This window comes from Scaptodrosophila lebanonensis, unplaced genomic scaffold (assembly GCF_003285725.1).
Source record: "Scaptodrosophila lebanonensis strain 11010-0011.00,11010-0021.00 unplaced genomic scaffold, SlebRS2 tig00000001-arrow-pilon, whole genome shotgun sequence".
NCBI lineage: Eukaryota > Metazoa > Arthropoda > Insecta > Diptera > Drosophilidae > Scaptodrosophila > Scaptodrosophila lebanonensis.
In genome coordinates this window covers 30,282,880-30,354,968 of record NW_022060529.1, presented here as the reverse complement: position 1 = coordinate 30,354,968, position 72,089 = coordinate 30,282,880, and the positions used below count along the sequence as shown (strand labels likewise).

The 72,089-nt window shown below is 38.7% G+C and overlaps 1 protein-coding gene across 1 annotated transcript; it reads left to right on the top strand.

The window, feature by feature from the left end:
* The first annotated feature begins 26,001 nt into the window (after nt 1–26,001).
* On the top strand, nt 26,002–68,836 carry LOC115625203 (fatty-acid amide hydrolase 2). The gene is made up of 4 exons (XM_030520174.1): nt 26,002–26,096; nt 66,660–66,887; nt 66,953–67,172; nt 67,516–68,836. Exons 2-4 carry the CDS (start codon nt 66,735–66,737, stop codon nt 68,700–68,702), a joined length of 1,560 nt encoding a protein of 519 aa, XP_030376034.1. The 5' UTR covers nt 26,002–26,096; nt 66,660–66,734; the 3' UTR covers nt 68,703–68,836.
* The last annotated feature ends 3,253 nt before the right edge of the window (nt 68,837–72,089 follow it).

Genomic DNA, 72,089 nt, shown 5'->3' with positions numbered 1-72,089 from the left:
GCGGAGCGCACCAGAGATCGTTAGTTCAGCTTACCGCTGAACTTTATTTATTCTCTGAAGAGACGAATTTCTTGTCAGCGATGGTCACCATATAGAGACTCCATATAGGAGTATGGGTCTGATAATTACAATATATAGCCCATAGACCACGTAGGGGGCCATGCCCCATTTCAGTCCAATGGTCAGTCACTCTGTCTTCGATATTCCGGTTCCAGTCCAGCTTCTTATCTAGTATCAAGCCTAGATATTTGGCTGAACTGCTGAAGGATAAAGGTACCCAATTCAGTGATGGGGGGTGAAGAGGAGGAATTTTATGTTTCCTTGTGAATAGTAACAGCTCTGTTTTGCTGGGGCTTACGCTTAGGCCACTTGACGTCGCCCAAGTAGACAGTATGCTCAGTGCATCGGTCATGCGCTTGCACAGAGTTTGAGGGAATTTTCCCGAGAAGGCGATGGTCACATCATCATCCATCCAAGGATCGTAGGAGTGTATTGACTGCCACGTTCCATAGGAAGGGTGAGAGGACACCGCCCTGAGGCGTTCCGCTGCATATCTGGATGATGTGGACAGCCCCAGTGTGGATTTGATAGACCGCCTGGTGAGAAGCTGTCTTAGCAGTTCCACAGTGGAGTCGTCCACACCCAGGTCTGTAAGTGAGCTTGTAATGGCACACATTGGTGAAAGCGCCTGCTATGTCTAGGAATGCGGTTAGTGTGTAAAGTTTGGAACTGAGGGCCTTATCAATACTCGAAGTAACGTCGTGGAGAGCCGTTTCTGTGAATCTGCCTTTACAGTAGACATGTTGAGAGCTTGAAAGCTCTGAGAGCGAAATCATGCTTCTTAAATGGAGTTCTAGAAATCTCTCGAACGTATTTACTAGGAAAGATGAGAGACTTATGGGTCTAAAGTCTTTGGGGGTGGTGTGCGAGGCTTTACTCGCTTTGGGTATGAAGTTCACTCTTGATCTCAGCCAAGCTTCTGGGATTCTCCACGTAAGGAGGATTTTTTGAAAAATATTTGCTTGCCATCTGATGGCAGTATTTCGAGCGTGAAGTAGCTGTGCCGGAATGATGTTATCCGGCCCTGCTGATTTATAGGGATTGAAGCTTTTTATTGCCCACCTGATATTATTCTCGGATAATAGTTCAGGCAGCTTAAGAGGTGGACCAACGCTTGGCGTGTTGCTGGTCAGTCTTATGCTTGTGGAGCTTGGAAAGTGGGTACCTAGAAGCAGCTCGAGAGACTCCTCACTTGAGGTCATCCAGGTCTTGACTGGCTTCTGAAGGTATCCCAACGTGGGGGGAGTTTTTGAGAGAACTTTTCTTAACCTTGCAGCATCAGAGGTGTTCTCGATGTTGGAGCAAAAGTTTTGCCAAGAGGATCGTTTCGCCAGTCTGAGTATTTTTTTGTACTTTGACAGGCTCTGCTTGTGTGCACACCAGTTTTGTTCTCCCCCTTGGCTTCCTCATAAGCCATGTAGGCGGAGCATATTCTTATAGGTTTTGGCTTAGCCTCTATGCATGTCGCTGTATTGTCGCCGTCGCTTAAATTAGATAGCAAGAAAATATTTATATTTTTCTTGAATAAAATGCAGGTTCGGGTCTTGCCTGTGGTGTTTGCTGTGATCAGCTTGTACTCATTCGTTCTCAGTCCAGAAACCTTGCCTCTGCAGACCCAAGGTTCCTGAATGAGAACAACGTTGACATCGTCTTTGCTAAGACGTTTAAGATTATTACTCTGCCGCGAATATGTTTCCACGTGTTTTATTTCCTTAATTCAAAACCAGGAGGGTGCGCTTCAGTGCGCGTTTGTCTACCTCTAAAACAGAACTGCCCTACCAAACTCCTTACATTTCATAAGCTTAAAACTACTTGAACTTCATGGGCTTACAACTACTTAAACTACTTATTACTACTTATTACTACTTATTACTACTTATTACTACTTATTACTACTTATTACTACTTATTACTACTTATTACTACTTATTACTACTTATTACTACTTATTACTACTTATTACTACTTATTACTACTTATTACTACTTATTACTACTTATTACTACTTATTACTACTTATTACTACTCATTGTGACGACGCGTTGCGCAGCAGGCAGCCACGCGTCATTACAAACGATGCAGTAGGGCAGCTGCTTTGCAGTGGTGAAGATTAATCTGTAGAAACCTCAAAGGCATCTACATCCATCTCCACCACTGTTCTTTCGGCCTCATCGTCGTCGAGGATGGAGTCCTTATCATCCTGGCCTAAGGTGGCGAGCCCCCTCACGAGCTCTGACGTCTCAGAGAAATATCCCTCCAGGATATCCTCTTCGTCTGACGCGACCTCCATTCCAGGATTTTCCGCCTTACCAGCTTAGGCTTAGCTGCTTCGCCTTCGAAGTGGTGCTCTCCAGATTCTGAGACAACCGATTGGCTTGTCGAATTGTCTCCACCTACACTGGCAGCAATGGGATGGGAGCTGTTGGGAGTTCCCATCCCGGTGACAGTCAAGTCTACGACCGTTTGACTTGAGTGATTAGAAATCCCGCCCGGCTTATGGCGTGATCCGGTCTCAGTGATTTTATTAATTTTTGTTTTTTTGACAGGTTGCATATTTGGTCCCACAAGTAGACGGGAAGGGGTGGGTCACCCGTTGCATAGCCCGGGTACCACGGGAAGCCTGACTTGAAACTGGAGGTCGGCAGGTATCCAGAGTTCGCATAGTAGAGACTGAGCACCCCCTCAGCCATGCATCCATCAGCCTACGCTATTCCGCCTTGGATTGGGGTAAGTTTATAGAGTTTTCAGCTCTCGCCCGACTCCCATTAGTCAGCACCACGAGGCAGAGACATGACCGTGCAAAGGGCCTGCTTCCTGCTTATTTGTGACTGAAGATCGATTAAGCATAAAAGAGAGAACTACTCGCAGGCAGAAATAAAGAACAGTTAAATGGATATGCAAGACATAAAGAACAAAGAGACAATGCGTTGCACACAAGTATACACATACTTCGAACACTCCTCAAAATTCAAAAGTAAACAAAACAATTCAAGTTACTTATAAAAAGAGCATTCCCATCATGATTATACATTTTTCATGCTTAACTCTATACAAGGTTTTTAGTAAGAACATCCACGATCATTTGCTCTATATTCAACCTCAAAAACATTGTTCTTACACATTTATTTTTCATGATGATACTTAACATCTATGTTCTTGCAGCGCGCATGGAACTCACAGTCTTTTGCCAGACATTGCGCGCTTTCATTGTCGCTGAAGACCTTTCTTGGGTGACCACTGCCGCAACCCATAATGTTGTCATAATATTCACCATGTTATACTGCTTTCGCGGGCGTCCTGGCATTCCCGTGTAGATTTTCTTCGGCCGCCCAGGACCTCTTTTCTACCTTGCTTTGGTTTCTTCACCGACTGAAGTTTCTCCTTCTGCAGTGCTGCATCCTGCAGCGTGCTCGACCTCTGGAGTACTACTGCCATGTCGATCTTCTTCAGCATCAACGTGATTCTCATTCTGGTCTGCAATGCCCATTTGAGCAGAATCTGGTCCCGGCACCAACATCGGAACATCGATATCACATATCTATCAACTTGCTTTTTCTCTGTCATGCCGATCTCCTTCAGCATCAACATGGTTCTTATTCTGCTCTGCAAAGCCAATCTGAGAAGAATCTGGTTCCGGCACCAAAATCGGAACATCGATCCACTTGCCTCTTCTCTGTCACCTGTTAATGAGTCTTCGAGAAACATTACGTCACGCGCTTAGATTACCTTTTCTGTACTGGGATTGACAAGCGATACGCTTTTGCAGTTTCGGAGTAACCAATCAATACTTGCTTCTCACCTTTCGGTAGTAACCAGTACGCTTCTTCTTCAGCACGATTGTGTCAAATACCCTAAGATGGCTTACAGTTTCCGTAGATATGCAGCTTGTGCCCAGAATCTCGCACTGAGACCAGCATGCTACGCGCCATCTCTACTTATGTTCTGTTTGCGCGTTCTGCCACACCATTCTGTTGCGGTGTGTGTGGCACAGTGAGCTGCCTTTTAATACCATTGCTCACTAAATAGTTCTCAAATGTACCACGCAATTATTCACTGCCTTTGTCACTTTTGATGCATTTTATTTTCTTTCCTGTTTGCCTTTGCGCAAATATTTTGAACTCTTTAAACTTGTCAAATATTTCATCATGCGACTATTTTATAAAGCACACATACACATATCGACAACTGTCATCGATGAACGTGGCAAAATATCGTGATCCACCAATCGAACATTTTTACATGGGGCCACAAATGTCCAAATCCACCACGTTTTTGAAGTGAAACTTCTTACTTCAGGCTGATGCAAAAACAAAATGTCGTTGATAGTTTTTTCTTAGAATTTACTCATACCTCTACCGGGGATTTTTGTTGCAGATGTAGTTGTTGTGCTTCCAATTAAAAATTTCGCTGCATTAAAATAATCTCGCAATCGTCAGCCTTTGCCTTCTGCTTATTTATGACAACATGGTATGTTATGATTTTTAATAGATGCTGTTTTTGCAGCTTACGGTGATTTTGCCAAACTACGTTTTTCAAGTACACCAATAGCATGGCACACATAAATGAACAGCAAGAAGACCAGCTGGCAAAATTGAAATAATGAATGTAAACAGAAATATACCACATATAGGTGTGGTATGAAGATGCGTGCATGAACCTAACAGTATAATCTGAAATGTAAACAAACTTGGTGTTCTCCTTTTGGTCATATTTAATAGTCCTAAATGTAGAATACACACGCAATCGACAGCAGTTTATTTGCCTTCTGCTTATTTATGACTACCTGTAGGTTATGATTTTTAAGAGTCGCTGTTCTTTTTTATCGGTAATTTGTAATGCCAAATTATACTATGTTCATAGCAGGATCACAGACAAGCATAAATTTAAAATTTGTGATCGTTAAAAAATATGAGAGTACTTCAATGGCATGCGGTAAAGATGAGGGACAAAGCTGAATACAAAAAAATATGCACGAAAGTGATAAAAGTGCAGGCGAACGAACACAAAGATAAAACGCGAGCTGTTACCTTTAATATATATGTATATATATATACATATATATATGGATTCCGGTCTGGCGGGAAATACCACTCCAACTATCCTAGATAGTGTATCTGGGGAGGATGGTACATCGATTCTTCCAGCATTAATGCGCTTCACTACCGACTTTTACGTCTAGCCCCAGAGGTCGTGGTCTTCCGAGTCGCATAGCTTGAGGAAGCAGATCCTTTTGCTAGTCTGTATAGCTCGTTTCAAAGCTCTTCTGAGGTAGTGATACACTGCATGGTGGCGTAGTCTCTGGGAAGTTCATCTGGCTCGAATGCATACTCATCGTGGCTGTGCGATTTCCTCGTTCCACCAGAACATTGCATTGGTGGCGTGGGTTCCGTCTTCTCTTCGACATGCTGGCAGCACGTGCAGCCTGCATTTGGGACACGGCTTCTTGCGCCATGCTTTGAGGATTGCCGGTCAGTCCAAATTTGGGAAGGGCTTCCAAAAAGGTCCAAGGGTTAAAAATATCCATGCAATACGAGAACTTGGAGCAGGGTCCGTTCCGTTGGTTGCTGGCTCTTTCAACGATTGTGTACAGTATTGCTTCATCGTCGCTAGCTGTGTAAATATCAGCAATTGACCACGTGACAGAATTACGGAGTGAACAGCTTGCAAATGTAAGGTCGATTATAGAACTCGAGCCGGCTCTTCTAAACGTGGGTTGCGTGGCTGCGTTCAGCTTTGCGATCCTAGACTTGCGAGTGATTCCAGACGAATACAGCCTCGAGCGTTTATGGTGGAGCTACCCCTGTCCGTTGACCATGCATTAAAATCAGCGAAATTATGAACTTCCTGTGATTAGCTGCGTCGACCACCAGCTCAACTATGATTTAAGTTGAGTTGGATGACCCTTCGCACAGCTTCTTTGAACGCCGCGCACTTGAAGCTACCAGTGGCGTGATCTAAGTTCTGCAGGCCTTTTCTTCCGCATAGAGCACATTTTAGGTCTTTTGTGCAAGACAGATGTCTTTTCTCCCCGCACTTAAAGCAGTTACCTTTCATATCCTCAGTGCTCTTGCATCTCGCTGTCATGTGGCCATCATAGAGGCATTTATAGCACCGTGTGGGTCCGATGATGCTTCGGATCCGGCATACGACCCAACCAATCCGGATTTCACTTAGGTCGAGGAGCGACCTCGCCTTGTCAGCTTTCAAGGACAGCCACAATTTGCTGCCCCGCAGCAGGTCTGCGAATTGGCATTCGGCTACGCTTTTGGCAATTATGGCGTCAGGCTTGCTTCGTTTTTTCTGCCCACGTCTTTGGACCTTGGTTCAGGCAGCCTTCTAAGCGCTTTCGTGCTCCATAATTTGTTGGAATTCATTGCTACGTTGTGATAATAAGGGCCATCACACCTTCCACTGTAGCGCCAATTGACTTCAGTGTATCTTCCAGCACATGGGGATCCTTTGCCTAATGGCTCGGGGATGATGCTGGCGGGTCAGCCCTTGGCAACGCTGCTGCTTTTGGTGGGGATCGCCTCATCATTGAGCTACGCAAGAATGCTAGCTCCTCATCGTTTTGGGGGATTGTTTTTTTCGAAAGAGTGTGATACACTATGAGAAGTTCAGGTAGTTAAGGATGTTCGACCACATTTAAAGAAGCGGGGGAGTTGGATCTCTCGTTGGCCACAAGATTTCTCTGGGCGGGATGGGGGATGTGCCGTTCCTACCCGGCCGCTAAATCCCCGTTTTAATCAGTTGGGCACACCACTGAGGCAGCAGGGGTTGGCTCAATCTTTTCCACGACTTGTGTGCCTGTTGAAACTCCATCGCGACTAAATTCGACCGATTCTTAATAGCCCAACTTGTGTTCGTCTAATCGATTTCACATTTTATCATCGTTTGGATATGGATAATTTAACGTTAATAAATCAATTAAATAAATAAATAACTGAATAATTGGTTAGTTAAATTCGCAAAAAAAATTAATAATTAATTTCACATGTAAAGCAATAAATATTATATTTGTGCACATTCTAGTTTGTATTATTTGTTGCGTTGGCGAGCGAGCATAAGCTTACATTTTGTGAGCTGGTCGCCCTTGAACACAAAGGGGCAGGCAATAGTGCGTGGATTATGCGTCAGCATGGGTTACCAATCAGCACGATCGCAGCAACGCCGTCGCCGGGCAAGCTTCCTATTTGCCAACTTGCAGCACCGCTCACACAGAATTTCGGTGTTGGCCGTGGCCCATTTCTGGCGACATGCACCACTATCCACGTCATTCGCAACGCAGATCACCAACAATTTAAGGATAAAACACTGTGCTGTCAGTAGACACATGTCAGTACCGCTGTCTTGTGCCATCATATCATATTAAGCAAATATTGCAGGCATGTATCACGTACTTTTAGTAAATTTTCACGAGCCAAATTTTGTGCGTTTACCTATATGTACATATGTAAATTTATATTGTGACGCAGTTAAATTCTGCGCCACAAATTATTATTATTATATTGAATTCACTATTTTATATTGCACATTTTGTTACTAGATTTATGATTTCACTTTAAAGTAGCCTAAAGATTCCATTATTACTGAATTACTAGATTTAAGATTTCCTATTTTTATATTGCACATATTGAATATTGCACACTATTGTCACCTTATTTCATATTGAATATCGCATAAAACAGTTCCTTTATTTGCCAATTACATTGTCTTACAGCACGCTGCATACAAGTAGAGTTACGAAGCAATGATATTTTGAATAGAGGCAGAATAAATGGGCCGGCATGACCGCCCACGCTTGCATAGGGATTTTATAAAAAATTAGTTAAGTTTTTAGAAAAAGTTAGTTAAGTTAACCTAGCAAGAATAAAATCCGAGTAAAACTAAACAATCGCGGCAGAAAATTGGTGCAGCGTAGGGCCAACACTGAACAAACTATGAATAAAAGGCATCATGAATAATATTTTGAACGCGCGTAGGTAATTTCCGATCATTGCCGATTATATTTGGGCCACTAAGTAGCAAATATAACACTATTGCGTTATAGGCAATACGATCGGCGGATCAGGCTGGCTACGTTTTACAGTTGCTTTGCCATTAACCGCAGTTGTAAAATGGCAACTGGTAGATGGTAGATGCGTCGAATTTGCACTTATCGGGCATCAACCAGTGAGTACAAATTCCACATGTCGCTGCCGATTGTCCCCTACAGTGTGCATCGAGCCATTTGGTCGCAAAGTCCCGCAACGTACAAATTTCTTGTAAGGGATCCTGGACAGCTGAGCCATTACCCCAGCTCGTAAAATAACTTCTTTACAATATATATATAACAGTTTGTCCTGACTGAATGGTGATCAACGCACAGCCCAAACGGTAAAAGGAAGGAAGCTGAAATTTGGACTCAAGTATCCTTTCATGGTGTAGGTGCCCACTTTTTAAAAAATCGAACTCCGGGGGAAAACGAGCTCCAACGTTTGATTGAAAACAAGTAAACTTTGAAATACTTTGTACATATGTTTACAATAATTATAAAAATTTTAAAAAAATTAAGAAAATAAAAAAAAATTTTTTTTGATCGATTTTACCTTTCTCGGTATTCGAACTCACGTAAATGGCTTATAATTGAACATTTACATAGGAATTGCGTCTGTGTGAGTGTATGTATGCCTATGCGCATCTATTCGTGTCTGTGTAAACATGTTAGCAGTCAACCAAACTGCAACATCAACAACAGCCGCGGGCAGCGCTTGAGCAGCGCTGCAGCAGCAAATATATTTATGGCTATAACTTCTTGTTAAATCGGTCTATCATAGTGAAACTGGCATACGGACACATTATAACAAACTGAAGGTATTTGGAAAATTTGAGTTCGAAATTCCAACGAAAACTGCTTACTCGGATTTTTATACTCTGTACATACTTGAAAATGTACAAGAGTATATTAGGTTTGCAGGAGCTGAAAATGTAACAGGCAGAAGGAGGCGTGGCAGACCACACAAAGTATATATATTCTTGATCAGAATGACGAGACGAGTCGATCTAGCCCTGTCTGTCTGTCTGTCCGTCTGTCCGTATGAACACCTGGATCTCAGAGACTATAAGAGGTAGAGACACCAAACTTTGCACAAAGATCCGTTATGTATATACGCTGTGCAAGTTTGTTTTATTTTTTTCATTTTCCCCCCACTTCCCCCCTATGAGGATTTTCCCGATTTTCCATTCGTATAATCGCCTATATCTCGGAGATTATGAGACCTACGGACACCAAATTTTAGTCCCAGATGCAAATTTTGCAAATATTCAGTTAGTTATTATGTGTCCGTATGCCTAGTTTAATTATGATAGACCTATTTAACAAGAAGTTATAGCCATAAATATATTTGCTGCTGCAGCGCTGCTCAAGCGCTGCCCGCGGCTGTTGTTGATGTTGCTGTTTGGTTGACTGCTAACATGTCTACACAGACACGAATATACAAGCATATACATACATACACTCACAGTTCAAATATTTTTTTTGTAATTCTCTTACTTTTTTTAATTTCTATAATAATTCTAAACATATGTACAGAGTATTTCAAAGTCGGGACACCCGACTTTAGCTTTTTTATTTGTTAAAATTGGTCTTGGAGTTTGAATTATTGAGGTTTTTATATTTCTTCACTATTTTTCAAATGGAAAGTTTGTGTTATTAATGTTGTCCGATCGATTTCAAATTTGGTATCCGTAATCAACATAACTATATCTACAAGTTGGCATTCAACGATTTTCGAAATATAGAAATATGTTTTTATTTACCAAATGCCGCAACAATAAATATCAAAGAACGCAAAATATCAAACAGTTGGGGACATCACAAAAACACACTTACACAGTGTTACATATTCCAATTTCGTGCGTGTTCGTATTGACTCAATAAAGCACGAAAAGACACGAACGGGAAAATGCGCAAAAATAAAACAATAAGAACACGACCAAAATATAATTTTTATTTTTATTTATTTATAAAAGAGAAGGTTAACAATTAATTATTAACCTACGTATGCCTAGTTTAATTATGATAGACCGATTTAACAAGAAGTTATAGCCATAAATATATTTGCTGCTGCAGCGCTGCTCAAGCGCTGCCCGCGGCTGTTGTTGATGTTGCTGTTTGGTTGACTGCTAACATGTCTACACAGACACGAATATACAAGCATATACATACATACACTCACAGTTCAAATATTTTTTTTGTAATTCTCTTACTTTTTTTAATTTCTATAATAATTCTAAACATATGTACAGAGTATTTCAAAGTCGGGACACCCGACTTTAGCTTTTTTATTTGTTAAAATTGGTCTTGGAGTTTGAATTATTGAGGTTTTTATATTTCTTCACTATTTTTCAAATGGAAAGTTTGTGTTATTAATGTTGTCCGATCGATTTCAAATTTGGTATCCGTAATCAACATAACTATATCTACAAATTGGCATTCAACGATTTTCGAAATATAGAAATATGTTTTTATTTACCAAATGCCGCAACAATAAATATCAAAGAACGCAAAATATCAAACAGTTGGGGACATCACAAAAACACACTTACACAGTGTTACATATTCCAATTTCGTGCGTGTTCGTATTGACTCAATAAAGCACGAAAAGACACGAACGGGAAAATGCGCAAAAATAAAACAATAAGAACACGACCAAAATATAATTTTTATTTTTATTTATTTATAAAAGAGAAGGTTAACAATTAATTATTAACCTACTTAAATTTGGAGCACTACTGCCAGGGCTTTCAGCTCGCGTATGTATGATTTTTATCATATTTCGGAATAAATGCCTATATTTGTGAGGAATTCTGTTATTGATTGTATGTTGTCTATTGTTGGTGATCTTAGAGCGGTTTCTGGTGTAATGTTCATTTGGGATCTGTAAGGTGTCAGGTTTGGACAGTTTGTAATGATGTGTTGTGCAGTGATGGTGTACTTGTAGTTGTTGCAGAATTTGCAGATTGGAGGATCCTGTTTTGGAGTAGATGTCTATGAGTGAGAGCAGTGTGTCCGAGACGAAGTCGGGTAAAAGGTCGCATTGGCGTAATTTTGGCTTCAGGTGGGTATGAAGTGTATAATCCCGTTTGGTTGTATTTTTTGTAGTGGTGAGTGACATTTGCCCAATTGGACAAGTGTTTTAAATTTATATGGTTGGAGATGAGACGTAAAAGGTCGGCTTTTTCTGCTATGTTTGTCAGTGGTGTTGCATCCAAGGTAGCTAGTTTAGCGATTTTGTCAGCAAATTCGTTTCCTGGAATGCCCACGTGACTTGGTATCCACATAAGTTTAATGTTTTCTGTTTGGGCCAGAGCATCTCGGATTTGGGATATAATTATGTGGGTATTATTAGGATTTTTTATTGCTGATATAGAGGATTTTCTATGTGGACGTTTTTTGGTAGAAGCGTGTTTTACAGCAAGGAGTATTGCGTAGGCTTCAGCTGTGTATATGGAACAATTGCTGCTTATGCAGCCAGAATCCAGAACTTCGTTATTATTGTTTACCACAGCATAAGCCGTATTGGTAGATGTCTTTGAGCCGTCTGTATACAGGAATGTTGCATTTTTCTCATCTTTAACCGCTTCATTGAATAAAACACGTAGATGGTGGGGATTGGTGTTGTTTTTGTTATAAATTTCGAGGTCCGAAATAAATGCCTTTGTATTGATGTACCAGGGAGGAGTTCTACTTGATTGGATAAGTGTAGGGGTTATATGAAACCCCAATTCCTTAGCTTGTTGGATACATTTGAATATAGAGGAGAGCTTTTTAGGCTGCCTTTTCCTCTTAAGTGCTGCTTTGACGATGTGTATGACATGCTTATTGGCGTTGAGAGTTATTCTTGGTATGAGTCTAAGGGTTGCTTTAGAAACTGTTTCCTCCAAGGTAGGGAGACCCGCCTCTGTTAGCACCATGTCGGTTGGAGAGGTCGGGAAAGCGCGGATGCTCCGTTTTACTGCAGTGTGGTAAGGGGGGCCTATGTTCCTTAAATTGATTTTGCAAAAGTGCCCGTAGATAAATAGCCCATAGTCTATTTTTGAGAGCATGAGAACCTGAATGATATTGATCATAGTGTTTCTGTGTGTGTGAGATCTTTGAATGGTTAGATATTTAATTATGTTCAATCTGGCAGCTAGGCTTTTCCTAATATAGTTACAATGCTCCTTAAAATTAAGTTTATTGTCAAATATTATTCCTTAGATAATTTACATAATGAATAGTAGTATTATTTAAATTAATTTCTAGGGGTTGACAATTGTGTTTTTTGCGTATACAAGTATGTAGCATTTTACATTTATCAGGCAGGCTCCCGAGGTTTGAGACCAAATATTTACTACTTCTAGAATGTGCGTAAATATAGCATTTACAGTCCTTATATTCTTAAGTTTGGTAAAAATCTGAACATCGTCTACAAATATAATGTGTTCCATGTGATTGAAGCGATTAAGGATACCAAAGATCCCGTCAAAAGCTAATATAAATAGGGTTACCGAGAGTGGGGAGCCCTGGGGGATCCCGTTGTGTAAGGCGAATATATTTGAGTAGGAGTTGTGAATGCGGACGGAGAATTTACGATTTGTTAAAAATGACTTTACAATATTGCACATTTTGGTTCCAATTTTTATTTTTGATAGTTGGTTTAAGACCATGTGTATGCCTATTCTATCAAAAGCCTTCTCGAAATCAAGACTGAAACATGGTTACGTGAGGCTAGTGCTGTAGTTGAAAAGTGTTCGAAAGGAGGGCGTCAAGGGTACTATGGTGTTTCTTAAAACCGAATTGAAGCTCACTAAGGGCTCGCTTACTGGTAGCATACCACATTATGCGTTTTGCGATGATTTTTTCGAAAATTTTTCCTAAGCAAGGTAGGAGAGATATTGGACGATAGCTGTTGAGATCTGCAATGAAACGGGAATGGAAGTTGTTATTATGGGAGTAATTGGACCAAAATACCGCGAACGAGTTGGCAATTTCCACTTGGTCATAAATAGGGCCGTTTCGGCTGGATATGTGGTTGATGTTTGGCTTTGTAAAAGTACCGCAGAATTTTTTTATGTCTGTCCATGCTGTTTAGGAGGTGATGACGGGTGGATGCTTTCAGTTATATTTTTGAAGCTGGCGGCTTTGCTTTCGCGGCATTTGTTGCGGAAAATTGCTTAAGCCTTTTTGTAGCCAATGATATTTTCGAATGTTTGGTGGTATTTGTAGGTGAGCCAAGCTCTTTGTTTAATAGACCTTAGCCGATAAAGTTCTATACAAGTTGCTTACAAGTATAGATGTTGGGTAGGTTGTGAAAATAGTGGGTATAAGCATTTGAGGTGAATGCGATGGAATTGTGCATTAAATGGGTTTCTTGCAAAGCTATTTAATCTGGGTTTTGTTCTTTTTTAAGCACCTGAAAATCTAATAAATTGTTTAGTAAGCCATTAATATTCCATTGCAGAATTGAAAGTTTCATTGCGTTTAGAAGATTGGTTTTGTTTATGTTTAGCTTAGTTTGGATTGCAGGTGCGAGAGGAGAGAAAAAGCGAAATTTGTTCCTCTCCGGGCAAGCGATACATGCTCAGCACGATGACGAAATCATTTCGAACGGCATGTCCCGCTACGCGAGAGGAGGAGATTACATGTAAGCTTTTGTTATTCGGAGGTATCGTCGTCTTCGCTGATTATCGATTATCATATCAGTCGAAGAGAGAACACTGGTGTGGGAGGGGAGAGGGTGGTTCTCCATGTATTGGGAGTGGATGTTTAGGTCGGGTGAAGGGAGAGAATATGTTGGTATATTAGTAGATTCTATGTTATCTAAATCTGTTTTGTGTTTTTTATTGGTTATTACGCTAGCAGCGTTTGGAGTGTCGTTTGGTTTTTTTAAGTAACATTTTTGGTTGTTGTTTTTGATATTTTGTTTTACCGTTGTGGTGTTTTGTAGATTTTGTTACAGTCTGCGCGGAGAGAACTGTATCATTACTTGTTTGCTTTTCTAGTATTTGCCTTTGTAGGTGGGTAGACTCGTTGGTGACATCAGCATAGGTGTAGTATGCGCTTATGTCGTGAGTGCACTGTATCCAGTGCCCGTCAAATATATACACCAGCAACACTTTGTCGCTGCATAAACATAACTCAAACAGCGACACTTTCAAGTGCAATGACTTGAACGTAGCTGGCGCAATTAGCCGCGTCAGCATTCTTGACCGCTCATGAGACATATATGCATACCACTGTCTTATGTTATATATAAGCATATATACATAAGGCTGCTCTGCCGCTGACTTCTGCTGAAGCGACGCAGCGACGCAGTTTTTAGGCAAAGCACATTTTATACATTTCAATAAATAAAGATTTATCAAGCGATTTGGACGTGCCTTTTGTTTCCTGGTGTTCGGGAGTGAAACCTAAAAAAGCGGTTTTACTACATAGGAGAGTGTAGGGGATTTGACCTGTGGGCGGCTTAACGCGGTTACTTTTTGTGCAGCTTCTTTATAAGTGCATTTAGTTTGGCATTGTATTTTTAGTATTTCTTTTTGTTGAATAAATTTTGGGCATTTGTTACTTGAAGCGGGGTGATCTTCGTTGCAGTTGGCGCATTGGGTACGGGTAAATCCATTTTCCTGTTGCGGGAGGATACAATAAACGCATATGGCTGGTTTGGAGCACCTCTTGGTAGTGTGCCCAAAGAGTTGGCAATTCTTGCATCTCATGGGGTTGGGGGTATATGGTTTAACTTTTGTTTTCTGCCAGGTATTATCCATGGATTCTGGGAGATGGTATAAATCAAATGTCATCAGAACCACTCCTGTGGGTTTTGGTTTTCCATCGACGATTTTGGTAAATTTATAAACACTTGAGACTCCCTGGGACTTCAGTTCACTTACAATTCCTTCTTCGAAAACATTGATAAGACATGGGGCATAGACCGTGCCTTTGGTAGTGTTTAATGTTTTGCGAAGGCTGCATTTGATTTTGCATATTCCTACTAGCTCAGTAGTTGATAAAAATTTATTGGCAGCTGTTGAGTCTTTAGTGAGGATTAGGATTCGGCCGTCTCTAAGACTGGTGATCTTTATTGTGTCTTTGCTGATTAGTTGTATGGCATGGTGGACCGCAAAGCAAGAGTATTCGTTGAGAGGCTTTGCCGCGTCGGCAGCAGAGACAACAACGTATTTTGGATTAGGTAGTTGGAGCACGGGAAGACCGGGGTATGACACTAATGGTTTGTGGAACGACTTAATTTTCTTATTTTGTGGGGGGTCGGCTAGCATAGCGAACCGATTGTCCTCCAGGCTAGCTTGCCCTGGGGGCATATTATCACTTTCTATTGAGAGCACGGACACCAAATGCCCTCCCAGATGCCTTATGAGAATACGCAGAAAATGTGTATTTTGGAATTTCCCTCTCTCCTCCGAAAATCGCGATTTTCTCTAACTCCCGTAATTCTTGGAATTTCGATCTAAAATTTTGTAAATACCCAGTTAGTAATTATGTGTCCGTACGCTAAGTTTTATCATGATAGACTGATTTAACAAGAACTTATAGCCATAAATATATTTGCTGCTGCAGCGCTGCTCAAGCGCTGCCCGCGGCTGTAGTTAATGTTGCTGTTTGGTTGACTGCTAACATGTTTACTCAGACACGAATATACGAGCATATACATACATACACTCACAATTATACACCCTTTACGTGAGTTCAAATACCAAAAAGAGGTAAAATCGATGATCTTTTTTTTTTATTCTCTTACTTTTTTAATTTCTATAATTATTCTAAACATACATATGTACATAGTATTTCAGTATTTTCAGTATTTACACCGATACTATTGATATGGATACATCGAAGTTTGAATGCCATAAACAGAATATCTAAATAATAACATCTTATAATTTATTGAGATCAATTAGTACAAATCATATACAAACAAGTATGTATGTGCATAAAATGTGAAGCAGAATATGCCTAGCTCCGTTATTCAGTTTCTGCGTGACTATAGTTTACTCAGTCGTTGCCTAGCGACGGTAACTGTAAACTTTTGGCATTTTGCCTGTGCAATAAAAAGGCGTTGATGATCAAAAAATGTGAACGAAAGAATAAGAGCTTACCAATGACTTGCAGTTGTCGTTGTTGCTTTTCGTTTTAAAACTTTAATTTATGATTTAAAACCATAGAAAACTATTTATTACAATTAAACAGCAGGGTTCGATGGTCCACTAATTTTAAAAAACCGAGTATGCATATTTTTTTTGCATTCTTTTATAAATTATAAGAACCAAATTTGAACTTGGTTGGTGGCAAAATGCGGATTTTTCAAACATACTTTGGAGACCGTTTTCCCCTCTTTGGCGTTCGAATTTTCCAAAATAGTGCTCGCCTACACCATAAAAGACATCTTATGTCCAAATTTCAGTTTCCTAGCTCTTACCGTTTCGGCTGTGCGTTGATTGCACATAGCTTTTCGTGTCCCGATTTTTCCACAGGAAAATCCCTATAATTCTGGCTCCAGGAAAAATATCGAAAACCCAGTTATTCAGTTTTACTTGTATTCTTTATGAGAGTGTACAAACTAAGTTTGAAGTAAATGAAAATTGTATATTTTTCATACAAACGTTGGAGCCCGTTTTCCACCCCTTTCCAAAATCCCTTCTACGGCACTTCACTATGAGAGAGATCTTGTGTCCAGATTTCAGCTTTCTAGCTCTTACCGTTTGGGCTGTGCGTTGATTGCCAATCAGTCAGGACAAACTGTTATATATATATAGAAAAGGTGCAACTCAACTTAATTGGTTGCAACCGGCTTTCTTTGCATGATCTGGCTGATCATTTTGGTTAATCTGGTTGATCATTTTGACGCCCCCGGGTGGACTCATCGTTGCGACTTCGTTGGACTGGACATTGGGTCTACAGTCATCGCTGCCATATCGTTGTTGTAGAGGTTTGAAGCACACAGGTGGCGATGCATTGCCCTATTCCATAGGGAAGCGGCCAAATCTGTATGATTGGACTTGGCACGTACTTGTATGTACATTGCATTTTGTATTGTTTTTTCGGCTATTAGTTCAATAGTAACTTCGTATACAAGTATGTATATGCATATAAATTAAAGAATCCAACAAAACTATTGGCGAGAAGAAATACCTTCCTTTTTATTTAAATTAAAAAAGATTATGCTATTTTAATTTATATTAATTTGTTTTTTTTTAAGATATTTGAGATCCTTTTTTTAGAAATAAAATCATGCTAAATATCATAATATAAAAATAAATATATGTATACATATGTTTTGTTTTCATTCTGTACCTCTTTATTTAAAATACCTACATACATATACACATGTCTGCGCATAATTGCAAACAACACATGCACGCACAAATACATATGTAAATATGTATATACATGCATTTTTTATACGATCATACTCGGGTAGAACTCGCGCAATACTTGAGACATACTCGGGTAAAACCTGCGCAATACTCGAGTAATACCCGAGTATAATTCGCGCAATACCCAAACAATACTCGAGCAATAACGGCACTATACTCGTTCGATCAAACGCTCATTCTGCAAAGTCTAGTTTGTTTCGATCAGGACCCAGTCATCTTAAACGAAGTGACCGAGCCTGAACTGTTTGAAAGCAAACCAATCAAGGCTGGTACTCGTTCGCAACGAACAGAATACTCGAAGTGACAGAGCCTGAACTGTTTGAAAGCAAACCAATAAAGACCGGTGCTTGTTCGCAAAAATAGAAAGATTGCTCATTCAAGTTCGATCATAAGAAAAATGCTGAGAGTACTCAACTCGTTCGAGCTCGTTTGCAGCCAAGCAAAGATCTGATTTGATTGAATTTTCAGCAAGGGTGGACGAACATACTCGTTGCAGTTCTGTGATGAGTGCATGCGTTGAATGCTTTCGCAGGACTGGGCCGAAATTTAAATGTTGACATTCGATTTGTGGTTACCATATACCATATATATATGTACATACAGTAAACCGTTTGCATAAATAAAGTTGAATGTACATATGTATTTGTGGGTACATGCGTGCATAATTTCATTTGGTCGTACATACAAGCATATATGAAGTTAGTGAACTCTACGGTACCTACACATTTCTCTGACACATCTGACACTGAAAAAATTCTCCTATTTGACCAACTCTGAGTACCATCTTTTTCCAAACATGATTTGATTTTCATAACTTATGTTATTCTCTTGGACCATACTGACTATTTAATAGGCTACTGTTTGACTTTTGTGATAACATGAACTTTGATGACATTTACTCAAAACCCACCGTAGACGAGCAGCTCCAACTGTTTAATGATAACGTTCAGCACCTGTTTAATACTTTTTTGCCGTTGCGGCAAAAAGTAATCAACCCTGAAAAACATGAATGGTTTAATAGGGATATCGAATGTGCAATGAAATGCAGGGACAACTTATATATTTGCCAACATACATACATATATACATTTGTGCTTGTAAATATAACTGCTGTACTTTGGACATTTGCTATACCAAAGTACCGCAAGAATGTGAAAGCGCCAAAAGTTAGAGTTCAGTGCACCTTTACGCTCTCTTCGTTATTGCAGCACTGGTCTAGCAACTGCAAGCTAGAGTCAATATCGCTTGCTTGTTGCGGCGCTAATTTCTAATTGTTTTTTAGCGCTGCTTGCGTTGCTTGCAAGTTCAGCCGTTGACGTGCGACGCTCAGCTATTGTCGACGTCATTTCGTTTCCCTTACGCACATATTATTGTTGCGTGGGTTCGCTGTTATCGTGCAGCTTGCAGCATCAATTCTAACAACTGCGCGTCTCTCGTCGCTGTTAACATAGTTGCGTACATACATAGGTATTATACGTGCGTATAGTGCTGGCCACAATTGTAGTAGTACAAAGTTTAACTTTTGCGCCTGAGCTTTCTTGCCAATAGTATACATTTTTCTGTATATATTTCTCTGGACTAAGTCCAATTATATATTTATAAAAAATTCCGTGCAAAATGCCACTTAGCCAATTGAGTCAGTTGAAATGGAGTGCCGGCAATTTTGACCAGATATATTGACAGAGCGTTCAATCTACAGGAAGAGTTGGATCAAATTAGCCTGTTGTATAATTGCACATATACAAAGCAATCGCGTCTATATGAGTGTATGAATGCCTATGGGCATCTATTCGTGTCTGTGTAAACATGTTTGCAGTCAACCAAACAGCAACATCAACAACAGCGCTTGAACAGCGCTTGGGCAGCGCTTCAGCAGTAAATATATTTATGGCTATAACTTCCTGTTAAATCAGTCTATCATAATGAAACTTGGCATACGGACACATAATCACTAACGGGGGGTATTTCCCAAATTTGAGTTCAAAATTCCAAGCATTACGAGAGTTACGATTTGTGTTGGAGAGGGGGAGGGAGGGAAATTCCAAAATACGCATTTTCTGCACATAAGGCATTTTGGACTACAATTTGGTGTTACTAGGTCCTTTAGTCTCCGAGATATAGGAGATTATATGAATGGAAAATAGGGAAAACTCCTGTTGGAGCACCCTACTTAGCTTCTAATCCTTTTCTTTGCGCTCTCTATCGCGCCCTTTACGGCGCTCTCTGTGGCGCTCTCTTTGTGCATTCCTTTTCTTATGCCGGCCCGCTGACTTGTAGCGGCAGCAGGAAAATCACTTGTCTTGCAATATCGGCACTGTGAACCTCGCTTGTACAATTTTCCAAGCCATTAAAGCCATATTAATAATCGAAAGATTTCCGCGTGTCTTCAATTAATACTATAACTAGTTAAATATAGTTTGTTGCAATCGCTAAAAAGCTAGCGATTTTTCATTGGCGCCCGAGCAGGGACATCGGTTTTCTTAAGATTTTTTTCTCGTTCGTTTGCGGGCTTTGTGGCTTGGTTTTGTGCGCGGTCGTGTGAAAACTACTCGGTTGTTTGAGGCTGGTGTCGATTGGATACCATCCTGCTACATTTATTTTATTTGGAGCTTGGTGCCTTGGTGTTCTGGATACCATCAACCACAACTGCTCGTTTGGACTGTGGAGCTGCTGTCTGCCCTACTTGTGGTACTATCGTTTGGCTTGGCTAATGGGTCATCGTCGCTCGGAATCCAGGGATGTTTCGGTGGACTCGTTTGAGAGTTTACAGGTATTCTGTGCCAACAATTGAGCATAAAGCTCTAAGAAGTTTAATTGCTGCAAATTTGTGCAAGCGAAAGGTGAAACCTATTCACATACGTACATACATATGTATATATAGTACGTGTATGCTTATGCGGACTCAATTTTTGGCACTTAAATTATTTGTGCAACCACATTACATACACAAATACATATACATACGCACATACACCACACCTTGCATAAATTAACAAATTATACACCCTCATAAACATACATAACTACTAACAAACCTCGAGGCAAAACAAACCACAACAATTAAAAAAGAGCTTTTAAGCTGACTCTTAACATCGAAAACAAATATTCTGAAGTTATTTTTATTTATATTGTGTTGGTTACTTCGGTAGATGTTTGTTGCATCAGCTGCATACATACATACAAACATAGCTTTGTTGTTGCTTGCGCCGCTAGCGTAGCAAAAGAATTTTGTCGCTTTCTCTTTTGTGCGCGCCCTTTTTCGGCTACACTTGTCGCTGGGCCAACGAACTTCCCCCCGCTACCCGTTTGGATTAGCGTTGCCTACAAGCGTGCTTGCGGTAATCGACGCCTATTTTCTGAGTACAGCTGAGATTGCTTGCAGATTTCGTTGTTGTTTGTGCGGTCGCTTGGACTGCTACTTTGCTTGCGTGCATACTGTATTGAGTGCGTTCGTAATCTGTGTGCATTTCAGCAAGAGACCAACTGTTTTAGAGCGTTGTTATTTGCGAGGGCTGTTAGGAAAGTTCGGCTTTCATTTTCTTTGATTTGCAACTTGCTTAGAGTTTATTTTGGTTATACTCTACCATGTCGGAATCTGAAAAGCAACAAGTAGTGGCTAAATCTAGTTCTAAACTAGTAGATTGCAGAAATTTGATAAGGTTAGCGCTGATATTGCTCGTATGAGAACAGCATTTCAGTTAAAGACAATTTCGTTTGAACAAACAGAACTCGAGTGTCGTCTCGAGCTGTTAGAAGATTACATAAAGAAAGCTATGGCGCTTCAGGCAGATTTGGATAGTCTCAATCCAAGTAACGATAGTAGAGGGCCACTTGAGGATTTGTGCATTTCAACTAAGGCGTTGTATGTGAAGGCAACGAAACAAAAAGTTGAAAGTCAGACTTCTCATGACTGTTCTATGATGGCCAGTCAACGCTCCCAGTTACCCAAAATGCGGCTACCTACATTCAGTGGAAAGCATGCCGAATTTAAGAATTTTATGTGCTTATTTGAAAGCCTATTTCATGACGATCCTTCGTTGACCAACGTCGAGAAGTTTAATCATTTGGTGTCGTGCTTGTCAGGTGAGGCTCTAGGAGTTGTGAAACCGTTTCAGTTAACGGACTGCAATTACTCGAAAGCCATTGCTAGCCTCAAGTCTGTGTACGACAACAAATGTTTGATATTTTGATATGACCATACCTAATGCGTCTACTTTGTGGTCCATCATTCACACTGTTTCTGCCATTTATGCGTCTTTAACTTCGTTGGGAAGTGAAAAGGACATCTCAAACGCAATGATCATAGATATGGTTATGGCCAAAGTTGATCATGTAACCAAATCTCGTTTTGAGGAACAGATCGACTATGACAAGTTGCCTTCTTGGGCTGAAGAGACAACTCGGGTTAAAAATAAACCGCGAGCCGAACCTGCAAGAAACGGTAAAGCTTCGTTTTCTTGCACAAAGGGTCCTTCAAAGCCTTCAAACCCGATCTCGAAGTGCACATACTGTAGTTCTGTGGAACACAATATTTATACTTGCCCTTCTTTCGGATCTATTCCCGTTATGCAGCGATTTGAGTTCGCCAAGACTCAAAAAAAGTGCCTCAATTGCTTGAATGTGGGTCATGTAGTTTCCAGTTGCAAAGCTTCCAAGTGTCGGGTGTGTTCAAAACCACACCACTCGTTGTTGCACAGATACTCTGTCTGCCAAACTCACCCGTTCTACAAGCGGTCGCACCTCCAGAAGCATATTTAGGCCACGTTTTAAGTGCCGACCAAGTTATTCTTGCCACAGCATTGGTGAATATTAGAGATAGATTCGGCCAATACCATTCTGCACGTGTGTTTTTGACGGCGGCTCACAGTTGAATCTCATGACTGAGAACCTTGCGCAGTGCTTGCGACTAAAGCGTGAAGACACGGCAGTGAATATTGCAATGGCAGGTGGGACCACAACTGATAGTAAGCACAAGGTGTGTGCTGCTATTCAATCTCGTTTGAATGCACACAACTTTGCCACTGATTTTTGGGTTCTTAAATCCATATCCACTTGTCAACCTTGTAACTTTTTGCCCACAACGAGCTGGAAAATACCCGAAAATCTCGAGCTGGCTGACCCAGAGTTTTACAAACCAGCCAAGGTTGACATTCTTCTAGGCGCTGAATTCTTTTACAGCTTGTTGTGTGTTGGGCAAATCGAGCTCAATTCTGGTCTTCCATTGTTGCAGAAGACCTTGCTGGGATGGGTTGTTGCTGGTAGGTACACATGTTGCCGCTCAAGTTAGTGATTGTTCTCTCGACACATTAGTTCAACGCTTTTGGGAACTCGATCGGAGCCCAAATGAGTCGAAGGCTGTGCGCCAGACAGCTGAACAAAAGGCTTGTGAAGCTCACTTCACCAAATCAGTACAGCGCCTGTCTACAGGACGTTTTCAAGTCGAACTTCCGTTCAAATCCGATCCCACTGTACTAGGGCTTTCCTTTCAATCTGCTGAAAGGCGATTTCTGCAACTTGAGCGCAAACTCGCAAGAGACAAAACTCTCCATGACATGTACCATGACTTCATGAGAGTGTATCGTGATCTTGGGCATATGTCTGCTCTTGAATCTCCTCCTTCAAGGCAGCACTATTATATTCCTAATCAATGTGTCCTGAGGCCTGAAAGTCCCACAACCAAATTGCGTGTGGTGTTTGACGATTCTAGTAAAACGTCAACGGCCCCATCATTAAATGACACTTTAATGGTTGGGCCGACTATTCAGAGGGAGCTTTATTCAACACTTGTAAATTTTCGGTTGAATAAATACGCAATTACTGCCGACATCTCCAAGATGTACAGGCAAATAAACGTGTCTGAAAAAGACAAAAATTACCAGCTCATTCTTTGGCGAGAAAGCGCCTCTCATGAGCTGCAGTCCTTTAAGTTGAACACTGTAACTGAACACTGTGCGCTCGTTGTTTGAATTCGCAAATATTTATGCTCGATGTCACCATGTCGCGTTAAATGTCATTAAAAATTGTTTTTATGTTGACGACCTGCTGGCTCCTCATAATGATGTATTTCGTTATCATCTGGGATAGCTTTACTTCGTTGAAGCCTACAAAGCGGAATATATTATCTCGTTTGTCTCAGCAACTTGGACCTTTATGCCCCATCGTCACAGCGGCCAAAACTCTGTGGCAAGAGCTGTGGCGATTTAAGATGTTAGTTGGGCTGCTAAAGCAACAGATTTGGATGAAAAATACTCGTAGGTTTTGCTCAGCAGTTTTACATAAATGCCTTCGATGCAAGCCCAAGTTAGTTGAGCAAATAATGAGAAATTTGCCAGGTGATCGCCTTCGAGAAGGTCGACCTTTCAGGGTTTGCGGACTCGAACTTTGCGGCCCATTCCATGATAGCTATCGCATACGCGGAAGACCGCCCGTTACAAATTACGTAGCGGTATTCGTTTGTTTTGCCTCGAAGGCAGTTCACCTCGAACTGGTAGCTAATTTATCCACTGATACTGTCCTTAACGTCTTTACAAGGTTCATCGGGAAGCGCGGCCTGCCGGAAATGGTCTTCAGCGACAACGTGACGAACTTCGCGGGAACAAGCGGCTTGCTGAGGGACATGCCGTCGGCTTTCGAGCGGAGAAAGGACGCCCTGACGGACTATGCGGCAGAGCGACGAATCGATTGGTGGTTCATTCTTCCCCGACCTCCTCACATAGGAGGATTGTTGGAGGCAGCGGTGCTGCTAGGCGACCAGTCCACGATGTTGGCGGTGCTCCGTGTGGATTTGAAAGACCGGGAGTCCTTCAAAGGGGCCGGAATGTTGGAGCACCCTACTTAACTTCTAAGCCTTTTCTTTGCGCTCTCTATCGCGCCCTTTACTGCGCTCTCTGTGGCGCTCTCTTTGTGCATTACTTTTCTTATGCCGGCCTGCTGACTTGTAGCGGCAGCAGGAAAATCACTTGTCTTGCAATATCGGCACTGTGAACCTCGCTTGTACAATTTTCCAAGCCATTAAAGCCATATTAATAATCGAAAGATTTCCGCGTGTCTTCAATTAATACTATAACTAGTTAAATATAGTTTGTTGCAATCGCTAAAAAGCTAGCGATTTTTCAACCCCCATTGGGGGGGACGTGGAGAGGAAAATCAAAAAACGCGTACACACATAAGGCATCTTTGTGCAAAATTTGGAGTCTCTATCTCTTATAGTCTCTGAGATCCGGGTGTTCATACAAATGCAAATTTTCTCTAACTCCCGTAATTCTTGGAATTTCGAACTAAAATTTTGCAAATACCCCCAGTTAGTAATTATGTGTCCGTATGCCAAGTTTCACTATGATAGACCGATTTACCAAGAAGTTATAGCTATAAATATATTTGCTGCTGCTGCGCTGCTCAAGCGCTGCCCGCGGCTGTTGTTGATGTTGCTGTTTGGTTGACTGCGAAAATGCTTACACAGACACGAATAGATGCGCATAGGCATACATACACTCACACAGACGCAATTGCTATGTAAATATGCAATTATACACCCTTTACGTGAGTTCGAATACCGAGAAAGGTAAAATCGATCATTGAATTTTTTTTTATTTTCTTAATTTTTTTTATTTTCTATAATTATTGTAAACATATGTACAGAGTATTTCAAAGTCGGGACACCAGACTTTAGCTTTTTTACTTGTTTTAAATTATATTTACAAAGGATACTCAAAATATTATTGATGCAGATTGTCCAATGATTACTTTTATTTGGAAAAATGTCTTTGTTAGTGGTTATAATCAAACGTACAAATTAAAAGTCATAGTATTTTACTTAATTTTGTTAACCAAAAATGTAATCGTAATCCTGATTTTGGATGAACTTGTATGGTTTACTTAAAACCAGAGCAGCGCTAAAAAATTAATTCGAAATTCACAAATTCAAGCCGTAAGTTCTCCAGATTTCAAGTTTCTAGCTTAAAATTCGAGATTTTGCCAAAAAAAAAAAAACAAAAAAAAAATCCGATTCCGCCCAATGTGCAAACGTCTGCGCTTCACAAATATTTTTTCAAATGATGCTAGGGCAACACTGCCATCAACTGTCAAATATGTTCGACCGAACAATAGCAAGATAGAAACATTTCTATTATATGCGAGCAAAACATGGAGCATTTAAATTCACCCGAGCGTCTCCACTAACATCGGACATTTCGTCGAGCACAACAAGTTCAGTCAAAATGCTGGCCTGTGGATGGGGTGCTTAAGACGACTGGGCTACATATAGTAAATAAACTTATAATTGTAAGCACAAATACTGAGGCCAGCACAGACGGGCACGACCTGCTAGTGGTACATACATATGCATGTACATATATACATATATGTACATATGTATAGTAGTTTTTACAGATCTACTTAGGTAAAATTAGTATAAAAACATTGCAAAGGAACAACCCTACCTCAAATTGTTCATGTACTATTTGTAAAAAGTACTGATAAAATAGTCGATGTTTTTGAAATGTACATCGACTTTTCTTCCATCACCATTCTATTTTTTTCAATACAATTGCTAAGACTCCGTTTTAGACCAGGTGATTATCTTGTGCGTAAGGAACTGGTACTGTTTGCAATTACTTTTATGGGTAAGTTCTTCGGTATTATAATGAACAAGTAAAACATAGGTTTTGTAAGTGGGAGGTGTAGTGTGCTACCATCCATGTGTATGCACGAGTCTCGTCCATGACATGCATAAAAACAGTGTTCATTTTATAAACAGTGATAAATACAAGTAGGACATATGTACATACATATGTATTTATAATTGAACATACATACAAGTACCCATTAAATATTTCTGGTCCCACTTATTTTAACATAATAGGTAAAACCATGATTCTCATCTTTGGTATTACTGGCATAGTACAAATCGTGATGAAAGTAGATCACCTTTAATGTCAGCGAGTTTCAATTACATATTGCACATTACTACACTTAAGTGCACTATCATGCGTCATTTTGCAAAAAGAAAAGTTATACACACAAACTATGCCATAATATGATGCAGTAGGTCAGTACGCACACAAACAAAATTGTTACTAAAACAAAAATATTTATTTATTTGGAGCTAGCTTAAAGTTGAAACTATAAACTAACTTAGATTTATAGCCTGGCTACCAGGGCCTTATGCTATATTAGTTTGCATTTTTATTTTACTATTACTATATATGTACATATGTATATACATACATACAGTACATACATATGTATATCTACAGTATTATTGTTGTTAAGTACATTGTACTATTTACATTATTTACAGTTGTATATTGGCAGATTTTACTTATATTAACATTAAATTTTATTGTATATTTTGTTTTTTTTTATAAAATTTATTATTATTTTTAGGTTTTCTGTTGTGGGATTTGAGAGGATTTGGATGGGGTTGTTATCAGCTAGGTATTTTGTGCGTGCGGTTGTTAATGTGGGGCATTGGATAAGTAAATGTTCAATATTTATCTGGCTGTTTGTTTGACATAGTGGACAGAATTTGGAGATATTTTTATTTAAGTAATGTTCGTTTGTGATTTTTGTGTGACCCAGTCTTAATTTAATAATTTTGGTTTGGTCTAGCCTTAAAAGTTCGTTGTGTTGTAAATTTTTAAAGATATTTTGGATGTGAGTCCTTTTTGGGTTAATTTTCTTGTACCAATTGGAGCTAAGATTGTGTCCTTGTTGGGTCAGAATATATTGGTTCTTAAGATGTTTGTTGATGTCGTTTATGTTGTAATTGATTGTGGTGATAAGAGGAAGCTTGTAGGCTGATTTAGCGTTTACATCGGCGAGTTCGTTGCCTTTAATGCTCGTATGGCTTGGTATCCACATAAGTTTATTTTGTTCGGTAAACGCATAAGTATGTTTCTGATAATTTCGGCGTAGAGGCTATGATTATCAATGTTTCTGATGGATTCTAGATTCGACAATGAGTCAGAACATATCATGAACTTCCCCCTTCTAGTTTTGACATAGTTAATGGCTTCGAGGATGGAAATTATTTCCGCTGAGTATATCGATGAATATGTTGGTAGTATACCGATTATGAGCACTGATTGTTCAGTTGTGATGGCAAAAGCAGTTGTGTGAGTGGATTTTGATCCATCTGTATATATGAATTGATATTGTTGGTGGTTGTGTTTGACTCTAAGAATTTTTGTTGGAATATTGCTGGGTTAGTGGAATTTTTTGAATAAAGGTGTAGGGTAATATTTACAGATTCTTGGTTGAAGTGCCAGAATGGTTTGGTAGAAGTTAATAATTTTAAAGGTTTGTATGGTGTGTGATGGAGTGAGGAAATGTTTATTGTTTTGGAGATAGTGAAATTTACTTTTACTATATTGTTAATATTGGTTTTTTTTTTATTATTTTTTCCAGAAGGGAGTTAGTTGAGAATATTAAATTTTTGCCCAATCTGCTGGTAAGGAAGTCTCTTCTGGTTGTAATGTAGGGGATGTTTGACTCAATGATTAAGTTGTTTATGGGTGTTGTTCTGAATGCTCCTAAGCAGGTTCTTATAGTACTATTTGGGATTGATTGTATTTTTTTAAGCTGTGTTGTTGGGGCGTAACCATAAAAGGTTAAGCCGTAATCAATCTTGGGTACTATCAGCGCTTTTAAGATATTTAGTAGAGTGGATGTACTGCAGTTGAATCGGGTGGAGGAGAGACATTTTAGAATGTTGAATCTTTTGTGGAGTGCTGGAGTTAGCTCTTCTATGTGTGAGTTCCATTTGTATCTTTTATTTATTGTTATGCCTAATATTTATACTCTGTACATGAAATGTACAAGAGTATATTAGGTTTGCGGGAGCTGAAAAATGTAACAGGCAGAAGGAGGCGTGGCAGACCCCACAAAGTATATATATTATTGATCAGCGTGACAAGACGAGTCGATCTAGCCCTGTCTGTCCGTCTGTCCGTCCGTATGAACACCTGGATCTCAGAGACTATAAGAGATAGAGACACCAAATTTTGCACAAAGATGCGTTATGTGTGTATTCTATACGAGTTTGTTTTATTTTTTTGATTTTCCCCTCCACTTCCCCCTTATGGGGGTTTTCCCGATTTTCCATTCGTATAATCGCCTATATCTCGGAGACCATAAGACCTAGGAACACCAAATTTTAGTCCAAGGTGCCTTGTGTGAATACGCAGAAAATGTATATTTTGGAATTTCCCTCCCTCCCCCCTCTCCCCCGCAAATGTAATTCTTGGAATTTCAAACTAAAATTTTGCAAATACCCCCAGTTAGTAATTATGTGTCCGTATGCCAAGTTTCACTATGATAGACCGATTTACCAAGAATTTATAGCCATAAATATAAATAAATGAGTTCGAATACCGAGAAAGGTAAAATCGATCATTGAATTTTTGTTTATTTTCTTAATTTTTTTATTTTCTATAATTATTGTAAACATAAGTACAGAGTATTTCAAAGTCGGGACACCCGACTTTAGCTTTTTTACTTATTTTAGTTTGTTCACTTGTGGAATTGACAAATTATCTATTACAATTTGGCTATTGCAGTGGTGTTTTCTACATATATGCATTTGTTTGGGGACAGGTTGGCGCCGGATTGAAGGCACCATTCTTGGATGTTATTGAAGAGATGATTTAAGTTTACTGTTGAGTTTTTGTCTCTTGTGTGGTGGATAATTAGCTGGAAATCATCGGCAAATGCACTAAAGCTTATGTTTCTTTGTAGTTGGATAATATTAGCTAATTTGTTGTAGGCTATGAGGAATAAGATTACTGAGATTGGTGAACCCTGTGGTATTCCATTGTGTAGAGAATATGTATTTGACTTTTGATGGTTAATTCTCGTTTTTATCTTTCTATTTGTCATATAATTTGATACGAAATTGAGAATTTTCGGTCCTATTTCCCACTCTCTTAGTTGGTTTAGGATTGAATGGCTGCCTACTCTATGAAAAGCCTTAGAGAAGTCTAAGGATATGATAGAGCTGTGGGCGCCCGCTGCAAGGGATTTTGTTATCTGATGGTCTATATATAATAGATTGTCAGTAACGCCTTTCCCTTGCCTAAAACCTAATTGGTTGGGGTGAATAAGTTTTTTAGTGTTAACGTACCACCACAATCTTCGTGCTATAATCTTGTCTAGTACCTTGCTTAAGCAGGGATTAAGGGAAATTGGTCTATAAGAGTTGATGGCTGTTTTATCTGAATTCGGGTTTAAAATTGGGACAGTTAGGCTGGTTTTGTAGGTTTGGGGGATGTAGTTGTTAAAAATATTGTTAAAGTGGTCAAGAATTCTATGTTTTAAAGTTATGGAACTATTTTTGATCATGGGGTATGATATTCTGTCTATCCCCGGTGTTTTTCCCGAGAGATTGGATAGTGCAGAAGATAGTTCAATCATTGTTATTTCTTTTTCTATAGTTAGGGCTATTTTTGATGGTATTGGGTGGCCGTGTTGTTGCTGAGTATTTATATGTGGAGAATTCAGCTGGGAAGTTAGAGTCGTCTGATTCGTTTTGCCAGTGAAGGGCGAAGGTATTTGCTATGATCTGATTATCTGTTATGTATAGGTTAGATATTGGGTCTTGGATACAGTAGACAGTTTTCGTGGGATTGAGCCCGCAGAAGCGTCTGATGTTGTGCCAGGTTTTGGAGACGGGGTGTTTGGGTTGATATCTGTTGTCAATTTTGTAATAGCTGTTCGTTTTGATTTTTTAATTTCTAGCCTGTAGATTGCGTTGGCTTTTCTAAATGCAATTATGTTGAGTGATGTTATATTTCTTTTAAGATTTTTCCAAGCGTTGACTTTGATTTGTTTTAGTTTGGTTAATTGGTTGTTCCACCAGGGGACATACTTGGCCTGTTTTCTTGCTGGGGTTTGGGGAATGCTTAGGTGAGCAGATTGAAGGATTATTTGATTGATGTTGGCTATTTCTTTATTTATGTTTGAAGATATGTCAATTTTTGTGTTGAATGTTGAGGTAAGTAAGTGTAATTTGTGCCAGTCAGCTTCGTCTAATTTAAAATTTAGCTTGCGTAGTACTGTGTTATTGGGGTTTTGAAATAAAGTTATTAATATTGGGAAGTGGTTGCTTCCATTGAGATCGTCTATGATGGACCAGTTGGCCTCTGTTATAATATCTGGAGTACAAAGGGAGAGATCTATATGGGTGAAGGTGTTGTGAGTTGTGAAGTGAGTGGGCGATTTATCGTTCATTAGTATCAGGTTGGAATTTTGGATGAATTTGGCTAGTGCTATTACATTTGGATGGAATTTATTATTGGCTTTTGTTTTTATTTCTGTTTTTTCTTTGGCTTTAAAGGGGATGGAAAGGTTGTTAGTTTTATCTTTTTTATATAGACTTAGCTTAAGGTCTGAAGTAATTTGTGATGCGTATATTGATGAATCATTGTCTGTTGAAATGTCCATTAGATCATCCTGTAGGTTGTACAATTTTCCTGTTTAGTTGTTTTGATGTGCTGGCGGCTGTGATAAGAGCGTGTTCTGTTGGTAATGGGATTGGTTGTAGAGTTGAGGTTCGATAGGACTGTTTTGTGCAGTTGGTGGATTGTGCAGCTTTGGACGAAGTTGATGTTTGTTTATTAGATGCTGTGTTTCGTATTTGGCTGCTATTTAATGGTTGACTTTGTAGATTTGTTAAGCTGGGATTGGACTGCTTAGTGTATTTGGTGGGTTCGTTGTTAGTTGGTTGATTTTGTGTATTTGTTTTGGATGGTTCTTGTTGTAGGATGTTTGCAAATGTTGTATGTAGATCTGGGTTATGCCTTTGGTTGTAAATGTTTTTTGCTGTTTTGTAGTCAACGTTATTGTTGGTTTTTATAGCGGTTATTTCCAGTTGTTTTTTGTATTCTGGGCATTGTTTACTGAGTGGGCTGTGATCGTTTTGAATATCGGGGTTGAATTTGCAGTTTATGCAGCTTTTAATCTTGGTGCATGGTTCGTTTTCTGTAGTGTGCTTTTCTTGCGAGCAATTATAGCAAGTTTCGGGGCTTTTGCAGACCGCTTTTGGGTGACCGAAACGAAGGCAGTTTTTGCATCGAAGTGGGGGAGGGACGAAGGGCCTTACTTCGTACCCGATTGAAAGCTTTTCTGGCAGCTGGTGTGTGGCGAACGTAATGATAATAAGCCCCGTTTCTACTAGTTCCTGCTTTTTGAGTATTTTGCGGACTTCGGTGACTTTTTGCGGCTTTAGTTCTGAGAGAATTCGCTCTCTTCTATGAATCGTAGTTCGTTAGAGTAGATGACACCTTTTGTTGAATTTAGTGTTTTATGTTCAGTTGCTGTGACGGTGAGATCTGCTATGGCCTTAATTTTAAGTAGCTTGTTGGTTTGGATAATGTTTTTAGTTTTGATGAGGAGTGTACCTGCACCAGTTTTTTTACACAAGTCGACTTCACCTCCGCAGGTGTAGTCGATGCATTTTTTTTATAATAAATGGATTGCTGTGTATAAATGAGTTATTGTCCGTTCTAGTGATGACTATAAATTTGCCTTCGTTGGTGTTTTCGTTGCTTGTGGCAGTTCTTCTCAGATCGGGTGGTTTCATTGTTCTTGCTTTAGGGCTTAAGCCCAGCGCTTGCACTTTGCACTTGTTGTTTTTAGTTTTTTTTTTTTTTTTTTTTTTTTCGTTCACTTGTTGCTTTCTACAAGTCTAGTGAGAGTTAGTTGATGGCTGTGGTCAATGACCTTTGTTTAGGCACTGTTGTCGTAGTCACACGTCTATACTCGAAGAGGGTTGAAGTGAAACTGTAAAACAAAAATACTAAAACATAATTCTAATTTGCAAAAAAAAATCTAATATATTTTATTTTCCTATGTGGATCTTAGTAGAGTTTAAACCACCCCTTAACCACCACAAAGTTAGAGTCGAGTGTGCTGAATTCTTAAAGAATGGGAATGGTTACAGGGCCATTCCCACAAAAACATATTTTATATAATTAATTTTTTATTATTAAATTTAATTAGTATATATGTATGTGTATACATACACCGTACCGTTATTTTGATTTGCTGTTTTCTTTGAAGCGACAGAAAAAAATGCATGGTTTTTTCTGCCACAGCCGATTGGACACTTACGCTTCAGTGTTAATTTTTGCGAGTGCGTTGTCGTATTTGGCTTATTAAAGTTTTTGTTCAATAAATTTAACCAATTTTCAATTAAATTGAGTTAATACGGGGAAAGCTAAACCGTTGAATGATACGGAGAAGGCAAAAATAAAGACATATAAAGAGTGTGGCCACTCGATTCTTAAAATTTCAAGAATAATTAAGCGCAGTCGTAAAGTTATTTCCTCATTTTTAAGTAATGAGTATACCTATGGGAATAATATGAAAGGTCGGCCCTCTTCTGTGATTACAGCAGCTGACAAGCGAATTATATTGAGGCTCGCGTCAAATGCACAGGACTCAGCCGCCAAAATTAAAGAAAAAACAGCTGTTAAGGCGTGTGTTCGGACTGTACAAAGAGTTATTTCAAAAGCAGAACACATAAAGCTCCTGAAAAAAAAAAAACCACTCTAAACCAGCTCCGAAAGGCTCAACGGCGCGATTTCTGCCGCCCGAATATGACCTGGACCAAGGAATGGATGCGTGTTATCTTTTCAGATGAAAAAAAATTTAATTTGGAGAGTCCAGATGGTGGTGTGATGGTATGGGGAGCAGTTAAAACTGCAATTTCTTACAAGTCGTACGAATGCCACAGCATACACTGAAGTATTGAAAACAGCTTTCCCTGCAATCAATGATATTTTTGGGTCCTTGGAATGGAAGTTCCAGCACGGTAACGCCCCCATACACACTGCAAGAGCCGTAAAGTCTTGAATTGATCATCAAAACGTGCCTTTACTGACATAGCCGCCATACTTGCCCGACGTGAACATTATAGAAAATGTTTGGGGATGGTTAGCACGCAAAGTATGCGAGTCTGGAAAACAATACTCAACTGAGTCAGAGCTAATTGAAGGAATAAAAAGTGCGTGGGAGACCATTTCACTAAATTATTTATTATTCCTTACCCAACAGGATGTATGAAGTCTTAGTTAACCGTGGTGGCTCAGCCCATTATTAATTCTTCTTAAATAAGTTAAGTAAATGCAGAAGCTTTTGTAAAAAATTAATTTGATGGTTTTCTGTGCCCACTTTCTTATGATAATCGATATTTACATAAAGGTGTGTTAATCAAATGTCGCAAAAATAAAAGTGAATTTTTGCTATTACATTTGTTAAAATTGTATTCAAATATTATTTATAAAGCTAATACAATACCTATTACTTTTTCTGGTGTATAATTTAATGAACTTTTATTAGCTAGAAAGTTAATTTTAATAGCTTTATACGATTGGCTGATATTAAGCTTTAAAACGAAGAAGCACAGAGTGTGCTAATCGGTTGTCGCGCAGTGTATATTTATATATTTAACACGTACATAAAAGTCGCACAGTTACATATACATTTACATAAATAGTGTATCAATTTGTGCCTGTGCGAGACTTTGTGTTTGGGTATGTGTGCAGTACAGAGTTGAGTCGAAGCAGCAACATCAACTACAGCTATGGGCAAAGCTTATGCATATTCTCCACTTATGGGCAGCTTTTTCCCAAAAATTTTAATTAAATAGTGCACGAGGCGTTAAAATAATAACTTATGAATATGTCAATAGAAAAATTTCAACAAATCCATTTGTTTCATTTTTCCCGTCAAATCTGGTTGTTTTTGAAATGAGATTGCCGGAAAATATTCGAAGTTGAGGGAAGCGGGAATTCTGGCTTTTTAAAAATACATTTAGCTTTTTTTTCGCTTTGTGCAATTTTGCCAACATTTATGTACAAAAAAAATGGAAACGAGGCAGCTTTATCATTATTTTTTATCAATATTTACCTATGTGTGGTTAATAATGGTAGTTTATTGAGTTATTTTTATGCAAAAAGTGACTTACAATTACTAATTATGTATATAATGCTGCTCGTTTATGAAAGTAGTGGCGCTCGCTTGTGAAAGTAGACCCTACGTATGGACAAAGAGACTGCTGTAGTACACATGACATCACTAATTTAAACCATGTTTATCTCAAAAATGAGCTTAATTTTAAAGGTGGGAATGCCGAAAGAATGCAATGAAAATGCCGTGATGTTTGGTTCACCTACAAAGAAACACAGACTTTCTATGGGACAAACAAAATTAGTTTTGTAAAGCTACCGAAGAAAGAGATAAAAAATAAATATAAATAAAAATAAATAAATAAAGCAGCAGCTCTGTGCCTTTTGCTCACTCAGCATACACCAATAGCGCAGATTGACCACTTTTGAGGAACACATGACGAAATGCCTAAATATCATTCAAAATGTTCACCAAGATGATAGAAAAATGTATTTTCCAAGGTTTTTAAAGCATTTCTTGTAAAAATTACGTTTTCACGTTTTTATTACGTTTTTTACAAAAATTTTTTGCTTTATTTCACTCTCCTCGACAAAAACAGCTTTTTTTTCCTTCTAAAAAGTTGGCAACACTGATCGGGAGCACTACATCAATAGATTTATAAGTAAATCTTACTGAAAATCAAGTAACGGTACTCACAATACGCGTATTCCATTTTTCCATCAATCTGCTTGTGCGTTTGGCTGGCGACAACTACATGTATTTTGTTTTTGTAAGCTCGGTCGCGATAGGCACTCCGCTTATGCGTAGCAAAACTTAACGAAGAGAGCACTGGGAGCCGAAAGAGCCTCTACATGCCCACCGCTGGTATAAATTGTCTCGTTTTTTTTTTTTTATACTCTGTACATGAAATGTACAAGAGTATATTAGGTTTGCGGGAGCTGAAAAATGTAACAGGCAGAAGGAGGCGTGGCAGACCCCACAAAGTATATATATTCTTGATCAGCATGACGAGACGAGTCGATCTAGCCCTGTCTGTCTGTCTGTCCGTCTGTCCGTCCGTATGAACACCTGGATCTCAGAGACTATAAGAGATAGAGACACCAAATTTTGCACAAAGATGCGTTATGTGTGTATTCTATACGAGTTTGTTTTATTTTTTTGATTTTCCCCCCCACTTCCCCCCTATGGGGGTTTTCCCGATTTTCCATTCGTATAATCGCCTATATCTCGGAGACTATAAGACCTAGGAACACCAAATTTTAGTCCCAGATGCCTTATGTGAATACGCAGAAAATGTATATTTTGGAATTCCCCTCCCTCCCCCCTCTACCCCGCAAATCGTAACTCCCGTAATTCTTGGAATTTCGAACTAAAATTTTGGAAATACCCCCAGTTGGTTATTATGTGTCCGTATGCCAAATTTCATTATGATAGACCGATTTAACAAGAAGTTATAGCCATAAATATATTTGCTGATGCAGCGCTGCTGCAGCGCTGTTGTTGATGTTGCTGTTTGGTTGACTGCGAAAATGCTTACACAGACACGAATAGATGCGCATAGGCATACATACACTCACACAGACGCAATTGCTATGTAAATGTGCAATTATACACCCTTTACGTGAGTTCGAATACCGAGAGAGGTAAAATCGATCAAATTTTTTTTTTATTTTCTTAATTTTTTTATTTTCTATAATTATTGTAAACATATGTACAGAGTATTTCAAAGTCGGGACACCCGACTTTACCTTTTTTACTTGTTCAATTTTGTTTCTTTTTAAAACTTTACTGAATTTCTTGATGAGGTGAGGACTGTGCATAAGGTACATACGAGGGTTGTACAAATTATTTTTAAGTCGATAGTTTCATTATAAGTGATTTTATGTATTCCCAAAAAAGATACATCTGAAACAATCCAAATTCACGTTCCTTATAAATAAACCTAGGCGGAATCCAATGGATAACTTTTGTCGTTGGTAATATTGACAATATCAAATCTGCATTGCAATCACGACCTGGGATAAAGCTTAATAAATTGGATGGGATCAGTGCTGCCATTTTTATACTCTGTATATAAAATGTACAAGAGTATATTAGGTTTCCGGGAGCTGAAAATGTAACAGGCAGAAGGAGGCGTGGCAGACCCCACAAAGTATATATATTCTTGATCAGCATGACGAGACGAGTTGATCTAGCCCTGTCTGTCTGTCCGTATGATCTCAGAGACTATAAGAGCTAGAGACACCAAATTTTGCACAAAGATGCGTTATGTGTGTACGCTGTGCAAGTTTGTTTTTTTTTTTTTAATTTGGGAAATACCTCCATTTAGTTATTATAAGTCCAAATGGCAAGTTTCATCATGATAGGCAAATTTAACAGGAAGTTATAGCCATATATGTACATAAGACCAAGTAGTGCCTGCAGCTGTTGTTGTTGTTACTGCTTTGCTCAGGCACACGAGACATACACAGACACACACAAATACACACATATACGCATAATGAATCTACACATATATACAGAGTATTTCAAAGTCGGGATACCCGATTTTAGCTTTTCTACTTGTTTTAATTCAAAAAAAGCTGTTTCTAACTGTAACAAAGGGCAAAATAAGCTGAAAATTTGTAGAAAAGAAACTAAAAAAAAAAGCGGTTATGGTTTTACCAATTTATTTGTTGTAAGGTAATATTCACATTAAATCATTCAATTCTGCGAGGTTCGCATTTGTACGACATGGTCGTACCAATCATGCGTAAATAATTATTAGGCTATTGGTAGTCACAGAAGCATAGGCAGCATTTTGTCAGGCAAATTGACAAAGTCTATTTTTGATATTGAATAAAACAGTTCATTGCACTTGTGTGTTTCTTTGTTGTTGCTTGGCTGTGATAGTGATCCTGCAATAGCTGCAGTACACCCTATGCCCGTCCGCGTCATCTTTGCGAATAAAAGCCTTGAGTTCTTCGCTTTTTAGCCAAGCATCTCGGCAGTTGGTAGTACATAATTCTGTTTGTACACGTATATTGGTTCCAGAACAAAACCGTGTAAAAAAACACATTGATCATATGCAAAAACCTATTAATATCAGTGAAAAAACAAGGATATATGTTTATTTTATTAAAACGCATAGTGCATAACGACCCACATAAGAATGGGTTTTAGCTGTTCGTCAGCTGTGTGTGTTTTTATTTATTCAATTTGTATTTTTAATCGTGCCAAATGGAATAAAGTCGGGTAACAATATATACAATTTTTAATTTTCACACCGTGTTAAATCAAAACCGTGTAAAAACAGAATTTGGTGTATTTGTCATTTTACAATTTCACTACTGGCGCGCACTATTGGTATTGAGATGATAATTTGCCTTACACTAGTGGGGGTATTGGCAAACATCGATAAAAATAATGATGATTGCGGGGAAAAAAAACAAACACATTTCTATAAAATCCAGGATTCCCGCCATTCTCAATTTTTTCCCGCAACAGGCCTTACAAAACAGCCGGATTTGACGGGGAAAAAGCGAAATTGGCATACATGGGATACATCTTTTCAATGTCCGATAATATCTTGCTGTTTTCAAACAGGCATTTATATATCCACCACCACTAGCAAAATCATCACCACCTTTCCTCTGTCTGTATGAACACCAAGATCTCAGAAAGTATAAGGGCTACAATAACGAAACGTGGTATCCAGATTGTCCTAAGTCCATATAAGTAAGAGCTTGAGTTATTTTTCGGTGCACTCCCCCACTATCAGTGATTCTCAATAACACCCGTAGTTTTTAGAATTTCGAACTTTGGTAATTATAGCTCTGCCCGCAGCTGTTATTAATACTGCTACAACTTATTTCAGTACACATACACGCATATAATATAAAAACGATTCTTACGTAAATTATGCTGTTGAAACTGTACATAAACATATGTCTACACTTATGTATACTATACAAAGGGTGAAAGGCTATACTAGTTTTGTGCGCATGTACATATGTAACACACAGAAGGAGGCGTGGCAGACCCCACAAAGTATATATATTCTTGATCAGAGTGACAAGCCGAGTCGATATAGCCATGTCCGTCCGTCCGTCTGTATGAGCGCAAGGATCTCAGAAGTTACAAGAGCTAGAATAACCAAACTCGGTATCCAGATTCCCATAAGCCCTAGGCAGGTCAAATTGTATTTTTTTATTCTGATACACCCCACTCCCCCTCCATTCGTATTTTTGCTTATAAATTCCATAATTCTTGGAATTTTAAAATTCATTTGGTAGGTACATCCAATTAGTACTAATGTGTCCGTGTGCCAAGTTTCATCATGATAGGTCAATTGTGAAGAAAGTTATAGCCATAAATAAAATCGCTGCTCATGCGCTGCCTGCAGCTCTACCGGCACCGCTGCCCGCAGCTGTTGTTGTTGTTGCTGCTTTCATTCAATTTTGTGCTACATACATACACGCATATAAACTGCTTGATGGAAATGTATTCTGTTAAAACTGAACATAAACATGTCTTATATGTATCTATTAAATAAATTTTCTTTATTAATTTAATTAATTAATTCCATTTTTTTTAATAATTTAATTTTAAAAAAAATTTTTTAATGGAGAGTACAGACTATTTTACTGTCGGGCTTGCTCGACTGTAGCGTTTTCTCTTGTTTAATTACATTTTAATTAATTAAGGTACTTAAGTTAACATTTTTTGTTCTTGACAAAAAAATTTTTCAGTAGTCCGTTACATTTTTGTTCTTTGCAAAATATTTCGTTAAACGTACACACACATGTCCACTATAACATATTTATAGCCTGTACCCAAAGGGTGAAAGGATATACTAGTTTTGTGCGCATGCGTGGCAGACCCCACAAAGTATATATATTCTTGATCAGGATGAGAAGCCGAGTCGATATAGCCTTGTCCGTCCGTCCGTCTGTCTGTCCGTATGAACGCAAGGATCTCAGAAAGTATAAGAGCTAGAATAACCAAACTTGGTTTCCATATTCTCCTAAGACCGAGAAAGTACGAGTTTGAGTTTTTTTTCGATGCACTCCCCCGCAATTCGTGTTTTTTCTTATAACTTCCGTAATTCTCGGAATTTTGAAATTAATTTTGGTAGGTACATCCAGTTAGTACTAATGTGTCCGTGTGCCAAATTTCATCATGATAGGTCAATTCTGAAGAAAGTTATAGCCATAAGTAAAATCGCTGCTCATGCGCTGTCGGCAGCGCTGCCCGCAGCTGTTGTTGTTGTTGCTGCTTTGGTTCAACTTTGTGCTGCATACATACACGCATATAAACACGCATAGGTACGTGATGTAAATGTATGCTGTTAAAACTGAATGTTCGGCGCAGCGGCAGCGAAGTCATCAAAATAGATTTAACATTTGATAACTTGTAACGTAAATTCATAACATAACATCATGTTATTCGGCTGCTTATGCGGCGCTCTCTTGTTCTAATTAACATTATAATGTGGCAACGCTCTCGCTCTCATTTGCAGCGGCTGATCTGCAAAGGCAGCTGCAGTGGTAGGGCGTGCGTTCGTCAAAGTCTAGTCTAAAATTGCAGCCCGCCCGCGCAGTTTAGTCTCTTCGTACACGATTAATTCGATCTCGCCCTTTGTTGTTGTTTTTGGCGAAGCAAGACAATTGGTCTAAGCCACAGCCAGTGCATATTTACAATAAACTTTATAACGTCGTTGTCGAAAATCAACTTGTTTTATTTGTTGGAAAGCAAGCTTGATTATAGTTGTCCATACAGCTACCAAAAAATATTGGTCGCTCAACATTTGGAGGCCCCGGCGAGATCGAATGTCGTGGTTTCGTTTGTCGCGAGTTAAAAACAATTAATAAGCGAACATTAGTGCTATTCGTAAGCAAGGGCATTGTTAAAAGTGCTAAATTTGAACATTATATACATATGCACATGCTTAGTGGTCGCTGTAAGAACCGTTGCTTGCAGTTCTTCAAATTCGTCGCGCTAGCATACATACATACGTATATGCTAACGGCCGCGCAAAAAACAATTGCTTTTGGTTTACCGTTCGTTGTCATCAGTGCCCACGCAAAGACATTGCGGTTTTATCGGACGATTGCGTGTTGTTGTAAAACCGCTTGCCTTGTGTCAAAATGGTAGATGAAGTGCAAGTTGGCGCGCCAGGGCCCAACAGGGTGCCTTTTTTGAAGCGCAAGGTCTCTGTAATGATTGAGGAGATGAGAAATCTTAATCAGGCCTACACTGATGAGCGATTTAATCGTTGCACCATCCACGACCTAGAAGTGCTTCAACATCGAATAGAGAAGTTCGAGATAGAGTTCAAGGGCTTGCACAGCTCATTGGAAGAGCTGGATCATGGTGAGATTGGAAGTCCGTCGCGAACTGATTTTAATTTGTTGGTAGACGCATTAGATGTCCGCGTGCGTGAGAACAAACAACGCCGCCAATCTCATTTGCCTGCCCATTCTACGCTTGGCCGTCTAGAGGAATCAGTAAGCCAAACCGTGATCATGGCAAGTAGGCCACGTCTGCCAGAAATAAAATTGCCTACTTTTTCTGGTGGATATACGGAGTATGCGGACTTCATTGCAATGTTCAATTCAGTCATTGACAACGATGTCGACTTGACTGATATCGAAAAACTTCAGCATTTACGATCTTGCCTGCTAGGTCCAGCTCTAGAAGCAGTGAGATCGCTTGAATTCTCTAGTGTCAATTATCGTGTGGCACTGGATATCCTATCTAAACGTTTTAGTAACAAACGTCTTGTTTTCCAGGCACACATAAAGGAGATTCTTGGGCTCAAGAGGGTAGATTCGTCGTCCGCTGCAAAACTTCGTGAGTTTTCGGACAAGGTGAACTCGCACATTCGCGCCTTGCAAACGCTGGGCAATTTGGAGGAAATTTCAGGCTGCATGATTGTGTGTATTCTGCTTCAAAAGCTTGACGCTGCAACTCAGGCCAGTTGGGAAGAGGCAACGTCAGCGGACCAGATACCGTCTGCCTCGGAGTTTTATGACTACTTGGAAAAGCGATGCCGAAGATTGGAAAACGTGCAGCACGCTATGGCAACCAATACGCCGAGCATTCAGGTGGGAAAATCCAACCAAAGTACTAACAACTGTAGAAAGACTTTCGTTGCTGCCCGAACTAATCAAGATAACTGTCTGTTTTGCGAAGCGATTGGGCATGGAATTTACTCATGCAGTAGATTTGGAAATTTGTCTCCTTCTCTGCGCCACAAGGAAGTAAAAAAACTCGCTCTTTGCTATAACTGCCTAAAAAAGGGGCATCAAACTCGGTCTTGTAGCAGTGGCCACTGTCGCGTTTGTGGTGGAAAGCATCACACCTTGCTGCACTTTGGCAGCTCGATGTCCACTTTGCAAAATGTTTCGGCAGCGCCTCAGGTCGCTGCATCGTTTTCGCCGGCTCATGTTGACAGTCCTACAATTCAGCCTCAAACGTCTACCTCTCTTGCTGCCCAGGTTCTCCAATCTAATGTTGTGCTCCTGGCTACAGCCATCGTTCTCGTCTAAAATTGCAGCCCGCCCGCGCAGTTTAGTCTCTTCGTACACGATTAATTCGATCTCGCCCTTTGTTGTTGTTTTTGGCGAAGCAAGACAATTGGTCTAAGCCACAGCCAGTGCATATTTACAATAAACTTTATAACGTCATTGTCGAAAATCAACTTGTTTTATTTGTTGGAAAGCAAGCTTGATTATAGTTGTCCATACAGCTACCAAAAAATATTGGTCGCTCAACACTGAACATAAACGTGTATTCTAATTTAATTTAATTAATTAATTTTAATTAATTCATTCATTCATTTTTTTTAATAATTTAATTTTTTTTTTAAATTTTTTTGTTTGTTTAATTTTTTCATTTTTGTGTACTGTACCTGTACTCTCAGGCTATTTTACTGTCGGGCTTGCTCGACTGTAGCGTTCTATCTTGTTTTAAAGCTCGTTTTCCCCCCTTTGAAGCTCGAATTTTCCAAAAGCCTTTCTTAGTCCGCACCTACACTATGATTGGATACAGAAGACAAAACTATTTACAGCTGTTACATTCAAATGAGATCTCGTACAATTATTGCTTACAACAACTTAAATCTATAATTCAAATAATTCTCAAATAACTTAAATCTATAATTATATCCTTATCGTCGCTACGCGCACTCTTCCATCTGCGCCTTTTGTCGTCTCCTGTACGACTCCCAGCATCCATTGCTGAGGCGGCGTGTTATCCGGCGGCGGTTATGAGGCGGCGTGTTATCCGACCTCCAGGTTTGGCCGACCTGCTGCAGGCTCTGCAGGTAGTCTCGACCGATATGTGTCCTTACCCCTTCCCGTTTATAAATCGGAACATGTAAGACACTATGCGGAGAATTACATGTGAATCGGTCAGTTCTGCAGTGGTACAACCAAGCGAAGTTAAGTCAGCTTGATTTTTTGTAGTCGGTACATGGCGCCAAGTGGCGTCTGATGTCAATTCCTGTTTGGTAGCAACTCTATTGGCGACAAATAATATTCAAATGTGAAGGATGAGTGTGCAACCAAAGCAGGGCTACCTCTGAATCAGACCAAAATACGATTTGGTCAACAGGCAGATGGAGAAGATGCCGAACTTTCTCCCACAAATTTGGGTGCAAGTGTGCTGCCCACAATTCTAAGCGTGGCTCCGACTTTGTTTTCAGAGGCGCTACTTTGGACTTTGCAGTCATCAAATTCACGGTTACTGTGTGCTCTGGCTGAATTCGGAGGTAAATACAGCACCCATATGCCCTTTTCTATCTACCCTAAGGGTTTTTATTGGTTTTCCGACTCGGTTTGCACCAGTCGGACATTGTTATTCTGTCTTCTGTTATTGGTGTTATTATAACCACCATAATTATTGCTGTTATTTCCTCGATAGCCATTCTGATAGTTTCGACCACCACGATAGTTATTTCCACCTCGATAGTTATTTCCACCACGATAGTTATTTCAACCGCGATAGTTGTTAACACCTCTGGCTCTCTGATTGTCATTGAAACGCCTGTCTATTTGCCGGTTTTTATAATGCAAGATTGTATCTGTTCGTCCAGTTGCATAAGTACAACTATTGACAAACTTGGAAACGGCCTCATTCATATTGTTGAATTGGCCAGCCTCCATTACCAGCTTTGCCCTGTCAATGGGACAATTCTTTATCATTGATTTTACAGCATGTTGCGTGCTGTATTTAGTGGCTATCTCCAATGAAAGTCCATCGTTTATGAATGCACTCTCTAGAGACTTTGTCAGTTTTTCTACCTCATGGGTATACTTGCTCTTCTGTTGAAGGTTCAGCAGTGTGGCTGTAATAACCTCAACTGAGTCACGTTTTACAGTGGCAGAAAGCTTGCAAACAATTTCAGCAATTGAGTTTTCACTGCTAATTAAATTACGTGCGTTGCCTTTGAGCTTTGTTTTTATTAATTGAACTGCCGTTGAGTCGTGTATCTCTTTAATTGAGTCCACCAACTGTAACGCGTCCAAGAAGCTTCTCAAATTTTCGACTTTGCCATCAAACTCTGGTATCAGAGATGACGCCATCTTTAAGAATTGTATCTGCATCTGCGACATTTTTCGCAATTGCGGGCTGTTTTCTATTGTATTAAAGCTATCAGTCGCTTCGCTTCTTGCGGGGCTGCTATTGGGAGGAAGTCCACTTTTGGAACCTTCTTCCGAAATTATGCTTTCGTATGCCGTATTCGGCGATTTTGACCTGGGACTTATTGACATAACTTCATCCTCGTCCACAGCTATATATTTCGCCGCGCTACTTATGACATTTGGCAAGTGTATATTCAAGCCATGTCTTTCCCTAACAGCGAGCAGCTGTTCTCTTAGACGTTTGACAGCGTCTGAAGCCTGAGTCCAATGGAGACCCGTGAGCCTAGATTTGCTTTCTAGGAATATCTCTCGGATCTCGTTATAATATTGCACCAATTTAATTGTGTGCCTATTTAAAGTGCCTATCTGCATTGGCCTATTTTGAGTGAGGCTTTTGTACGATTTATCGAACTCAGCCTTCAGCTCATTTACCTTCTTGCATATAGCATTCCAATCCATGTATTATGGAAAATGCGGATGCTCCGCAAGGGTTGTTTTTTCCCTCTATTTAATTCCTAGCTAATTTTCCTGAACACCCTTTTTTATCTTTGCGTTTTTATTTACTATTTACAAAAGATTTTGAGCCTTTTGTTTTTCAAATATACATTAAGAAATTTTAATATTTGCCTTAGTTTTTTTTTTTTACAGTTTACTTGTACCTTTTTTTTTTTTTAATTTTATCTAAATTGTTAGCCCTACTTAAATACTTTTTTGTAATTTGTACCTTTTGGGACTCTACCTTATTAATAATACCTGCAGTGGAATCCACTACTTTAGTATCTATTAAACCCATTGTGGGTATACAACTTAACTTTTCCTCAACTATGCCACGTGATCTATTCCTGCCTGACCTGTCTTACTCATACTATTGCTATTCATTCATAGCAGTGGTAGAACAAAAATGTATTTTTTTCACAATATTCTTTTTATAGCCTGTACCCAAAGGGTGAAAGGCTATACTAGTTTTGTGCGCATTTATGTAACGCACAGAAGGAGGCGTGGCAGACCCCACAAAGTATATATATTCTTGATCAGGATGAGAAGCCGAGTGGATATAGCCTTGTCCGTCCGTCCGTCTGACCGTCTGTCCGTCTGTCTGTCCGTATGAACGCAAGGATCTCAGAAAGTATAAGAGCTAGAATAACCAAACTTGGTATCGAGGTTCCCCTAAGTCCTAGGCAGGTCAAGTTTATTTTTTTATTCTGATACACCCCCCTCCCCCCCATTCCCCCGCAATTCGTGTTTTTGTTTATAAATTCAGAAATCAATTTTAGTAGGTACATCCAGTTAGTACTAATGTGTCCGTGTGCCAAATTGTGAAGAAAGTTATAGCCATAAATAAAATCGCTGCTCATGCGCTGCCTGCAGTTCTACCGGCGGCGCTGCCCGCAGCTGTTGTTGTTGTTGCTGCTTTGGTTCAATTTTGTGCTACATACATACACGCATATAAACACGAATAGGCACGTGATGTAAATGTATGCTGTTAAAACTCAACATAAACATGTCTTCTAATTGAATTTAATTACTTAACTCACTTTTTTTAATAATTTAAAATTTTTTTCATTTTTTTTATTTTTTATTTTCTTTTTTTGTGGAGAGTTCAGGCTACTTTACTGTCGTGCTTGCTCGACTGTAGCATTAGCTCTTGTTATAATTTACGTTATCAAATGAGTCTGTATCCTCCTTAATTAAAGAGGCGTCTGCACCTGTATCAACCAACAATGTGTACAACTTATCTGTAGCTTCATTTTTCAATGAAATGTAAAGATTGAAATTAAGATTTATAGCGTGAACCGTTTGTTCTACTGTTTTATCTACCCTAAGGGTTTTTATTGGTTTTCCGACTCGGTTTGCACCAGTCGGACATTGTTATTCTGTCTTCTGTTATTGGTGTTATTATAACCACCATAATTATTGCTGTTATTTCCTCGATAGCCATTCTGATAGTTTCGACCACCACGATAGTTATTTCCACCTCGATAGTTATTTCCACCACGATAGTTATTTCAACCGCGATAGTTGTTAACACCTCTGGCTCTCTGATTGTCATTGAAACGCCTGTCTATTTGCCGGTTTTTATAATGCAAGATTGTATCTGTTCGTCCAGTTGCATAAGTACAACTATTGACAAACTTGGAAACGGCCTCATTCATATTGTTGAATTGGCCAGCCTCCATTACCAGCTTTGCCCTGTCAATGGGACAATTCTTTATCATTGATTTTACAGCATGTTGCGTGCTGTATTTAGTGGCTATCTCCAATGAAAGTCCATCGTTTATGAATGCACTCTCTAGAGACTTTGTCAGTTTTTCGACCTCATGGGTATACTTGCTCTTCTGTTGAAGGTTCAGCAGTGTGGCTGTAATAACCTCAACTGAGTCACGTTTTACAGTGGCAGAAAGCTTGCAAACAATTTCAGCAATTGAGTTTTCACTGCTAATTAAATTACGTGCGTTGCCTTTGAACTTTGTTTTTATTAATTGAACTGCCGTTGAGTCGTGTATCTCTTTAATTGAGTCCACCAACTGTAACGCGTCCAAGAAGCTTCTCAAATTTTCGACTTTGCCATCAAACTCTGGTATCAGAGATGACGCCATCTTTAAGAATTGTATCTGCATCTGCGACATTTTTCGCAATTGCGGGCTGTTTTCTATTGTATTAAAGCTATCAGTCGCTTCGCTTCTTGCGGGGCTGCTATTGGGAGGAAGTCCACTTTTGGAACCTTCTTCCGAAATTATGCTTTCGTATGCCGTATTCGGCGATTTTGACCTGGGACTTATTGACATAACTTCATCCTCGTCCACAGCTATATATTTCGCCGCGCTACTTATGACATTTGGCAAGTGTATATTCAAGCCATGTCTTTCCCTAACAGCGAGCAGCTGTTCTCTTAGACGTTTGACAGCGTCTGAAGCCTGAGTCCAATGGAGACCCGTGAGCCTAGATTTGCTTTCTAGGAATATCTCTCGGATCTCGTTATAATATTGCACCAATTTAATTGTGTGCCTATTTAAAGTGCCTATCTGCATTGGCCTATTTTGAGTGAGGCTTTTGTACGATTTATCGAACTCAGCCTTCAGCTCATTTACCTTCTTGCATATAGCATTCCAATCCATGTATTATGGAAAATGCGGATGCTCCGCAAGGGTTGTTTTTTCCCTCTATTTAATTCCTAGCTAATTTTCCTGAACACCCTTTTTTATCTTTGCGTTTTTATTTACTATTTACAAAAGATTTTGAGCCTTTTGTTTTTCAAATATACATTAAGAAATTTTAATATTTGCCTTAGTTTTTTTTTTTTTTACAGTTTACTTGTACCTTTTTTTTTTTTAATTTTATCTAAATTGTTAGCCCTACTTAAATACTTTTTTGTAATTTGTACCTTTTGGGACTCTACCTTATTAATAATACCTGCAGTGGAATCCACTACTTTAGTATCTATTAAACCCATTGTGGGTATACAACTTAACTTTTCCTCAACTATGCCACGTGATCTATTCCTGCCTGACCTGTCTTACTCATACTATTGCTATTCATTCATAGCAGTGGTAGAACAAAAATGTATTTTTTTCACAATATTCTTTTTATAGCCTGTACCCAAAGGGTGAAAGGCTATACTAGTTTTGTGCGCATTTATGTAACGCACAGAAGGAGGCGTGGCAGACCCCACAAAGTATATATATTCTTGATCAGGATGAGAAGCCGAGTGGATATAGCCTTGTCCGTCCGTCCGTCTGACCGTCTGTCCGTCTGTCTGTCCGTATGAACGCAAGGATCTCAGAAAGTATAAGAGCTAGAATAACCAAACTTGGTATCGAGGTTCCCCTAAGTCCTAGGCAGGTCAAGTTTATTTTTTTATTCTGATACACCCCCCTCCCCCCCCATTCCCCCGCAATTCGTGTTTTTGTTTATAAATTCAGAAATCAATTTTAGTAGGTACATCCAGTTAGTACTAATGTGTCCGTGTGCCAAATTGTGAAGAAAGTTATAGCCATAAATAAAATCGCTGCTCATGCGCTGCCTGCAGTTCTACCGGCGGCGCTGCCCGCAGCTGTTGTTGTTGTTGCTGCTTTGGTTCAATTTTGTGCTACATACATACACGCATATAAACACGAATGGGCACGTGATGTAAATGTATGCTGTTAAAACTCAACATAAACATGTCTTCTAATTGAATTTAATTACTTAACTCACTTTTTTAAATAATTTAAAATTTTTTTCATTTTTTTTATTTTTTATTTTCTTTTTTTGTGGAGAGTTCAGGCTACTTTACTGTCGTGCTTGCTCGACTGTAGCATTAGCTCTTGTTATAATTTACGTTATCAAATGAGTCTGTATCCTCCTTAATTAAAGAGGCGTCTGCACCTGTATCAACCAACAATGTGTACAACTTATCTGTAGCTTCATTTTTCAATGAAATGTAAAGATTGAAATTAAGATTTATAGCGTGAACCGTTTGTTCTACTGTTTTATCTACCCTAAGGGTTTTTATTGGTTTTCCGACTCGGTTTGCACCAGTCGGACATTGTTATTCTGTCTTCTGTTATTGGTGTTATTATAACCACCATAATTATTGCTGTTATTTCCTCGATAGCCATTCTGATAGTTTCGACCACCACGATAGTTATTTCCACCTCGATAGTTATTTCCACCACGATAGTTATTTCAACCGCGATAGTTGTTAACACCTCTGGCTCTCTGATTGTCATTGAAACGCCTGTCTATTTGCCGGTTTTTATAATGCAAGATTGTATCTGTTCGTCCAGTTGCATAAGTACAACTATTGACAAACTTGGAAACGGCCTCATTCATATTGTTGAATTGGCCAGCCTCCATTACCAGCTTTGCCCTGTCAATGGGACAATTCTTTATCATTGATTTTACAGCATGTTGCGTGCTGTATTTAGTGGCTATCTCCAATGAAAGTCCATCGTTTATGAATGCACTCTCTAGAGACTTTGTCAGTTTTTCTACCTCATGGGTATACTTGCTCTTCTGTTGAAGGTTCAGCAGTGTGGCTGTAATAACCTCAACTGAGTCACGTTTTACAGTGGCAGAAAGCTTGCAAACAATTTCAGCAATTGAGTTTTCACTGCTAATTAAATTACGTGCGTTGCCTTTGAGCTTTGTTTTTATTAATTGAACTGCCGTTGAGTCGTGTATCTCTTTAATTGAGTCCACCAACTGTAACGCGTCCAAGAAGCTTCTCAAATTTTCGACTTTGCCATCAAACTCTGGTATCAGAGATGACGCCATCTTTAAGAATTGTATCTGCATCTGCGACATTTTTCGCAATTGCGGGCTGTTTTCTATTGTATTAAAGCTATCAGTCGCTTCGCTTCTTGCGGGGCTGCTATTGGGAGGAAGTCCACTTTTGGAACCTTCTTCCGAAATTATGCTTTCGTATGCCGTATTCGGCGATTTTGACCTGGGACTTATTGACATAACTTCATCCTCGTCCACAGCTATATATTTCGCCGCGCTACTTATGACATTTGGCAAGTGTATATTCAAGCCATGTCTTTCCCTAACAGCGAGCAGCTGTTCTCTTAGACGTTTGACAGCGTCTGAAGCCTGAGTCCAATGGAGACCCGTGAGCCTAGATTTGCTTTCTAGGAATATCTCTCGGATCTCGTTATAATATTGCACCAATTTAATTGTGTGCCTATTTAATGTGCCTATCTGTATTGGCCTATTTTGAGTGAGGCTTTTGTACGATTTATCGAACTCAGCCTTCAGCTCATTTACCTTCTTGCATATAGCATTCCAATCCATGTATTATGGAAAATGCGGATGCTCCGCAAGGGTTGTTTTTTCCCTCTATTTAATTCCTAGCTAATTTTCCTGAACACCCTTTTTTATCTTTGCGTTTTTATTTACTATTTACAAAAGATTTTGAGCCTTTTGTTTTTCAAATATACATTAAGAAATTTTAATATTTGCCTTAGTTTTTTTTTTTTTAACAGTTTACTTGTACCTTTTTTTTTTAATTTTATCTAAATTGTTAGCCCTACTTAAATACTTTTTTGTAATTTGTACCTTTTGGGACTCTACCTTATTAATAATACCTGCAGTGGAATCCACTACTTTAGTATCTATTAAACCCATTGTGGGTATACAACTTAACTTTTCCTCAACTATGCCACGTGATCTATTCCTGCCTGACCTGTCTTACTCATACTATTGCTATTCATTCATAGCAGTGGTAGAACAAAAATGTATTTTTTTCACAATATTCTTTTTATAGCCTGTACCCAAAGGGTGAAAGGCTATACTAGTTTTGTGCGCATGTATGTAACACACAGAAGGAGGCGTGGCAGACCCCACAAAGTATATATATTCTTGATCAGGATGAGAAGCCGAGTGGATATACCCTTGTCCGTCCGTCCGTCTGTCCGTCTGTCTGTCCGTATGAACGCAAGGATCTCAGAAAGTATAAGAGCTAGAATAACCAAACTTGGTTTCCATATTCTCCTCAGACCGAGAAAGTACGAGTTTGAGTTTTTTTTCGATGCACCCCCCCCCCCCCCCCACTCCCCCGCAATTCATGTTTTTCCTTATAACTTCCGTAATTCTCGGAATTTTGAAATCAATTTTGGTAGGTACATCCAGTTGGTACTAATGTGTCCGTGTGCCAAATTTCATCATGATAGGTCAATTCTGAAGAAAGTTATAGCCATAAGTAAAATCGCTGCTCATGCGCTGCCTGCAGCTCTGTCGGCAGCGCTGCCCGCAGCTGTTGTTGTTGTTGCTGCTTTGGTTCAACTTTGTGCTGCATACATACACGCATATAAACACGTGATGTAAATGTATGCTGTTAAAACTGAACATAAACATGTTTTCTAATTTAATTTAATTAATTCATTCATTCATTCATTCATTTTTTTTTTAAATTTATTTATTTTTTTTAATTTTTTTTTTTTTTTTGTGGAGAGTACAGGCTATTTTACTGTCGGGCTTGCTCGACTGTAGCGTTCTATCTTGTTTCTTTTAATTTACATGGCATACATTTTTGCCTTTATTATTTTTTCTTGTTCTTTTTGAACTTTCAAAAATTACTTAGCATCTGCTTTAATTTGGGCTTAAATTGATACCTACCTAGTTTATATCTTTACGGGCCATTTGCAGGGACAGCTTGTAATTACAATATTTCTTATAATAGAGAAGTATACTTATATATTTGTTAACTAAATTATGCACTACAAATTGTACATTACAAATTTTATTTTTTCTTAATCATTAATTTTTCTGCTGCTTTGCGTTCCTCGACGGTAGTTTAGGGCCTATGGACTCAGGCGGTGCCGGTGCTGGTCATCGCACAAGCTTGGCGACCTTGGAACAGTTGGCGGTGCCTGTGCCGGTGCTGGTCATAAATATCGTGTAGAACAAAGTTGAACCAAAGCAAAGCAAAATTCCAAGAATTACGGGAGCTATGAAAAACACGAATTGTGGTGGAGTGGGGGGGGGGGGGGGGAGGGTTATCAGAAATGAAAAAAAAACACTAACTCGATCTGCCTAGGGCTTAGGGGAACCTGAATGCCAAGTTTGATTATATTAGCTATTGTACTTGCTAAGATCGTTACGCTCATACAGACAGACGAATGGACGGACAGACGGACATGGCTATATCGACTTGTCTTGTCATCGTGATCAATAATATATATACTTTGTGGGGTCTGCCTAGCCTTCTTCTGTGTGTTACATACATTCGCACAAAACTAATATAGCCTTTTACCCTTTGGGTACAGGTATAATTATATTTCTACCATAGCCCAAGCAGCATTATAGCCGAAAACAGAATACAAACGGAAACACAACATCAAACCATTAACAATATTATAAAACACACACACTCATAGCCAAAATACAAACATTTTATATGCATCACCAATCAAATAAAACACATTCAATAACATCTAAATACACGCCTGATTCACACTAAATGTAACATTCATAGCATATGAAGTAAAATTTATAAAGGGCTACCTAATTTAAATATATATCTGCGGCTTTCCTCCACGAATCATATTGTTAATTAGTTCTTAAGACAATATTTTTTTGTAAACCATCACGGGGCGATGCAAATTATTTGCGTTGTAAATTTTCATTAGATGCATCATAGCTACTAAACTCGAGTATAAGATAGCTAGGGAAACAAAAAAAAAAGAAGAAAAATAATAATAATTAAATGAAAGGATAAGGGAAAGGATACTTTATATGATAAAAGGTTTCTTCATCGTCCCGAATGTCAAAAAAATAACCGAATATGTAATAAATATCTGGAAGTGATAAGAATGTGGAGTAGAGTCCATTTATGGAGTGAGATGGGGTGACAAAAGTCACTGAGCAGGAACCAAAAAAACACATTAAAGGGAAATGCCAGTACCGGCTCACGGTAGGGAGGGCCACGCGGCTACATAACACCTAAGTAGTCACAATATCACCAAATTCCACAGGCGTCCATAACAGCCGACAGTATGAGTAGGTGTGTTGAAAAAAAAAATATTTATTGTTAGTCCTGCCGCATCTCTGTCGCGGTCGAATCTGACCCAGGGCCGCTAGCTAGGCGGCGTTGCGGCAGAGGATGCAATGGCAAAGGCGGACATATCACCATTATAACATGGCTTCTTAGGCCTCCTTAGCAGATAGATGCTGGTAGCGTTTATTGAGAGTGGCCTTGCATTCTTTCCAAGATGGAAGTTGACTGTAGTCGAGGCCCTCTTCTCATTTGGATCGAGTGATGGAGTCTACTTTAACCACAACCAAATGTATGAGTATGACGTTTGCAATTTGCTTCTCATCACCCAATGGCAACAGCGATTCATAAATTGCCCTTACATTATCTGTTAAGGAGCGTAAAGATGAAGCAGAAGGCCCTTGCATTTTGGGCAAGCCGAACAGCTGTCGAACGCTGTCGAAAACAATTAGGCAACTATTGTCATAAACTCGTTTTAATGCTGCTAGCGCCTTTGGATAATTGGCATCAGTCAAATTATCGACATTTTTATACTCTGTACATGAAATGTACAAGAGTAAGAGCTGAAAAATGTAAAAGTCAGAAGGAAGCGTGGCAGACCCCACAAAGTATATATATTCTTGATCAGCGTGACAAGACGAGTCGATCTGGCCCTGTGTGTCTGTCTGTCCGTCTGTTCGTCCGTATGAACACCTGGATCTCAGAGACTATAAGAGATAGAGACTCCAAATTTTGCACAAAGATGCCTTATGTGTGTACGCTTTTTTTGATTTTCCTCTCCACGTCCCCCCCAATGGGGGTTTTCCCTATTTTCCATTCATATAATCTCCTATATCTCGGAGACTAAAGGACCTAGTAACACCAAATTGTAGTCCAAAATGCCTTATGTGAATACGCAGAAAATGTGTATGTAGTCGACTACTACTACAATTGTGGCCAGCACTATACGCACGTATAATACCTATGTATATACGCAACTATGTTAACAGCGGCGAGAGACGCGCAGTTGTTAGAATTGATGCTGCAAGCTGCACGATAACAGCAAACCCACGCAACAATAATATGTGCGTAAGGGAAACGAAATGACGTCGACAATAGCTGAGCGTCGCACGTCAACGGCTGAACTTGCAAGCAATGCAAGCAGCGTTGTACAGCAGTTATATGTACAAGCACAAATGTATATATGTATGTATGTTGGCAAATATATAAGTTGTCCCTGAATTTCATTGCACATTCGATATCCCTATTAAACCATTCATGTTTTTCAGGGTTGATTACTTTTTGCCGCAACGGCACAAAAGATTAAACAGGTGCTGAACGTTATCATTAAACAGTTGGAGCTGCTCATCAAAGTTCATCTTATCACAAAAGTCAAACAGTAGCCTATTAAATAGTCAGTATGGTCCAAGAGAATATCATAAGTTATGAAAATCAAATCATGTTTGGAAAACATGATGTACTCAGAGTTGGTCAAATAGGAGAATTTTTTCAGTGTCAGATGTGTTAGAGAAATGTGTAGGTACCGTAGAGTTCACTAACTTCATGCCAAGAGAAACCATATCGTCCTTTAAATGTCGTTTAAATAGCATATTGCTATTGAAATTACTAGCCAGGTTAATTTGTTATGTTTCAGGGACACAGAGGAGAGAATGCTCAAAAAATCAGTGTAGTCAGTGTTTCTGTTTGATCTATAAACACATCCAACTAGTATGCTTTCCTTATTTCTACTCTTTGATAATTGTAAAATATTGATCTCTACTGGCTGTTTGCGAATCACATTAGCTTTGATATTATTTTTGACATATAGGGCTACACCTCCCGCATGCCTCTCACGATAAATTGCATATATGCTTGTATGTACGACCAAATGAAATTATGCACGCACGTACCCACAAATTCATATGTACATTCAACTTTATTTATCAAACGGTTTACTGTATGTACATATATATATGGTATATGGTAACGACAAATCGAATGTCAACATTTAAATTTCGGCCCAGTCCTGCGAAAGCATTCAACGCATGCACTCATCACAGAACTGCAACGAGTATGTTCGTCCACCCTTGCTGAAAATTCAATCAAATCAGATCTTTGCTTGGCTGCAAACGAGCTCGAACGAATTGAGTACTCTCAGCATTCTTCTTATGATCGAACTTGAATGAGCAATCTTTCTATTTTTGCGAACAAGCACCGGTCTTTATTGGTTTGCTTTCAAACAGTTCAGGCTCTGGCACTTCGAGTATTCTGTTCGTTGCGAACGAGTACCAGCCTTGATTGGTTTGCTTTCAAACAGTTCAGGCTCGGTCACTTCGTTTAAGATGACTGGGTCCTGATCGAAACAAACTAGACTTTGCAGAATGAGCGTTTGATCGAACGAGTATAGTGCCGTTATGCTCGAGTATTGTTTGGGTATTGCGCGAATTATACTCGGGTATTACTCGAGTATTGCGCAGGTTTTACCCGAGTATGTCTCAAGTATTGCGCGAGTTCTACCCGAGTATGATCGTATAAAAAATGCATGTATATACATATTTACATATGTATTTGTGCGTGCATGTGTTGTTTGCAATTATGCGCAAACATGTGTATATGTATGTAGGTATTTTAAATAAAGAGGTACAGAATGAAAACAAAACATATGTATACATGTAAGAATGGTAACGGTGCTTTGGTTGGCAAAGGCGCCCGCATTGACAGTTTAGCGGCAGTAAGAAGTCGGAGGGAAACAACAGTCGAACTTTCGAGAAGCAGACATAGAAAGTTCGAGAAGGAGACATAGAATAATAGTAGAGCAGTCAAGAGGATCGGCAGTCTTACAGTAGTCGTCAGCAGAAACAGTAGTCGTCAGCAGCAGCAGTCGTGAGTCGGTCGCAAGAAAGCAGTCGTGTTCAGCCGTTCATAGTCAGTCGTGAAGCAAGCCGAGGTCTTATCCCGTCGCAGTTGTTATAGCCTGTACCCAAAGGGTGAAAGGCTATACTAGTTTTGTGCGCATGTATGTAACACACAGAAGGAGGCGTGGCAGACCCCACAAAGTATATATATTCTTGATCAGGATGAGAAGACGAGTCGATATAGCCATGTCCGTCTGTCCGTCTGACCGTCTGTCCGTCTGTCTGTATGAGCGCAAGGATCTCAGTAAGTACAAGAGCTAGGATAACCAAAATTGGTATCAAGGTTCCTATAAGCCCTAGGCAGAACGAGTTTGTTTATTTTTTCTGATACACCCCCCCACTCCCCCGCAATTCGTATTTTTTCTTATAACTTCCGTAATTCTCGGAATTTAAAAATCAATTTTGGTAGGTACATCCAGTTAGTACTAATGTGTCCGTGTGCCAAATTTCATCATGATAGGTCAATTCTGAAGAAAGTTATAGCCATAAGTAAAATCGCTGCTCATGCGCTGCCTGCAGCTCTGTCGGCAGCGCTGCCCGCAGCTTTTGTTGTTGTTGCTGCTTTTGTTCAACTTTGTGCTGCATACATACACGCATATGAACACGCATAGGTACGTGATGTAAATGTATGCTGTTTAAACTGAACATAAACATGTATTCTAATTTAATTTAATTAATTATTTTAATTAATTAATTCATTCATTTTTTTTAATAATTTAATTTTTTTTAAATTTTTTTTTTTTTTTAATTTTTCCTTTTTGTGGAGAGTACAGGCTATTTTACTGTCGGGCTTGCTCGACTGTAGCGTTCTATCTTGTTTTAAATATATCTTTGTACGCCTTACTTTAATTTGGATTGAACTTATATGTTATTAATAAACTACATAATAATGATAATTCACAGACATATATTTATTATAGCCTGTACCCAAAGAGTGAAAGGCTATACTAGTTTTGTGCGCATGTACATATGTACCACACAGAAGGAGGCGTGGCAGACCCCACAAAGTATATATATTCTTGATCAGGATGAGAAAACGAGTCGATATAGCCATGTCCGTCTGTCTGTCTGTCCGCCTGTCTGTATGAGCGCAAGGATCTCAGTAAGTACAAGAGCTAGGATAACCAAAATTGGTATCAAGGTTCCTATAAGCCCTAGGCAGAACGAGTTTGTTTATTTTTTCTGATACACCCCCCCACTCCCCCGCAATTCGTATTTTTTCTTATAACTTCCGTAATTCTCGGAATTTAAAAATCAATTTTGGTAGGTACATCCAGTTAGTACTAATGTGTCAGTGTGCCAAATTTCATCATGATAGGTCAATTCTGAAGAAAGTTATAGCCATAAGTAAAATCGCTGCTCATGCGCTGCCTGCAGCTCTGTCGGCAGCGCTGCCCGCAGCTGTTGTTGTTGTTGCTGCTTTGGTTCAACTTTGTGCTACATACATACACGCATATAAACACGGATAGGTACGTGATGTAAATGTATGCTGTTAAAACTGAACATGAACATGTATTCTAATTTAATTTAATGAATTAATTTTAATTAATTAATCCATTCATTTTTTTAATAATTTAATTTAAAAAAAAAACTTTTTTTTTTTAATTTTTCCTTTTTGTGGAGAGTATAGGCTATTTTACTGTCGGGCTTGCTCGACTGTAGCGTTCTATCTTGTTTTTATATTATGATATTTAGCATGATTTTATTTCTAAAAAAAGGATCTCAAATATCTTAAAAAAAGCAAATTAATATAAATTAAAATAGCATAATCTTTTTTAATTTAAATAAAAAGGAAGGTATTTCTTCTCGCCAATAGTTTTGTTGGATTCTTTAATTTATATGCATATACATACTTGTATACGAAGTTACTATTGAACTAATAGCCGAAAAAACAATACAAAATGCAATGTACATACAAGTACGTGCCAAGTCCAATCATACAGATTTGGCCACTATTTAATTTGCACTCGTTGCCTGTGTATAACTTCCCTATGGAATAGGGCAATGCATCGCCACCTGTGTGCTGTAAGCACCCTATCTATCTATATATATAAAACAGTTTGTCCTGACTGACTGACTGATTGGTGATCAACGCACAGCCCAAACGGTAAAGGCTAGGAAGCTGAAATTTGGACTCAAGTATCCTTTCATAGTCTAGGTCCCCACTAAGAAGGGATTTTGGAAAACTCGAGCTCCAAAGGGGGGAAAACAGGCTCCAACATTTGTATGAAAAATCTACAGTTTTCATCTGATTAATTTTAAACTTAGTTTGTATACTCTCAGAACAATTCCAAGAAAAACTGTATACTTGGTTTTTTGATATTTTTTTTGGGGCCTAAAATATGGGAGTTTTCCTGTAAAAAAATGTTGGGGCACAAAAGCAAACCGCGTCAACAGCCCACAGCCCACACGGTAAAAGCTAGGATGCTGAAATTTGGGCTCAAGTATCCTATCATGGTGTAGATGCGCACTAAGAATTATGGAAAATTCGAGCTCCAAAGGGGGGAAAACGAGCTCCAAAGTTTGTTTGAAAAATCCGCATTTTTCAACCGATCGACTTAAAACTTAGTTTCTAAAATCAATTAAAGGATACAAACAAAACTGCAGTTGGAGCTTGAATTATTGGGGTTTTAATATTTATTCACTATTTCAAATGAAAAGTTTTTGTTATAAATGTAGTCCGATCGATTTAAAATTTGGATAATGTAATCTACGTAACTAAATCTACAACTTTGCATTCAAGGATTTTCAAAATATGCATTTTACAAAAGCAGGCAGAACAAACAATACAAAATATCAAACAGTTGGGGACAACTAAGTATACATATACACACATACAAACAGCTGTTCGTGTAGTTGCGTGCAAACGATTGAAATAGCCAAAGCAACATGTGAGACACTAATGTGTGAATGTCCATACATATGTGCACATCTATGTATGTACATATGTATCTACATATGTATGTATGTATATTCGTCTTGCACTGACAGAGCAAGAAACGTTAATTAATTGAAAATTATGTAATATAACATTTTCAAAAGTAATTTTTTCTTTGTTTAGTGCATTTGGCATTAGTGTTTTCATTAATAACTTTATGCAGCAACAACAAATATCAAATAGTTGGGGACATCACATACACACACTCACACACAACAAGCAACAGTTCGTGTCTATGTGTGCGGTTCTCTACGTACGGTTGAAAAAGTAAAGAGAAACATATGTACATATGTATGTATGCCTGTGTATGAATATAGCATGTATGTACATTCGTATTAATGTATACATTGGGCAATCGAACACAGTTGTTTGATTGTAAAAAAAAATAATGCTCTAAAAACAACAACAACTGCAAGTCATTAGCTCGCTCTTCTTCTTTCTTTTTGACCATTTAATGTTAATTGCAAAGGCAAAACGCCAAAATGTTACAGTTACCCTCGCTAGGCAACGACTGCGTAAGCGATAGTAAAGCAGAAACCGAATAACGGACCTACGCATATTCTGCTTCGCATTGCGGGCAGATGTATGTATGTATGTATATGATTTGTTCTTATTGATCTCAATAAATAATTCGATTTCATTATTTAAATATTCTGCTTATTGCATTCAAAACTTCGATAGTTTGATGGTATCGGTGCCAGTGCTTTTTGATCGTGGCTCATCGCTGCGCGGCATTGACGTGTGCCGTGTTTCATATTCCATATTGACTCAATATGGCACGAAAAGACTCAAATGTGAATTTAAATTTGGACTCAAGTATCGTTTCATAGTATCCATCATAGTGTAGGAGCACACTAAGAAAGGCTTTTGGAAAATTCTAGCTCCAACGGGGGGAAAACGAGCTTTAAAAAATATTAGTTATAGTGGTCATGTTCGTTTAACGAACGTTTAACGGACAACTGAACAATTTTTTGTCAAGAATAGAAAATGTTCATTTAAATACCTTAAATGCCTTCCTACTGGTAACCTTTAAGGTGAAAACATATGGGTAGGTTATGCACACACAAAATAAATACAATTTGAAACATATTGCACCTTTTTTGCTTTTGGGCTTTCGTAAGCCCAAATGTTCGGTCAAAATGCGATAAATCGATGTTCTGGAGATGTTCCATTCCATTTCCATCAATTTCAATGATGATTTCGGCTGATTTTTGATGAATTCACGCACAGTTTCGATGGAATTTTTGGGTACAGGCTATAAATATCTCATACTTGAAAATCGGTTGTTTATTTTCAAAGATATTCAATGTTTACATACCGACATAATAGATTGCGCACCCTGTACATACATACATCGTACCGCAATGCGAAGCTCCGTTATTCGATTTCTACTTTACTATCGCTTACTCAGTCGTTGCCTAGCGAGGGTAACTGTAAACTTTTGACCTTTTGCCTTTGCAATTCAAAGGCGTAGATGATCAAAAAATGTGAGCGAAAGAATAAGAGCGTGCCAATGACTTGCAGTTGCCGTTGTTGATTTCGTTGTAAAAATTTAGTTTCTGATTTAAAACCATAGAACACAATTACAATTAAACAACAGTGTTGGATGGCCCACAGTATATACACTGTTAAAAATAAGGGCTGCGGATCGCACATATAAAAGACTTGATTTTATGTTTTTATGTTCAATTAAACTTCTTTTAATTATTTCTTAATTGCGCACAGCTTGCCGGTCTATTCACATTGAGTAACCAAACACAACTATATGCAACAAGAGAAAACTATACAAGGTGTATTCCAAAGTAAACAGGACTTTAAAAAAAAAACAGAACAAATGGTGTTTTCGGCAAAATCAATTTATCTTTTTCAAAATAGTCTCCTTCTGCTTCAATGCACCTTTTTTGCTTTTGGGCTTTCGTAAGCCCAAATGTTCGGTCAAAATGCGATAAATCGATGTTCTGGAGATGTTCCATTCCATTTCCATCAATTTCAATGATGATTTCGGCTGATTTTTGATGAATTCACGCACAGTTTCGATGGAATTTTCGGTGATCACGAATTTTGATTGGCCTACATGTTGATCTTCATTTATGTCCTCACGACCACTTTGAAAACGTTGAAACCACTCGTGCACTCAGCTACGGGATAGGCAATCATCGCCATAAACTTGTTTCATCAATTCAAACGTTTCGGTAAAAGTTTTACCAATTTTAAAACAAAATTTAATGTTGGCTCTTTGTTCGAAGCTCATTTTCGCACAGATAACACAAACATGTACATAAGCATAATATAATTTACACAATCTGGCAAAAACACACTGCGACAACGCCACAGTGTTTTTTACTCTGTACATGAAATGTACAAGAGTATAAATTAATCAATTAGTTGTTGATTGATATAAAAAAATATCATTTTATTCAGCACTATGTGCTTACCTTCGAGTTGATTCAAAAACTGGCCTTAATATCTAAGCTAAGCCCTAACGAAACCTCTGTTCCACGTTGATATGTCGACGTCGGCGTCGACGTTGCACCGAGAATCGCTGAGTCCACATCTTTGCCTTCTTGGGAACCAATAGTCGCTATCGGTTCAGCTGACTCCTCGATTATATAAATGTAGACTGCTGAGGTTGCGATCCCACGGTAGTTGGTCTGCTAGCACGTTGACCCCGTATGCATTGAACTCCATACGCAACACCTTATGTCAGCATTTCCCAGCACGTTGATTTGCCACGTGCGGCGGTCAATGCGACAATTTGCTACCCAATGTTGGCGTTTTGAGTAACTAAAGTGTTAACTCCTCCCTCCCTGATCTCGAACGTCCCGGTCGATGAATTAAAATCCGGGGAGATCATGGATGCTTCTGAGTCTTTTTGTATTGCTTTTCGAGGGAGTTTCTGTCGTGTTGGTCCTCTCTGGGCTCTGCACTTCGCTTGCGGGTTTGTTTTGTTTCCCAACTATTGTTGTGCACATCTTTAGCTTTGCTACATAGGTGATGAAGACCAACAGAATTCCAGCTGATATCCCAATACTTGAGAAAGTGTTTGCTCTGAGACTGGCTTGCAAAACACTTATTCTTTCTGTATTTTTGATGTTAAGGTCCTTCATCAGTTGCAGGGGTAGAACCTCTTCCATCGTTGTCAGCGGCCTTTCCAGTTGAATCATAGCTGGTAGTGGCTTGTAACTAGAGGTTTCGTACGATGAAAAAAAAACTGATTTTCTATATCTAGTGTACAATTATTAAACTTAATTATGAACGATCTATTAAGTGTTTGGGATTCATTATTACTTGAAATCTTACCATTAAAGTTGTTCAGAAGAAGAATACCGGTATCTATTAGTTCTATTGCTATTATGTGTTTATCGTTACTGATGGTACAATTGTTTGGTCTATTTGTTAATAACTTGAAATGCAGTTGTCATTTGAAATATCTACTATATTTGACCTTAAGCACATACTGATTTTATTAATTTTTTTTACATTGGTTGTTAGTTGAAAAGACTGCATTTTTACATTTAATGACATTTTCATCTTTTATCTTAATTACATTTCCCATATTTTTTAATGGTTTGATGAGTAGATGTTTACATATTTCATTATTTAATTTTGCAATATCGATAACGTAAATTAATTTTTCGCAATTAAATGCGATTTTTATACAGCAAAATTCAGAGCTTCCTCTATACTGTCGAATGGAATATTTTCTTCTGTGAAAATGCTGTTTATTATTTCGGTTTCTTCTTCTGCTATTAAAAAGGTATTTACTATATTTGCCTTTGATAAATGAATGGCAAGATTGATATTACTTAAATCTTCCTTTATTAATCTATCTTATACTTTAACTGTGTAGCAAAAATGTTCTGGAAATTTTCTGAATTATATAACATATAATATATATAACATTGTTATCTTCTGTTAATTTATTGATTCTTTGTATAATGTCTTTATTTATAATCACTTGCTTATTATTATTTCTTATGACATCGTTTAATTTATTAGTTATTATTTCGAAATCCTCATGGTCTGGATTACCAGCAATCCATTTCCATACGGATCCGATCGCATTTATTGCCATTTTTCTAATGGAGTGGGAAGTTAATTTGTTAATTTTGAACTTTATTAATTCAATTTCTTTTTTAATGAAGGGATATATTATTGAGCAAATCGTGTTGTATCTGGTCTATAGTTAGTTTATACTCGGTAATATTAATGTGGTGCAGAATTTTAAAATTTCCTGATTGAACTTTGCTATCGCCGAGATCGATAATTGCTACCTCGGCCTTAGTATAATCCAAAATTTCATATGTGGCATTGCAGTGCATAATGAACATTAATGTTTCTAGGAATATCTTAATAGCCATAGTCCGGTTGTCTTCTGATGTATAGATGTATTTATGTCTTCCGTTGTATTGATGTCTTCTAATGCTTGGACTGTCCTCGACGGCACTCGGATGTCTTCAATTTGTAATAGTTGATTTATTTCTTTTTAGTTCTTGATGATGTTTTAGGCAGCTTTTAATTTTGGTGTTCACTTCTTTTGCACTTTTTATTGTTGGTTTATTCAAACAATTTTCTCCTTAGTATTCACTGTGTTCGTATTTTCTGTATGCACCTTGAATTTTATTGTACATAGATTTATATAAATTATGTTTTGGGACAATTTTTTTCCTTTTATTTATTTATTTATATATTTTTTTCTTTTTCCTTAACGCACTTTAAGTTTTTCAGTATGTGATTTCGATCTCGGATGGCTAGGACCTACGTCCTTCCCTTTTGTACTACTTCATGTAGACTACTAAGGAGCCAGTTGCACGAGATTTTTATAGTTCACTTGCGGATTTATGAACACCTTACAGACTCCTTATGGTCTTATGTTTTTGAGTTGACTCGCGGATTATATTATCACTTCACAGACTACTCTATGGTCTTACGTTTTTCGAATAGTATACCGCGGTCAGGATTTGTATAGTTGACTCGCGGATTATATTATCATTTCACAGACTACCGTATGGTCTTACGTTTTTCGAATAGTATACCGCGGTCCCTGCTCGGGCGCCAATTAATCAATTAGTTGTTGATTGATATACAAAAATATCATTTTATTCAGCACTATGTGCTTACCTTCGAGTTGATTCAAAAACTGGCCTTAATATCTAAGCTAAGCCCTAACGAAACCTCTGTTCCACGTTGATATGTCGACGTCGGCGTCGACGTTGCACCGAGAATCGCTGAGTCCACATCTTTGCCTTCTTGGGAACCAATAGTCGCTATCGGTTCAGCTGACTCCTCGATTATATAAATGTAGACTGCTGAGGTTGCGATCCCACGGTAGTTGGTCTGCTAGCGCGTTGACCCCGTATGCACTGAACTGCATACGCAACACCTTATGTCAGCATTTTCCAGCACGTTGATTTGCCACGTGCGGCGGTCAATGCGACAATTTGCTACCCAATGTTGGCGTTTTGAGTGACTAAAATGTTAACTTATATTAGGTTTGCGCGAGCTGAAAAATGTAACAGGCAGGAGGCGTGTCAGACCCCACAAAGTATATATATATTTTCAGAGACTATAAGAGCTAGAGACACCAAATTTTGCACAAAGATACGTTATGTGTGTACGCTGTGCAAGTTTGTTTTATTTTTTAATTTCCCCCCTTCCCTCCTATGGGGGCTTTCCCGATTTTCCAGTCGTATAATCGCCTATATCTCGGAGACTGTAAGACCTAGGAACACCAAATTTTAGTCCAAGATGCCTTATGTGAATATGCAGAAAATGTGAATTTTGGAATTTTCCTCCCTCTCCCCCACAAATCGTAACTCCCGGAATTCTTGGAATTTTTAACTCAAATTTGGGAAATACCCCCAGTTAGCGATTATGTGTCCGTATGCCAAGTTTCATTATGATAGACTGATTTAACAGGAAGTTATAGCCATAAATATATTTGCTGCTCAAGCGCTGCCCAAGCGCTGCTCAAGTGCTGTTGTTGATGTTGCTATTTTTCGACTGCAAACATGCATAAACGAATAGACGCGCATAGACATTCATACACTCACATAGACGCAATTGCTATGTAAATGTGCAATTATTCACCCTTAACGTGAGTTCCAACACCGAGAGATTAAAACTCGATCAAAATTCTTTTTTAAATTTTCTTTATTTTTTGTAATTTCTATAATTATTCTAAACATATGTACAGAGTACTCGGGGACACACACTTTAGCTTTTTTCCTTGTTTTTTAATTTTCTTAGCTAGGGACACCAAATTGTAGCCCTTGGTGAATACGAAAGATGTGTATTTTGGAATATCCCTCCCTCCCCCATATTCCCCGTAATCACTGATTTTCCATAACTCCCGTATTTCTTGAACTTTTTCATTGAAATTCGGAAAATACTTCCACTTAGTAAGTATGAGTCTGTATGCCAGGTTTCATAATGATATGTCGATTTAACAGGAAGTTATAACCGTATATGTATATAAGTTAAGGTCATCCATAATGCTGTGATGGGTAACCTGATCCGTGTTAGTCAATCCTTTTGCAAATGAGTTGCCTGCTGCGTTTAACAACTTATTACCAATTCAATTTATAACTATCGGTAAGACGGTTACACTTAAGTAGTTTCTACTATGATCCAGAATTTGTAAGGTTTGATGTGCCCTGTATTCAGCTTAAGAATAATTCTCCCGCGCTATCCAGAGCGGCAGCAAGCGCCTCCGTCGGCGGTCGGATGGCCCAGTTTCTCGGGCCCGTTGTGCAGCGTCAGATTTCCTGTGTGCTGCGTTACATGCTGCGTTGCCGGCCTGGCCACAATGTCCGCAGCACTTATGTTATGTTAACGTTGCAGAATTGCGTATGTTGGAGCCAGCGCTGAAAAGGGGGCAGCAATGTTGTGTGTTAACTCATCCCTTCCACAAGATCGGCGTCCCGCAGATCACTAGGCCTTGGATGTTTCGCAGGCCACTTGGGGTTCCAATTGGGCGGCGATGTCGCTCGGCCTTGGAATACGTTTGGTCGACTTGATTTTCCTCCAGATAAGATAGAGCGTCGCCGCCAGGATTAGTGCGGCTTCCGCGCAGAGTGATACCACCATCTTATTTGACATGCAGTCTATTCAGGTTCCTCACACTAAAGTCGTGGACATACCTCAGCACGGCGAGCTTGGCCATCATTCGAGTTGATGTGTAGCTGCTGTAGTTCCTGCCTTGAACCGTCACCGTTTCATTATCATATTGCACGAGAAATGTTCCCTTCAGTTGGTATTCCCTTGACGCGGTGGTTACTGACTTTAAAGTTTGATTACAACTTGGCATGTGTTTTTTCATATAATTGGAGAAGGATTTTACTTTTACCGATAATTACATAGTATTGTATTCATCTAAGATGCTTACGTTAATTTTCTGTAATATATTCTGCTTAAATACGTATTCTGAGTCTTTGTTGTTGCTACAAATGTCAACAATGTTTGCATGCCCAAACAGTAGTTTTGCTGCAACAAACGCAATTTTACAGAAAACGTGCAAATTGTGACGAAGTTCTTTAGTAATTCCATAATAAACATATATTAGTTAGTATTTCCACATTTATAACTTTTTGCAACTCTTTACCATTCAAAAGTACTATTCAAGGAAACAGCCCAACTTAAAAATGTTAATTTTTAAAAAACACGAGCAACACATGGCACTATTACACGAACACACTTTATCGCTTAAAAACAGTTTTGGATTATAATTTTACATACCTTGATTAACGTTTTCCATTATATAACTTAACTTTTGTAGGTTATTTTCTTAATTCTGCAAACTCTGAAAGTTTAGCAAAAATTGCTGGCAAAATCACAAATACATGTGTTTCACACAATCAGGTAACTTTGATTGCGCGCCAAGAAAATGGTGTTGCCATATCAGCAGGAATTAATTTAATTTTCGCTTAATTAAACAATTTATAATAAAATAAAAATAAAATTTTTTATATTTCGACAACATTTTTTTGGACTTTCTGCCAAAAAAACGGGAAAAAAAACCATACATATATTTGTTGCCCCAGCTTTGCCCGCAGCTGCTGTTGATGCTGGTGCTTTGGTTGACTGAAAACATGCTCACATAGACACGAAATCGATCAAATTTTTTTTTTTGCCAGGACTTCATTAATTCACAACTCAATATTAAGTCCTAATAAACATGTAAAACATGTATAATGAAGTTAGTTTAAGTCAAAGCAGCAACAAATTTTTTTTACTTAAATCCAATTACTTCATCCAGTTAGTGCTTATCTGCATTTATGTTAAGTTTTAAATTATTAGTGTTTAGGCATTCGAAATGATACTGAACTATTTTTCCTTAGCCTTTTTAGGTACACCTTCCAAATAAAAAAGTGCTATAAAAATACCTCTTCACATCTGATATAACCCAGAATACCATGAGAGACTACATCTTCGGTCTGTTGCAGACGATTATACGTCTTATATTTCGAATATTCTATGGGAAAAAAGGCAAGAGTATGCCGGCAATAACTGACCCAATATTGCTGGAATCTGCTTCGTCTTTGGCACATAAAATACGCACCCAGCAGGTAAAGTACAAGCTTTGTTAATTATTCTATAAATTCTACAAGTAGTATCTGTGTACTTGTCGTAGCTAAGCAGTGTACAAGTATTGGAGGCATTCATACACCGCGTGAAAGAGGTAAATCCCATACTTAACTGCGTGGTAGATGAAAGATACAACCAAGCCCTAAAGGAGGCATCCGAAGCTGATGCACTTATTCAATCAAGCCAATATACTGTAGATCAGCTAGCAAAAAATAAACCATTTTTAGGTGTTCCTATAACCACGAAAGACTGCATAGCTGTAAAGGGTAAAGTAAAAACAAAGTAACATGAGTTAACATTCTGAACATCTGATAGCGGAATGTTTTATATAACCATGAAATAAATTATTTCTTGAAAATAATGGGTAAAACTTTGTCAAATTATAATTTTTTTCTCGAAGGATCTTGAACACATGTGAAACGATGATTATATGAACCACTGAACCAAGCAACAACATTTTTGTTGGTAATTATTATATTACTTTAAAGCTATTGAGGCATTTTTGCTACCACATTAAAAAAAACATTGGTAGTGACAATCAGATGTTCGGGGTAGAAAATTAAGCCAGTATAATTATACAGATTTAATGATATTTATTTCCTGGTTTAGGCATGCTTCATACATCTGGGCTCTATTCTCGTCGCGGTATGCGTGCTAATCAGGATGCGGACGCTATGGCGCTTATGCGAAAAGCAGGAGCGATTCCATTTGCTCTTACGAATGTATCAGAGGTGTGTATGTGGTGGGAGAGCAACAATACTGTACATGGCCGAACGCGTAACGCATATGATACACATCGCATCGTCGGTGGCTCCAGTGGGGGCGAAGGCTGCGTACAAGCGTCGGCTGCCTCGGCTTTTGGACTCGGGTCGGATATAGGGGGCTCAATTCGCATGCCTGCATTCTTTAATGGGATTTTTGGGCACAAACCCAGTAAACTTATAGTTTCTAATGCTGGCCAGTTTCCGACACCCTTTAGTGTCGAACAGAATTCTTTCCTTGGGTTAGGCCCCATGTCGCGATTCTCTGAAGATTTGCGTCCTATGCTGCAAATTATTGCAGGAGAGAAAGCTTCGATTTTACACTTGGACAAGCCGGTGGAACTGCATACACTTAAGTTTTATTACCAAGAGACAGACGGAGGTGGCCGCCTGGTTTCTAAAGTGGACCGAGATATTCGCGCGGGTTTGCAACGCGTTGTTGATCATATTCGTGATAAATTCGGCGAAGAACAAGTGACACGCATACAATTGCCCGAGTTTCGTCAATCGGCTGCCATTTGGTTCGCCAACATGCGCGATGATAGCGGTCATGGCTTTGCTTATCAATTAGGCGACCTACGTTACGAAATCAATACTTATATGGAGCTTCTAAAATGGATTTTCGGTGCATCAAAGCACACATTAATCGGCTTAATAACGGCGATAATGGATAATCTGCAGTGTCGATACGGGTCCGCTAAGTACCATCATATGGTGCGTAAGTGCGATAATCTTCGCGAAAACTTAAAACGTCTTCTAGGGGATAACGGTGTTCTTATCTATCCCACGCACCCGACTGTGGCACCATACCACAACGAGCCCCTTTTTCGACCCATAAATTTTTCATATACAGGCATTATCAATATACTTGGGTTTCCAGCTACAGCTGTACCGTTAGGCAAGCTCGGTAGTGAAGGCTTGCCCCTTGGCGTACAGATCATAGCTAATTTTAACGAAGATCGATTGTGTCTGGCTGTAGCAGAAGAGCTGGAGCGCACATTTGGTGGTTGGGTACGACCGGCTGTTCGCCTATGAACAGGGGACACTTTTTATACACATACAGTACTCCGTTGCAAGAGTATTATTATTTTAGGGTTAACAAGATTTATATTTTTTACAATTTGAAACAAAAAAAGACGCATTTAAAAACAAACGCTTTGAGCAATATAGAATACATGTTTTTCTTGGGGTTCAACGTTTTTTGATATGGTATTATTATTAAAACATCCTATATCTTAACATATTTTTATTAAATTGTATAGACAACTTCAAAATATTTTACTAAAATTATGCTAACAAATGACCAAATTTTTTCAAACTTTAAAGTATTGATTTCCTTTGTCAGATACTATACTATATGTTTTCGAGTGTAGTGCCTCAGTCGAACATAACATTATTATTTTTATATTTATATTTGTAACGGTCAAACAGCTTTAAATCTTTCAAAATATTAAATTATTTTATATTTAAAGAGCCCTGTTGTGGTTTCTATAAAATAAAAGGATCATTTCCAAGATTGGTAGAATTTAAATAAAACTTAAATTAAGGTTTTTTTTAATGCTTGATGTAAATATATTTTGTTTAATTCTTCAGAATGTTGGTGGATGTTTCAAGATACTAAAAGAAATTTTCTGTACGAATTAAAATAAAAAACATTTTTCATAAACTAATTTCAAATGAAATAATGTTGATTTTGTTTACCCTGTACATGAAATGTATGTACAAGGGTATTTTAGGTTTGAAACAAGAAAGGAATGCTAAAGTCGAGCAGGCTCAACTCTTAAATACCCTGTACCACCCCACAAAAAAGTAATTTAGTTAATTAATTAATTTAATTAAATTATTTAACTAAATTAATTTAATAAATTAACTAAATTAAATAGAAAATATTCCATGCATGCATACATACATTTACATTTACATCAGAATCGTGCCTTATGCGTGTTTGTGTACTTGTACATATGTATGTATGTGTGCATTGGGCCTGGTTATATGGCTATAACTTTCTTTCCGATCATTCTATCATAATGAAACTTGGTATACGGATATATAATCACTAACCTAATGTGACTACCTCAAAATTACGGGAGTTATAGAAAATCGTTAATAGGGGGGGGAGTGAACAAACTCGTCCAATCTCGGGCTCAGGAGAATCTGTATACCAAGTTTGGTTATTCTGGCTCTTATACTTTCGGAGATCCTTGCGTTCATACAGACAGACAGACGGACAGACAGACGGACAGACGGACATGGCTATATCGACTCGGCTTGTCATGCTGATCAAGAATATATATACTTTGTGGGGTCTACCAAGCCTCCTTCTGTGTGTTCCATGTGCACTCGCACTAAACTAATATACCCTTGTACCCTTTGGGTACAGGGTATAAAAAGTTGTAGCCATAAATGAAATCGCTGCCCATGCGCTGCCCGCAGCTGTTTTTGTTGTTGCGGCGTTGGTTCAACTTTGTGCTGCATACATACGCGCATATAAACACGCATAAACACGACGATGTATGTATGCTCGACTGTAGCGTTCTCTTTTGTTTTTATACTCTGTACTTGAAATGTTCAAGAGTATATTAGGTTTGCGGGAGCTGAAAATGTAACGGGCAGAAGGAGGCGTGGTAAACCACATAAAGTATATACAAGTATATCCTTGATGAGCATGACGAGACGAGTCGATCTAGCCCTGTCTGCCTGTCCGTCCGTCTGTCCGTATGAACACCTGGATCTCAGAGACTATAAGAGGTAGAGACACCAAACTTTGCACTAAGATACGTTATGTGTGTATGCTGTGCAAGATTGTTTTATTTTTTTATTTTCCCACCCACTTCCTCCCTATGGGGGTTTTTTCCAGTTTTCGGGGACCATATAACCTAGGGACACCAAATTTTAGTCCAACATGCCTTATGTGAATACGCAGAAAATGTGTATTTTGGAATTTCCCTCCCTCTCCCCCGCAAATCGCAATTTTCTGTAACTTCCTTAATTCTTGTAATTTCGAACCAAATACCACCTGTTAGTTATTATGTGTCCGTATGCCAAGTTTCACTATGATAGACCGTTATAGCCATAAATATATTTGCTGCCCAAGCGCTGCCCGCAGCTGTTGTTGATGCTGGTGCTGTGGTTGACTGCAAATATGTTCACACAGACGCGAATAGACGCGCATAGACATTCATACACTCAAATAGACGCAATTGCTATGTAAATGTGCAATTATTACGTGAGTTCGAATACCGAGAGAGGTAAAATCAATCAACTTTTTTTTTAATTCTCTTAATTTTTTAAATTTCTATAATTATATTTTAAATATATGTAGAGAGTATTTCAAAGTCGGTACACCCGACTTTAACATTTTTACTTACTTTATTCTGATACACACTCCCGCACTCCCCCGCTATTAGTGATTTACCATAACTCACGTAATTCTTGAAATTTTGAACACGCCAACCCCATGCATTGACAGCTCGCAAGCATCAACATCTTTTGAGTCAGAGAATACTGATTCAAATACCTGGTCTCTTTTAAATAATTTATTTTATTTTATTGAGATAATTTTAGGTGACGAAAAAAAAGATGACGTATTTGATAAGAAATTACAAATAACTTATCTTGAAATATATAATTATAACCCGAAACCAGTTGATATAAATATAAATATAATACAGTGCTGGGAAGAAAAAAGGTTACATTTTTCGAATTTATAGCAACTAGCGAAAGTTGTGCAGTGCACTCTGTTCCTGAAAGTGAGTGTCGTGCATTTTCTGCCCTTAACTTGGTGTTATCAGATCTGTAATCAAACCTCACTCCGGACACATTGCAAAAGCTCACTTTTGTAAAACTGAATAATAAATGGCTAAAATTAATTTTTAATGAAATAAAAATAAAATGAAACAAAAGAGAACGCTACAGTTGAGCAAGCCCGACAGTAAAATAGCCTGTACTCTCAACAAAAAAGAAAAATTTTAAAAAAAAATTAAATTATTAAAAAAATGGAATTAATTAAATTAAATTAAATTAGAAGATATGTTTTTGTTCAGTTTTAGCAGCATACATTTACATCACGTGCCTATGCGTGTATGTATGCAGCATAAAGTTGAACCAAAGCAGCAACATCAACAACAGCTGCGGGCATCGCTGCCGGGGGAGTGGGGGGGGCGGGGGGGGGGGTGGGGGGGGGGGGTTATCAGAAAAAAAACAAACTCGATCTGCCTGGGGCTTGGGGGAACCTGAATACCAAGTTCGGTTATCCTATCTATTGTACTTGCTGAGATCGTTGCGCTCATACAGACAGACGGACGGACGGACAGACGGACATGGCTCGACTCGGCTTGTCACCCTGATCAAGAATATATATACTTTGTGGGGTCTGCCACGCCTCCTTCTGTGTGTTACATACATTCGCACAAAACTAGTATA

Coding starts and splice junctions, on each gene's coding strand:
- LOC115625203 (XM_030520174.1), top strand. CDS start 66,735: ATGAGAGACTACATCTTCGGTCTGTTGCAGACGATTATACGTCTTATA. Junction 66,888..66,952: donor ATAAAATACGCACCCAGCAG/GTAAAGTACAAG, acceptor TACTTGTCGTAG/CTAAGCAGTGTACAAGTATT. Junction 67,173..67,515: donor AGACTGCATAGCTGTAAAGG/GTAAAGTAAAAA, acceptor TTCCTGGTTTAG/GCATGCTTCATACATCTGGG.